The sequence below is a fragment of the Oncorhynchus tshawytscha genome, linkage group LG16 (genome assembly GCF_018296145.1).
Source record: "Oncorhynchus tshawytscha isolate Ot180627B linkage group LG16, Otsh_v2.0, whole genome shotgun sequence".
Taxonomy (NCBI): domain Eukaryota; kingdom Metazoa; phylum Chordata; class Actinopteri; order Salmoniformes; family Salmonidae; genus Oncorhynchus; species Oncorhynchus tshawytscha.
In genome coordinates this window covers 89377085-89449173 of record NC_056444.1, presented here as the reverse complement: position 1 = coordinate 89449173, position 72089 = coordinate 89377085, and the positions used below count along the sequence as shown (strand labels likewise).

The 72089-nt window shown below is 44.8% G+C and overlaps 3 protein-coding genes across 7 annotated transcripts in view; 2 read left to right on the top strand and 1 right to left on the bottom strand.

Annotated features, from left to right (window-relative positions):
• Window positions 1-4298, top strand: part of lad1 (ladinin) — a 92141-nt gene extending 87843 nt beyond the window's left edge. For 2 of the 3 annotated variants that reach the window (XM_042299893.1, XM_042299895.1), the window contains exons 10-11: window positions 2859-3083; window positions 3826-4298. In XM_042299893.1, coding sequence (XP_042155827.1) covers window positions 2859-3083; window positions 3826-4039 — 439 coding nt within the window. In that variant the 3' untranslated portion in view covers window positions 4040-4298. The remainder of the gene's footprint in view (window positions 1-2858; window positions 3084-3825) is intronic. The other variant, XM_042299894.1, reaches the window with a different exon arrangement.
• Window positions 4299-37279: 32981 nt separating this feature from the next.
• On the bottom strand, window positions 37280-49551 carry LOC112237066 (EBP cholestenol delta-isomerase). 3 transcript variants are annotated; one of them, XM_024405688.2, is made up of 5 exons: window positions 49327-49551; window positions 44068-44395; window positions 43827-43863; window positions 38176-38306; window positions 37280-37758 (listed from the first exon to the last, which is right to left on the bottom strand). In XM_024405688.2, the coding sequence occupies exons 2-5, from the start codon at window positions 44393-44395 to the stop codon at window positions 37544-37546; spliced, it is 711 nt and encodes a 236-aa protein (XP_024261456.2). In that variant the 5' UTR covers window positions 49327-49551; the 3' UTR covers window positions 37280-37543. The 3 variants fall into 3 exon arrangements, with proteins under 3 accessions (XP_024261456.2, XP_042155825.1, XP_042155826.1); XM_042299891.1 differs by having other exon boundaries at window positions 49459-49543; XM_042299892.1 differs by lacking the exon at window positions 37280-37758 and adding an exon at window positions 37826-38042 and having other exon boundaries at window positions 49459-49548.
• Window positions 49552-58016: 8465 nt separating this feature from the next.
• The window catches only part of si:dkey-109j17.5 (zinc finger BED domain-containing protein 6), a 54865-nt gene continuing 40792 nt past the window's right edge, over window positions 58017-72089 (top strand). The window contains exons 1-2 of the mRNA XM_024405687.2: window positions 58017-58592; window positions 65672-65914. Coding sequence (XP_024261455.2) covers window positions 58443-58592; window positions 65672-65914 — 393 coding nt within the window. The 5' untranslated portion in view covers window positions 58017-58442. The remainder of the gene's footprint in view (window positions 58593-65671; window positions 65915-72089) is intronic.

Genomic DNA, 72089 nt, shown 5'->3' with positions numbered 1-72089 from the left:
TCTAACCCTCTCTGACTCTAACCCTCTCTGTCTTACCCTAACCCTCTCTGTCTTACCCTAACCCTCTCTGTCTCTAACCCTCTCTGTCTCTAACCCTCTCTGTCTTACCCTAACCCTCTCTGTCTTACCCTAACCCTCTCTGTCTCTAACCCTCTCTGTCTCTAACCCTCTCTGTCTCTAACCTCTCTGTCTCTAACCCTCTAACTCTCTGACTCTAACCCTCTCTGACTCTAACCCTCTCTGTCTCTAACCCTCTCTGTCTCTAACCCTCTCTGTCTTACCCTAACCCCTCTGTCTCTAACCCTGTCTTACCCTAACCCTCTCTGTCTCTAACCCTCTCTGTCTTACCCTAACCCTCTCTGTCTCTAACCCTCTCTGTCTCTAACCCTCTCTGTCTCTAACCCTCTCTGTCTCTAACCCGCTCTGACTCTAACCCTCTCTGTCTCTAACCCTCTCTGTCTCTAACCCTCTCTGTCTCTAACCCTCTGTCTCTAACCCTCTCTGTCTCTAACCCTCTCTGACTCTAACCCTCTCTGACTCTAACCCTCTCTGTCTCTAACCCTCTCTGTCTTACCCTAACCCTCTCTGTCTTACCCTAACCCTCTCTGTCTTACCCTAACCCTCTCTGTCTTACCCTAACCCTCTCTGTGTCTAACCCTCTCTGTCTTACCCTAACCCTCTCTGTCTCTAACCCTCTCTGACTCTAACCCTCTCTGTCTTACCCTAACCCTCTCTGTCTTACCCTAACCCTCTCTGTCTTACCCTAACCCTCTCTGTCTTACCCTAACCCTCTCTGTCTCTAACCCTCTCTGTCTCTAACCCTCTCTGTCTTACCCTAACCCTCTCTGTCTTACCCTAACCCTCTCTGACTCTAACCCTCTCTGTCTCTAACCCTCTCTGTCTCTAACCCTCTCTGTCTCTAACCCTCTCTGACTCTAACCCTCTCCGTCTCTAACCCTCTCTGTCTCTAACCCTCTCTGACTCTAACCCTCTCTGTCTCTAACCCTCTCTGTCTCTAACCCTCTCTGTCTCTAACCCTCTCTGTCTCTAACCCCCTCTGTCTCTAACCCTCTCTGACTCTAACCCTCTCTGTCTCTAACCCTCTCTGTCTTACCCTAACCCTCTCTGTCTCTAACCCTCTCTGTCTTACCCTAACCCTCTCTGTCTCTAACCCTCTCTGTCTTACCCTAACCCTCTCTGTCTCTAACCCTCTCTGACTCTAACCCTCTCTGTCTCTAACCCTCTCTGTCTCTAACCCTCTCTGTCTTACCCTAACCCTCTCTGTCTTACCCTAACCCTCTCTGTCTTACCCTAACCCTCTCTGTCTCTAACCCTCTCTGTCTCTAAACCTCTCTGTCTCTAACCCTTTCTGACTCTAACCCTCTCTGTCTCTAACCCTCTCTGTCTTACCCTAACCCTCTCTGTCTCTAACCCTCTCTGTCTTACCCTAACCCTCTCTGTCTCTAACCCTCTCTGTCTTACCCTAACCCTCTCTGTCTCTAACCCTCTCTGTCTCTAACCCTCTCTGACTCTAACCCGCTCTGACTCTAACCCTCTCTGACTCTAACCCTCTCTGTCTCTAACCCTCTCTGTCTCTAACCCTCTCTGTCTCTAACCCTCTCTGACTCTAACCCTCTCTGACTCTAACCCTCTCTGTCTCTAACCCTCTCTGTCTCTAACCCTCTGTCTCTATCCCTCTCTGTCTCTATCCCTCTCTGTCTCTAACCCTCTCTGACTCTAACCCTCTCTGACTCTAACCCTCTCTGACTCTAACCCTCTCTGTCTCTAACCCTCTCTGTCTTACCCTAACCCTCTCTGTCTTACCCTAACCCTCTCTGTCTTACCCTAACCCTCTCTGTCTTACCCTAACCCTCTCTGTCTTACCCTAACCCTCTCTGTCTCTAACCCTCTCTGTCTCTAACCCTCTCTGTGTCTAACCCTCTCTGTCTTACCCTAACCCTCTCTGTCTCTAACCCTCTCTGACTCTAACCCTCTCTGTCTTACCCTAACCCTCTCTGTCTTACCCTAACCCTCTCTAACCCTAACCCTCTGTCTCTAACCCTCTCTGTCTCTAACCCTCTCTGTCTCTAACCCTCTCTGTCTTACCCTAACCCTCTCTGTCTTACCCTAACCCTCTCTGTCTCTAACCCTCTCTGTCTCTAACCCTCTCTGTCTCTAACCCTCTCTGTCTCTAACCCTCTCTGTCTCTAACCCTCTCTGCCTTACCCTAACCCTCTCTGTCTCTAACCCTCTCTGTCTTACCCTAACCCTCTCTGTCTTACCCTAACCCTCTCTGTCTCTAACCCTCTCTGTCTCTAACCCTCTCTGACTTTAACCCTCTCTGTCTGTAACCCTCTCTGTCTTACCCTAACCCTCTCTGTCTTACCCTAACCCTCTCTGTCTCTAACCCTCTCTGTCTCTAACCCTCTCTGTCTTACCCTAACCCTCTCTGTCTTACCCTAACCCTTTCTGTCTCTAACCCTCTCTGTCTTACCCTAACCCTCTCTGTCTCTAACCCTCTCTGTCTCTAACCCTCTCTTACCCTAACCCTCTCTGTCTCTAACCCTCTCTTACCCTAACCCTCTCTTACCCTAACCCTCTCTGTCTCTAACCCTCTCTTACCCTAACCCTCTCTGTCTCTAACCCTCTCTGTCTCTAACCCTCTCTGTCTCTAACCCTCTCTTCCCTAACCCTCTCTGTCTCTAACCCTCTCTGTCTCTAACCCTCTCTGTCTCTAACCCTCTCTGACTCTAACCCTCTCTGTCTCTAACCCTCTCTGTCTCTAACCCTCTCTGTCTCTAACCCTCTCTGTCTCTAACCCTCTCTGTCTCTAACCCTCTCTGTCTCTAATCCTGTAGAAGTCTGAGACTCTGCGTTCTCCCGACATTGCCCAGAGGACCCTGTTCCTGCTGGATGAGGTTTCGAAGAAGAGATGCCTATTTGAAAAGGATCAGGCAGCCGCTCCGTGCAGCTCTGGGGTTCTCAGACAGGAACCTCGCAGATTCGCGTCTGGAATCTCCGACCGCATCAACCGCTGGGTCAGCAAGACCAACAGACCTGGCGGCTCTGCCCACAAACCCATGGTGAGTACATAGCCCCTCCTACAACTAACTCCACCCACAGACCAAATAGCCCCTGCCACTTATTCACTAGTGTTACTTAAAACCCAACTGGCTCCACCCACAACACTAATGGCCCCTCCCATAACATTACTAGCTCCTCCTACAACCCCACAGTGTGGCAGAACACTCAGACAACCATCGTACCATGTTTCAGGAATTAGGTCAATTCAGGAAGTTAATTAAAGTTGTCATAGAATGTTATCTGCTTTTATGGATGTGATGGATGATGGCACTAAGCCAAAAGTGGTTTAATGATAAAGGTTATTACCAGGTCTAACCGCTAGATCACAGCTTCATCAGTGCAGCACTAGGGAGCCCTGTCTCTGCTCTGACTGTGGATACAGACAGACACACACACGCAGACAGACACACATACACTGACTGACTGACTGACATGTGAAGCGTTTAAGCTGTTGTCTGCACTTGGCCCAACACAGCTCCATCCTCTATGGTGTCTGCACTTGGCCCAACACAGCTCCAGCCTCTATGGTGTCTGCACTTGGCCCAACACAGCTCCATCCTCTATGGTGTCTGCACTTGGCCCAACACAGCTCCATCCTCTATGGTGTCTGCACTTGGCCCAACACAGCTCCATCCTCTATGGTGTCTTCACTTGGCCCAACACAGCTCCATCCTCTAGGATGAATGTGTGCTGAGTGGACAGAATCACAATCTCTATCTCTCTCTCTCTCTCTCTCTCTAGGATCTGCATCATGTTAATATCCCCAGTAAGCGGAGTGCGTTTGAGAGTGCAGGGGAGGACAGCTCTCCTAACCCAAACCACCACACCAAGGTCGATAAGTGAAGAAGGACTCAATGTAAACCTTCATTTTACAGTTCAAAAGTACATACAGCCTGAGGTAGGGAGAAAGAAAGATGTGGAGGAGAGGAGGAAAGGAGAGGTTAGAGGCAGGTGATTATTTCAACACTTTTAAAGGTGACTGACCCTAACCTGATTCAGGGAATTTTGGGATTGTAATTTTAATAAGGTGAATCTTTCTGTACTGCCATAAAATGACTCTAATAGCTATGCCAATGCTCTCTTAACCTTAATCTGTCTCAAACCTAACCCTAATCCTACCATATTAAATCCCATACCCCCTAACCCCTAAACATAACTCCTAAGAATGTGTCTAACCTTTAACCCTAAATAAAACATTTTATATCAACACTTTATATCCTCCTGGTCTTTATATTTATTTATTTAACCTTTATTTAACTAGGCAAGTCAGTAAAGAAAACATTTGTATTTAAAATGATGGCCTACCAAAAAGGCTAAAGGCCTCCTGCTTGGGCTGGGGATTAAAATTAATTAAATAAAAAATAGGACATAACACACAACGCAACAAGAGAGACAACACAACACTACATAAAGAGAGACCTAAGACAACATAGCATGGTAGCAACACAACATGACAACAACATGGTAGCAACACAACATGGTAGCAACACAACATGACAACAACATGGTAGCAACACAACATGGTAGCAACACAACATGACAACAACATGGTAGCAACATAACATGGTAGCAACACAACATGACAACACAGCATGGTGACAACACAACATGACAACACAGCATGGTAGCAGCACAACATGTCAACACAGCATGGTAGCAGCACAACATGTCAACAACATGGTAGCAAAACAAAATGGCTTCAGCACAACATGGTAGCAACACAACATGACAACACAGCATGGTAGCAGCACAACATGTCAACAACATGGTAGCAAAACAAAATGGCATCAACACAACATGGTAGCAGCACAACATGGTAGCAGCACAAAACAGGGTACAGACATTATTGGGCACAGACAACAGCACAAAGGGCAAGAAGGTAGAGACAACAATGCATCACGCAAAGCATCCACAACTGTCAGTAAGAGTGTCCATGATTGAGTCTTTGAATGAAGAGATTGAGATAAAACTGTCTAGTTTGACTGTTTGTTGCAGCTCGTTCCAGTCGCTAGCTACAGCGAACTGAAAAGAGGAGCAACCCAGGGATGTGTGTGTTTTGGGGACCTTTAACAGAATGTGACTGGCAGAACGGGTGTTGTATGTGGAGGATGAGGGCTGCAGTAGATATCTCAGATAGAGTGGAGTGAGGCCTAAGAAGGTTTAATAAATAAGCATCAACCAGTGGGTCTTGCGACAGGTATACAGAGATGACCAGTTTACAGAGGAGTATAGAGTGCAGTGATGTGTCCTATAAGGAGCATTGGTGGCAAATCTGATGGCCGAAAGGTAAAGAATATCTAGCCACTCGAGCACCCTAACCTGCCGATCTATAAATGATGTCTCCGTAATCGAGCACGTGTAACGGCTGTGAAACGGCTAGCTTAGTTAGCGGTGCGCGCTAAATAGCGTTTCAATCGGTGACGTCACTTGCTCTGAGACCTTGAAGTAGTAGTTCCCCTTGCTCTGCAAGGGCCATGGCTTTTGTGGAGCGATGAGTAACGATGCTTCGTGGGTGACTGTTGTTGATGTGTGCAGAGGGTCCCTGGTTTGCGCCCGGGTATGGGCGAGGGGACGGTCTAAAGTTATACTGTTACACACGGGTAGGATGGTCATCTGAATCAGGGTTAGTTTGGCAGCTGGGGTGAAAGAGGAGCGATTTACGATAGAGGAAACCAAGTCTAGATTTAACTTTAGCCTGCAGCTTTAATATGTGCTGAGAGAAGGACAGTGTACCGTCTAGCCATACTCCCAAGTGCTTGTATGAGGTGAGTACTTCAAGCTCTAAACAGTTAGAGGTAGTAATCACACCTGTGGGGAGAGGGGCATTCTTCTTACCAAACCACATGACCTATGTTTTGGAGGTGTTCAGAACAGGGTTAAAGGCAGAGAAAGCTTGTTGGACACTAAGAAAGCTTTGTTGCAGAGTGTTTAACACAAAATCCGGAGAGGAGCCAGCTGAGTATAAGACTAGCCTGAGCTATGTTGATGTAAACTGAGAAGAGCGTGGGGCCTAGGATCGAGCCTTGGGGTACTCCCTTGGTGACAGGCAGTGGATGAGACAGCAGATGTTCTGACTTTACACACTGCACTCTTTGAGAGAGGTAGTTAGCAAACCAGGCCAAAGACCCCTCAGAGACACCAATACTCCTTAGCCGGCCCACAATAATGGAATGGTCTAACGTATCAAAATCTGCGGCCAAGTCAATAAAAATAGCAGGACAACATTGTTTAGAATCAAGGGCAATGGTGACATCATTGAGGACCTTTTTAAGGTTGCAGTGACACATCCATAACCTGAGTGGAAACCAGATTGCTTACCAGAGAGAATACTATAGACATCTAGAAATCCAGTCAGTTGATTATTGACAAGTTTTTCCAACACTTTTGATAAACAGGGCAAAATAGAAATTGGCCTTTAACAGTTAACATCAGATTGATCTCCACCTTTAAATAAAGGACGAACTGTGGCTGCCTTCCAAGCACTGGGAACCTCCCCAGAAAGGAGAGACAGGTTAAAAAGGTCAGCGATAGGCTTGGTGATGATAGGGGCAGCAACCTTAAAGAAGAAAGGAGAGACAGGTTAAAAGGTCAGAGATAGGCATGGTGATGATAGGGGCAGCAACCTTAAAGAAGAAAGGAGAGACAGGTTAAAAGGTCAGAGATAGGCATGGTGATGATAGGGGCAGCAACCTTAAAGGAGAGAGGAGAGACAGGTTAAAAGGTCAGAGATAGGCATGGTGATGATAGGGGCAGCAACCTTAAAGAAGAAAGGAGAGACAGGTTAAAAGGTCAGAGATAGGCATGGTGATGATAGGGGCAGCATGATAGGGGCAGCAACCTTAAAGAAGAAAGGAGAGACAGGTTAAAAAGGTCAGAGATAGGCTTGGTGATGATAGGGGTAGCAACCTTAAAGAAGAAAGGAGAGACAGGTTAAAAAGGTCAGAGATAGGTTTGGTGATGATAGGGGCAGCAACCTTAAAGAAGAAAGGAGAGACAGGTTAAAAAGGTCAGAGATAGGCTTGGTGATGATAGGGGCAGCAACCTTAAAGAAGAAAGGAGAGACAGGTTAAAAAGGTCAGAGATAGGCTTGGTGATGATAGGGGCAGCAACCTTAAAGAAGAAAGGAGAGACAGGTTAAAAAGGTCAGAGATAGGCTTGGTGATGATAGGGGCAGCAACCTTAAAGAAGAAAGGAGAGACAGGTTAAAAGGTCAGAGATAGGCATGGTGATGATAGGGGCAGCATGATAGGGGCAGCAACCTTAAAGAAGAAAGGAGAGACAGGTTAAAAAGGTCAGAGATAGGCTTGGTGATGATAGGGGCAGCAACCTTAAAGAAGAAAGGGTCTAAACCATCTGACCCAGATGTTGTTTTGGGGTCAAGTTTCAGGAGCTCCTTTAGCCCCTCGGACTCAGTGACCGCCTACAGGGAGAAACTTTGTAGCAGGGCAAGGGGGAAAAGAGGGAGAAGCATCAGGACTAGTAGCGTTAGAAGGGGTGGGAGATGAGGAAATGTTGGACGGTCAAGGAGGCATGGCTGAGCCAAATAGGAATCCTGACTTAACGAAGTGGTGATTAAAGAGCTCAGCCATGTGCTTCTTGTCAGTAACAACCACATCATCAACTTTAAGGGTCTGCTTTACTGAACAAAACCTATATCGCTAATTAAACCCAACAGAGACGAAATCTAAACCACTAACTAAACCCAACAGAGACAAAATCTAAACCACTAACTAAACCCAACTGAAACTCCTAAATAAATACAACAGAGTGCAAACCTAAACCCCTAAACTGAAAACAATAGAGATGGTATACATGACATATGTAATTCTATGACTAGAGATAACTACAGAGATGATTTACATTAGATCCCCATTAGTTGTTTGCGAAAGCACCTACACTTCCTGGGGTCCAACACAAAACATGAAACATGACATAATACAGAACATTAATAGACAAGAACAGCTCAGACAGAATTACAAAAATATAGAAACGGCACACATAGCCTACATCAATACACACAAACTATCTAGGTCAAATAGGGAGAGGCGTTGTGCCGTGAGGTGTTGCTTTATCTGTTTTTTGAAACCAGGTTTGCTGTTCATTTGAACAATATGAGATGGAAGGAAGTTCCATGCAATACTGGCTCTATATAATACTGTACGCTTTCTTGAATATGTTCTGGATTTGGGAACTGTGAAAAGACAAACCATGTGCATGCACACCATCTAGTGGTTGATCAATTGTATTGCAAGCAAATATTGAAAAACAATTTGTATTTTGCATAAAAGTTTTTAAATGTTCAATAGACAATCAATATTGAAAAATGCCAGTATTTAGAACTTGCTATAGGCGGCATGCATTTTATTTTAAGTCAATGAAAAAAATTAAAACATTCTGCCCATCTCTACTCTAGAGACATGCGATCAAATTTGCCATTGTACTCAAATTTTATACTCAAATATATATATTTATCAATGAAAGCATGCATATATGTTGCATGCAAAAGTTTAAAAAATCCCCCACAAAATTTGCTAAGCAAATTCTAGAATCTCCACGCAAGCCAGAACTGAGTTAGGAAGGTACCTAGCTGGTTCTACCCAAGACTGGAACCTAGCTGGTTCTAACCAACACTTAAAACCTAGCCGGATCTACCCAACAGCTGGAACCTAGCTGACACTACACAACACCAATAAAATAGATGTTTCTAACACCAGGAACCTACTTGGTTCTATCCAACATCTGAAACCTAGCTGGTTCTCCTGAAAGACTGTAACCTAGCTGGTTCTACTGAAGGGCTGGAACCTAGATGGTTCTACTGAAGGGCTGGAATGTAGTTGGTTCTACTGGAGGACTGGAAACTAGCTGGTTCTCCTGCAGGACTGGAACCTAGCTGGGTCTCCTGGAGGACTGGAACCAAGCTGGTTCTCCTGGAGGACTGGATCCTAGATGGTTAAATTTAAATACTGCAACCTAGCTGGGTCACTTGGATGACTGGAACCTAGCTGGTTCTCTTGGATGACTGGAACCTAGCTGGTTCTCTTTGATGACTGGAACCTAGCTGGTTCTCCTGGAGTACTGGTAACTAGCTGGTTCTCCTGGATGACTGGAACCTAGCTGCTTCTCCTGGAGGACTGGAACCTAGCTGGGTCTCTTGGATGTATGGAACCTAGCTGAGTCTCTTGGATGTATGGAACCTATCTGGGTCTCTTGGATGTATGGAACCTAGCTGGTCCTACTGTAGGACTGGAATCTAGCTGGTTCTTCTGGAGGCTTGGAACCTAGCTGGGTCTCTTGGATGTATGGAACCTAGCTGGGTCTCTTGGATGTATGGAACCTAGCTGGGTCTCTTGGATGTATGGAACCTAGCTGGGCCTCTTGAACGACTGGTAACTAGCTAACTGGTTATACTGGATGACGGGAACCTAGCTGGGTTTCTTGGATGACTGGAACCTAGCTGGATCTCTTGGATGACTGGAAACTAGCTGGAACTCTTGAATGACTGGAACCTAACTGGTTCTCCTTGAGTCCTGGAACCTAATTGGTTCTACTGAAGGACCTGTACCTAGCTGGTTCAACTGGAGGACTGAATCCTAGCTGGTTCTACTGAAGGACTGGAACCTAGCTGGATCTCTTGGAAGACTGGAAACTAGCTGCTTCCCCTGGAGTACTGGAACCTAGCTGGGTCTCTTGGATGACTGAAACCTAGCTGGTACTCTTGAATGACTGTAACCAAGCTGGTACTCTTGAATGACTGGTATCTAGCTGGTTCTCCTGGAGGTCTGTAAACTAGCTGGTTCTCTTGGACGACTTGTAGCTAGCTGGTTCTCCTGGAAGACTGGAACGTAGTTGGTTCTCTTGGATGACTGGAACCTAGCTGGGTCTCTTGGACGACTGGTAAGTAGCTGGTTCATTTGGACGACTGGTAAGTAGCTGTTTCTCCTGGAGGACTGGAACCTAGCTGGTTCTTCTAGAGTAATGGAACCTAGATGGTTCTACTGAAGGACTGGAGCATAGCTGGTTCTACTGAAGGACTATAGCCTAGCTGGTTCTACTGAAGGACCTGTACCTAGCTGGTTCAACTGGTGGACTGAAATCTATCTGGTTCTACTTGAGGACTGGAAACATGCTGGTTCTACTGAATGACTGGAATCTAGCTGGATCTTTTGGATGACTGGAACCAAGCTGCTTGTCCTGAAGAACTGGAACGTAGCTGGTTCAACTGGATGACTGGAACCAAGCTGGTTCTCTTGGAGGACTGGGACCTAGCTGGTTCTCCTTGATTACTGGAACCTAGTTGGTTCTACTGAAGGACTGGAGCCTATGTGGTTCTACTGAAGGACCTTTACCTAGCTAGGTCAACTGGATGACTGAAACCTAGCTAGTTCGACTGGAGGACTGGAAACTTGCAGGTTCTACTGAATGACTGGAACCTAGCTGGTTCTACTGAAGAACTTGAACCTAGGTGGTTCAAATTAAGGACTGGAAACTAGGTGGTTCAAATTAAGGACTGGAAACTAGCTGGATCTAATTAAGGACTGGAACCTAGCTGGTTCTACTGGAGCATTGCAACCTTGCTGGTTCTCCTGGAGCACTGGAACCCAGTTGGTTATCCTGGATGACTGCAACCTAGCTTGTTCTCCTTGAAGACTGGAACCAAGCTGTTTCTCCTGGAGGACATGCACCTTGCTTGTTTTAATTAGGGACTGGAACCTAGCTTGTTCTGGAGGACATGAACCAAGCTGGTTATAATCTATGGCTGGAACCTAGCTGGCTCTCTTGGATGACTGGAACATACCTTGTTCTCAAAGATGACTGGAACATATCTGGTTCTCCTGGAGAACTGGAACCTAGCTGGTTCTACTGGAGGACTGGCAGTTAGATGGTTATAATAAAGGACTGGAAGCTAGCTGGTTCTGCTAGAGGACTGGACCCTAGCTGGTTATTTTGGATGACTGGAACCTAACTGGTTCTACTGAAGGACAGGAACCTAGCTGGTTCTACTTAAGAACTGGAAACTAGCTGGTTCTACTGGATTACTGGAATCTAGCTGGTTCTAATTGTGGACTGGAACCTATATGGTTCTCCGGGAAGACCTGATCCCAGCTGTTGCTATTGGAGGACTGGAATCTAGATAGTTCTAATTAAGGACTGGAAGCTAGTTGAACAAATTCAAGAATCTCTACGCAAGCCAGAATTTAGTTTGAAAGTTATTCATGGTTGAGAAGAGGCCCCTGAAACCAACACCTGGAAACTAGTTAGAACTATCCAACACCTGAACCTACCTTGTTCTCCTGGAGGACTGGATTGTAGCTGGTTCTACTGAAGGACTGGAATGTAGCTGGTTTTGCTGGAGGACTGGAACCTTGCTGGTTTTCCTGGTAGGAATAGGACCTAGCTGGTTCTCCTGGAGGACTGAAAGTTGGCTGGTTCTACTGAAGGTCTGGATCCAGCTGGTTCAAATTAAGAACTGGAACCTATATGTTTCTCCGGGAGGACTGGAACCCATCTGGTTATATTTAAATACTGGAATCTAGCTGGATCTCTTGGATGACCGGAAATTAGCTGCTTCTCCAGGAGGACAGGAACCTAGCTGGTTCTCTTGGATGACTGGAACCTAGCTGGGTCTCTTGGAATACTGGAATCTAGCTGGGTCTCTTGGATGACTGGAACCTAGCTGGTCCTCTTGAATGACTGGAACCTAGCTGGTTCTACTGGAGTACTGGCAACTAGCTGGTTCTACTGGAGTACTGGCAACTAGCTGGTTCTACTGGAGGACTGGAAGTTAGCTGGTTCTAATTAAGGACTGGAACCTAGCTGGTTCAACTGGAGGACTGGACCCTAGCTGGTTATTTTGGATAACTGTAACCTAGCTGGTTCTCCTGAAGAATTAGAACCTAGCTGGTTCTAGTGGAGGAGTAGAACCTAGCTGGTTCTAGTGGAGGAGTGGAACCTAGCTGGTTCAACTGGAGGACTGGAACATAGCTGGTTATTTTGGATGACTGGAACCTAGCTGGTTCTCCTGAAGAACTAGAACCCAGCTGGTTCTACTGGAGGACTGGAACCTAGCTGGTTCTAATTAAGGACTGGAAGCTAGCTGGTTCTCCTGGAGGACTGGAATCTAACTGGCTATCATTAATGACTGGAACCTAGCTGGTTATATGTCACGCCCACCATAGAGTGCCCTCTGCGTTCTCTATGGTTTTTTCGGTCAGGGCGTGACTAGGGGGTGTTCTAGTCTTTCATTTCTATGTTGGTGTGAGTATGGTTCCCAATTGGAGGCAGCTGATGTTTGTTGCCTCCAGTTGGGGATCATCCTTAGTGTGGTCCTTTTCCCACCTGTTTTGTGGAATATTGTTTTTGTTTAGTGCTATGTGCGCTACGAACTGCACATTTTGTTTATTTATTTGTTGTTTGAAGTTTCACCTCTATAAATATGTGCAACTCTACTCACGCTGCGCTTTGGTCCACTCATTATTACGAACGTGACAGAATATCCCACCACTACAGGACCAACCAGCGTCCATGGAGGAAAAGGAGAGCTGGACATGGGAGAAAATAATGAGTGGATGCGAGACCCTTCCTTGGCGGGAGTCGTCAAGGAGTATAGGAGGACAGCGACGACCCTGTGGTCCGCTGCCACAGAAACCCCATGATTCTTTTTGGCTGGGGGCACAAGGGGCGGTCGGTCGAGCCGAGGAGAGAGCCAGAGACCGTTGGGGAGTCGATGGAGCAGTGTGAAGAGGGAGATAGGAGAGCGATATTAGTTAGGTGTATTCTGCAGCGCAATCACTCTAAAGAGCGCATTCTCAGCCCGGTACGTCCTGTGCCGGCTCCCTGCACTCGCCCTGAAGAGTGTGTCATCAGTCCGGTGCAACCTGTGCCGGCTCCCCGCACTCGTCCTCCAGTGCGTGTTTACAGTCAGGCATCTCCAGCGACGGTTCAGAGTCCAGAGCCTCCAGTGACGGTTCACAGTCCAGAGCCTCCAGTGACGGTCCACGGCCCCGGAGCTTCCAGTGACGGTCCACGGCCCGGAGCTTCCTGTGTCCGTGCCATGGCCGGAGCCTTCCACTGCGCCTTCCAGGGCACGGCGTTCAGCCCGGCTCCATGGCCGGATCCGCGGTCTGAGCAGGTGCTACGTCCCCATCTAGTTTCTGTTTTTGTGGTTGGCGTCCGCACCTTTGGGGGTGGGGGGTACTGTACTAATAGGTCAGGGCGTGACTAGGAGTGTTTCTAGGTATTATATTTCTATGTTGGTGTGTGTGTATGGTTCCCAACTGGATTCAGCTGATAATCGTTACCTCTATTGGGGATCATACTTAGTGTGTCCTTTTTCCCACCTGCTATGTGGGATATTGTTTTGTGTGATTGCTTATGTGCGCTACGTATTTCACGATTGTTATATCTTTGTTGTTTTTGAAATTTCACTATCATTAAAATGTGGAACTCTACTCACGCTGCGCCTTGGTCCAATTATTCATACGACGGTCATGACAGGAGGTGACCCTATCAATTTGCTGGCCTTTTATAGTTAAAATCTGCAAGTGACTCCATCTGTTTACATTGAGGGAAGAGAAAACCATACATTTTGTTTTCCTTGCATTAAGCACAAGTTTCAATTCGAAAAGATGCTTTAGAATAACATCATAAGCCAACTGTAAGGACTTCCGGCAACGAAGTGGTGAGGAGCAGCTAAAGAGGTTGCGTAGCTCCAACTATATTCTAACTAATTATTCAATGCCGAGATACACATTTTAACTAATTGTCCAAAATATCGGTTACATGGAAAACCGACTTAGAAACGCACAAAAGCAGACACTTTTGACGAAAAACACGAAAATGTTGTCTCTACCTACAGCTGCTGCAAGCAAGGAAAATGGCGTAAAAGAACAGCCTGATCACACAATTCTAAATTAAATTGGCAAAATGAACAAAAATCTTGAAGAAAAAATTGCGAAAGTGGGCGAAGATGTGGCAGAAATAAAACATATAATGGGTGCACTGAACACAAACAAACGTGGACACTCTTTACAACCAAGTTACACATCCAGAAGATTGCAACCTGGGAGGACAAGAACACCCGCCTAAACAGCACTGTTGAAAAAATGATGTGATCGAAAAATATTGAGTACAAGGAAAATTACAGTTGGAGAAATACACTTCATATCAGAGGGGTTCCTGAAATCCACATAAATAAGGAAGATTGTGTGAAAGACATTTTATGCAACGTATTTGATAACACAGGACGTTAACACTATGACAATCGAAAGAACACATCGGACACCGACGACACTGGGCCCAGGACCAGCCCCACACAACCCCCGGCCTATCCTGGTGAAATCCTTACGATGACACTGCGCCCAGGAACAGTCCCACGCAACCCCCGGCCTATCCTGGTGAAATCCTTAAGACGACGCTGTGTCCAGGACCAGCTCCACGCAACCCCAGGCCTATCCTGATGAAATCCTTAAAATGACACTGTGCCCAGGACCAGCCCCACGCAACCCTAGGCCTGGTTAAATTCTCACCAACAGGGAGAAGGTAGTGCTCAGAGCAAAAGAGCTTAGGACTTTTCACTGAAAAGGGACGAAGGTGGAGTTTTTCCCTGACATTTCCAAGGAGGTTCAGGACACAAGAAATGCATCACAGAGGTGAGGCATATGTGCATGAAACGGGAATCGTGGCAATATCCTGCCCTGTTCTGGGTTACTTTGAGAGGATCACTATGTTGTTTCACAGACCTAAAGGAGGCAAAGAAGTGTCATGGACATCAATGAGCCCGAACAAATTGAGAAGATCTTCATGGTGTCAGTGGTCAATCATGGATGGACTAATATTTTTCTCTAGGGTGATATAACCCCCCATGTTGTGAGTAACAGTCTCATTGAGTGTTTATGCTACAAATCCTGACTATAATTTATCTTTTGAGTTTACAGATGACATCATTATTGTACTAGATTAAGCAGGATTATAGTCCAAACATATCATTCTGTATTATGGTTATAGTGGGGATAAACATATATATGTTATCTTAAGTTTTTACTCAAATAACAGCAAAAGTGGGTCAATATTGGCCACAACGGGCGTGTTGGGGCCATGCGTGACGGGTACAACTGTTAAGGGAATTTTCATCTATAATGACTAATTATGTATACATTTCAATCAGGATGAATTAAAAGACTTATGTTACTGTACATGATGAATTTTCTCTGTTGCTCTCAGTATTGAATATAATGTAGTCAGGAGTTTAGTACAATGACGGTCTGTTCCTTTGTACAAATGAATGAACTATCTCCAGATGGCAGGGACGGACTATCTCCAGACTGTCTAGAATGCTAATCTACACTGACTGACCTTGGCTCCAGGCGAGGAGGGAAGGCTTGAGATCTATAGAGCCTTTCTACCAGTGTCAAGAAGAGACGGAACATTTAGAAAACGCTGACGTCATTTTCAGTTTATAACCTGTGGAAAAATGTGTATGAACTGAGTACTCTCTTGAATTAAACGCTGTTACCTGACTTTTAAGACCGGGGCTCTGTCCATTCTTATAAAATATAGGGTCTTACAAACCCTTCGAATGCATTGACAGAGTGTTTGATTTTGATTGGGAAATAAAACAGGAATTTAGAATTCCGTCAACAACAACCCAAAGTGTTAGTCAGCTTATTTTATTTTATCATTATTATGACCTATACTGGTCTCCTTTTTGTGTTTGACCTCAGTTTACATTCCTGTCTTTTGGAATTAGACGGTTAATATATCAGTCTACACGAGAAAGGTAATCTCTTCTCTTTGCGAGAATAATGATCAGCCTGTCTTTACAGTATGTTCAATGTTTTTGGTTGATCTATGCCATCTCTATGATATATATGGCACACTGTTAATTCACGCATCAACTACTTTCTGATCTCACACTCTCTCATAGATAAAGTGGGTGCAACGTGGGCACAATAGCTATGACAGGTTTCACACCCATTGATCTGAATGTAGGAGAAGAAAGAGAAAAATGTCAACGTTGGTGAATGAACACCAGCTTCTTACAAGACAAGGCTTTTGTAAATTCCTTAAAACATTATGATATTCTTGAAAAGAAAAACAATAGCGCAACCGGGTACATGTCTGGGAAGCTTTTAAAGCTTCCATACAAGGAGTGATGATACAACGATCAGCTACTATTAAGAAATTAGATAAACTAAAAATTGATAAACTTGAACAGAGCTCAAAATGCTGGAGAGGGAATATTGGTCCAACAACATTTCTCTGGAAAATCTGACAAAAACCAAATATGAGCTGAATACTTTATTCATTAAAAAAGCTGAATATTCCCTGTACAGGCTGAAGCAGAGATGGTACGAATCAGGTGAAAAGGTAGGAAAACTGCCAGTCAATTGAAATCTAGAGAAACAAATCGGCAAGAAAGTGGAATCAGAAATAAGACAGGCAAGCTGATTACTTCAGATGGTCCTTTAGATATGCAGAAAGCAGAGGAATTCTTTCAGAATCTGAACCTTCCTAAACTAACAGAGGAATTCTTTCAGAATCTGAACCTTCCTAAACTAACAGAGGAAATCTTTCAGAATCTGAACCTTCCTAAACTAACAGAGGAAATCTTTCAGAATCTGAACCTTCCTAAACTAACAGAGGAAATCTTTCAGAATCTGAACCTTCCTAAACTAACAGAGGAATTATTTCAGAATCTGAACCTTCCTAAACTAACCGAGGAAGACAGGAATTGGCTTGACCGCCCTATTACTTTGGAGGAATTGACAGAAACTATAAGACAAGCACCCAGTGTTAAAACTCCAGGGTTGGATGGGATACCCAGTGATTTTGCAGAGCAGCTTAGCCCTGAGATATTGAAATCATTTAACACCTCGATCGACACAGGTGAGCTCCCACCTTCTATGAGTGATGCAGTAATCACCATAATGTTAAGTTTTGTTAATGTTAATGTTTACAAAACTTCTGGCCATGAGGGTGAATCAAACCATTAAGAAAATCATTAAATCCAGATCAAGTGGGATTTGTGGAAGGCAGCTTCATCTGATAATCTTAGACTCCTGCATGTCATCTGGAAGGCTACAGAGTTGGATACGTCAGTGGCAGCCTTATCCCTAGACGCAGAGAAAGCCTTTGATAGGGTGGGCTGGGACTATCTGCATTATACTTTAAATACATTTGGATTTGGACAGGGCTTTCAGAATATTATTAAACTTATTGACAACAACCCCAAATCCGTAGTAGTCACTAATGGACCATGATCATCTCCATTTTCAGTAGTACGAGGCACGAACCAAGGTCTCTCGCCCCTCCTATTTATTATAGCATTAGAACCATTAGCCGAAGCCATTAGGCTACATCAGTCAATCAAAGGAGTTAATTCCCGAGGTAGGGATATTGAACTACTGCTTTATGCAGATAACATATTACTACTCATATCAGACTCCCTTACCTTTCCTTACCACCTTTACTGGACCTTGGAAATACATTCTCAGAGATAAAAAAAATAAAAATAAATCACCTTTTTTTAACCAGGTAGGCCAGTTGAGAACAAGTTCTTATTTACAACTGCGACCCGGCAAAGATAAAGCAAAGCAGTGCGACAGAAACAACAACAAAGAGTTACACATGGAGTAAACAAGCGTACAATAGAAAAAAGTCTTTATACAGTGTGTGCAAATGGCATGAGGAGGTGAGGCAATAAATAGGCCATAGGAGCGAATAATTACAATTTAGCAGATTAACACTGGAGTGATAGATGAGCAGATGATGATGAGCAGATGATGGTGTGTAAGTAGTGATACTGGTGTGCAAAAGAGCAGCAAAGTAAATAAAAACAATATGGGGATGAGGTAGGTAGATTGGGTGGGCTATTTACAGATGGACTATGTACAGCTGCAGTGATCGGTATCAGATATCAGGCTGTAAAGTTAACTGGACCAAATCTGAAGTAGTGCCCCTGTCAAAACATTGTCTGAGAAATGACCTCAGCTGGAGGTTTTCAATGGTAAACTTGAGGTATTTTGGGGATCACTTTAAATCCTGGTCTAGAGAACATGATTTCTGAAAACCTTGACCCACTATTGAACAAAATTCAACTCCAGTTTAAGAGCTGGGATAAACTACAAATTTCATTATAGGATACAGATTATAAAGATGGTCCTAAACTGAATTACGTCATCAGCATATACCACTTTTAGTTCCATAGACAAAATTATTACTGAGTTTGTTTAGGCCGGTAAAAAGGGAAGGATGAAACTAGTGCGATTACAGGCAAGGACTAAGAACGGAGGATTAAAGCTCCCGAACATGCAATTATGTCAGGAAGCCTTTGTAGCTGCCCAAATAGGCTCTTTACTGAGAACTCTAATAGGCCAATTTGGGTGGAGGAACTTAATGCCCCATTTGGAGCATCAGATTATTTGAGTCAACAAAAGGTGGGACATCCAATAATGTCCCATACTAAAAATATATGGAGCCAGATTCATAAGAGAGAGATCTTCACCTTTCTTGGTAACCTCTGCTTCGTTATGGAACCACCATATATTGAAAATAGATTGAAAATAGAGGGACACATGGTTTTCTGGAAAGATTGGTATAGAAATGGAATAAAGAAAATTGGTGGTCTGTGTCAAGAAAACACTTTAACCTCATTTGAAGAACTAAGGTCCAAGTAGAATTTACAGAATTTTGGAGCTATCTCCAGTTTAGAGATTGTATGTAAGGTATGCTGGCATGCTGTTAATTAACTTCTGGGCCACATCCTGACTGGTGGCAGCCCATTCTTGCATAATCAATGCTTGGAGTTTGTCAGAATTTGTGGGGTTTTGTTTGTCCACCTGCCTTTTGAGGATTGACCAGAAGTTCTCAATGGGATTAAGGTCGGGGGAGTTTCCTGAACATGGACCCGAGCCACTTAGTTATCACTTTTTCCTTATGGCAAGGTGCTCCGCCATGATGGAAAAGATGGCATAGCAATCAGACGTATTTTGTCTTAGTCTTGTCATGTCCCGTGTACATATCTTGTTATATATTTATTATCTTAATTTTTTTTTTCTTCGCATATATTTTTCAAATATTTTTCTTAATCTCAACTTCAACATACTCTCCTGCAACCCGCCTCACCCAATGTGGTATGGATCTGCTTTTTCTTTACCTCAGAACCGGAACCCCCAGCTAACAAACTACTAGCTAGTAGTCAGCTAGCCACTGCTAGCGGTCATCAGCTAACCTTTAGCTAGGACAACTCCTGCCAGTCTGTACAGCGCGTTTCAACCCAGATCTTATCGGACTCCTTTTTCTCCATATCACCGGATTCCTAACGAAAGATCTGAACCTCTTCACCTGGATCACCGCTAGTTAGCTGCTATCCGATTGGCTTCTCCTGGCTAACGTCCCTGTCCCGAAGCAAGCCCCAATTAGCCTTGAGCTAGCCTATGCTAGGCCCATCTCTCGACTAGCTGAAGAGGACCATCAGCCACTCCTTGGGCTACAATACCTATTTTGCCAATTGGCCTTTACCCCTTTATTGCCGATAAGGAGTCCCGCAGATCCATCACGACTGGACTACCGACGTAATCCATCCGAGGGGGATTTTCCACTGGCTCCTTTGTCGCGACATCACCTGACTGCCCATCTGCTAGCCTGCTAGCTGCGGCCCGCTAGCTATCCAGAGCATACCGGACTGTTAGCTGAAGTGGTCCATCAGTCAATTTCTTGGGCTGCTATTCCTATTTTGACAATTGGCCTGGACCCTTTTACTACACGGACACCTGCTGATCCATCACGACTGGTCTGCCGATGTAACCGCATGAGGGGGCTACAACAGACTTCTTCCGTCACGATGTCCCTCTAAGGCCCTTCTCCTAGCCTGCTATCCCCGGCCCGCTAGCTGTCTGAATCGCCGTGTTTCCAGCCCGTCCAGCGACTCATTGGACCCAATGATCACTTGGCTATGCATGCCTCTCCCTCATATCAATATGCCTTGTTCATTGCTGTTTTGGTTAGTGATTATTGTCTTATTTCACTGTAGAGCCTCCAGCCCTGCTCAATATGCCTTAGCTAACCCTCTTGTCCCACTCACCACACATGCGGTGACCTCACCTGGTATGATTGTCTCTAGAGACAATGCCTCTCTCATCGTCACTCAATGCATAGGTTTACCTCCACTGTATTTACATCCTACCATACCTTTGTCTGTACATTATGCATTGAATCTATTCTACCGTGCCCAGAAACCTGCCCCTTTTACTCTACCCCGAACGTACTACAAGACCAGTTCTTATAGCCCTTATCCTACTCCTCCTCTTCTCCTCTGGTGATGTAGAGTTTAATCCAGGCCCTGTAGTGCCTAGCTCCACTCCCATTCCCCAGGCCCTCTCATTTGTTGACTTCTGTAATCGTAACAGCCTTGGATTCATGCATGTTATTAGAAGCCTCCTGCCTAAGTTTGTTTTATTCACTGCTTTAGCACACTCTGCCAACCCGGATGTCCTAGCCGTGTCTGAATCCTAGCTTAGGAAGGCCACCAAAAACCCAGAAATGTCCATCCCTAACTATAACATTTTCCGACAAGATAGAACTACCAAAGGGGGCGGAGTTGCAATCTACTTCAGAGATAGCCTGCAGAGTTCTGTCTTACTATCCAGGTCTGTGCCCAAACCATTTGAACTTCTACTTTTAAAAATCCACCTTTCCAGAAACAGGTCTCCCACCGTTGCCGCTTGCTATAGACCACCCTCTGCCCCCAGCTGTGCCTTGGACACCATATGTGAATTGATTGCCCCTCATCTCTCATCAGAGCTCGTGCTGTTAGGTGACCTAAACTGGGACATGCTTAGCACCCAGGCCATCCTACAATCTAAGTGTGATGCCCTCAATCTCACACAAATTATCAATGAATCTACCAGGTACAAACCCAAATTGGTACACACAGGCACCCTCATAGATATCAATCTAACCAACCTGCACTCCAAATACACCTGCACTCGAATCACAGCGATCACTGCCTCATTGCTTGCGACTTTTCAGGGAAGTTGGGAACCAATGTACACAGGCAGTTAGGAAAGCAAAAGGCTAGCTTTTTCAAACAGAAATTTGCATCCTGCAGCATGAACTCCAAAAAGTTCTGGGACACAGTCAAATCCATGGAGAATAAGAGTACCACCCTACTAGCTGCACTGAGGCTAGGAAACACTGTCACCACAGATAAATCCACTATAATTGAGAATTTCAATAAGCATTGTTCTACGGCTGGCCATGCTTTACACCTAGCCACCCCTACCCTGGTCAACACCCCTGCACCTTCCACAGTAACTCGCCCAAGCCTCCCCATTTCTCCTTCACCCAAATCCAGATAGCTGATGTTCTGAAAGAGCTGTACAATCTGGACCCCTACAAATCAGCAGGGATAGACAATCTGAACCCTCTCTTTCGAAATTGTTGTAACCCCTTTTACTAGGTTGTTCCATCTCTCGTATCGTCTGAGATCCCCAAAGATTGGAAAGCTGCTGCGGTCATCCTCTTCAAAGGGGGAAACACTCTAGACACAAACTGCTACATACCTATATCTATCCTACCCTGCCTTTCTAAGGTCTTCAAACGCAAAGTTAACAAATGGATCACCGACCATTTTGAATCCCACCGTACCTTCTCCGCTATGCAATCTGGTTTCTGAGCTGGTATTGGGTGCACCTCAGCCACGCTCAAGGTCCTAAACGATATCATAACTGCCATCAATCAGATACAATGCTGTGCAGCTGTATTCATCGACCTGGCCAAGGCTTTCGACTCTGTCAATCACCACATTCATATCGGCAGACTCAACAACCTTAGTTTCTCAAATGACTGCCTTACCTGGTTCACCAACTACTTCTCAGACAGAGTTCAGTGTGTCAAATCGGAGGGCCTGTTGTCCGGACTTCTGGCAGTCTCTATGGGGGTGACACAGGGTTCAATTCTCGGGCCGACTCTTTTCTCTGTATACAACAATAATGTCGTTCTTGCTGCAAGTGATTCTCTGATCCACCTCTATGCAGACGACACCATTCTGTATACTTCTGGCCTTTCTTTGGACACTGTGTTAACTAACCTCCAGACGAGCTTCAATGCAATTCAACTCTCCTTCCATGGCCTCCAACTGCTCTTAAATGCAAGTAAAAAATGCTCTTCAACCGATCGCTGCCCGCACCTGCTCGCCCGTCCAGCATCACTACTCTGGACGATTCTGACTTAGAATATGTGGATAACTACAAATACCTAGGTGTCTGGTTAGACTGTAAACTCTCCTTCCAGACTCACATTAAGCATCTCCAATCCAAAATCAAATATAGAATCAGCTTCCTATTTTGGAACAAAGCATCCTTCACTCATGCTGCCAAACATACCCTCGTAAAACTGGCTATCCTGCCGATCCTTGACTTCGGCGATGTCATTTACAAAATAGTCTCAGCAAATTGGATGCAGTCTATCACAGTGCCATCTGTTTTGTCACCAAAGCCCCATATACTACCCACCATTGCGACCTGTATACTCTCATTGGCTGGACCCCACTTCATACTCGTCGTCAAACCCACTGGCTCCAGGTCATCTATAAGTCTTAGCTAGGTAAAGCCTCGCCTTATCTCAGCTCACTGGTCACCAGAGCAGCACCCACCCGTAGCACGTGCTCCAGCAGGTATATTTCACTGGTCACCACCAAAACCAATTCCTCCTTTGGCCGCCTTTCCTTCAAGTTCTCTGCTGCCAATGACTGGAACGAATTGCAAAAATCACTGAAGCTGGAGACCCATATCTCCCTCACTAACTTTAAGCACCAGCTGTCAGAGCAGCTCACATATCACTGCACCTGTACATAACCCATCTGTAAATAGCGCATCCAACTGCATCATCCCCATACTGTTGTTTATCATGTATTGATTTTTTGCTCCTTTGCACCCCAGTATCTCTACTTGCATATTTATCTTTTGCACATCTCTCACTCCAGTAATTGCTAAATTGTAATTATTTTGCCACTATGGCCTATTTATTGCCTCCCTCCCTTATCTTACCTAACTTGCACACACTGTATACTTTTTCTCTTTTGTGTTATTAACTGTATGTTTTTATTTAATTTATTATTTATTTCCCCTTTTTTTAACCAGGTAGGCTAGTTGAGAACAAGTTCTCATTTACAACTGCGACCTGGCCAAGATATAGCAAAGCAGTTCGACACATACAACAAGTTACACATGGAATAAACAAACATACAGTAGGAAAAAAAGTATATATACAGTGTGTGCAAATGAATAATGAAATACAGTCTGGGGATGAGGTAGTTGGATGGTTTTCCCTTTTGTTGAAATAGTCGTTATGGGGAGGGGGGTTGTGGGTGAAAAATTCGCAACTTTGTTTCTTTCTTCTTCTTTTTTTAACCTCTTTTTCTCCCCAATTTCATGGTATCCAATTGGTAGTTACAGTCTTGTCTCATCGCTTCAAGTCAATAAAAAGTGAAACACAGTGATTTTGTCTTGTCCTGAGCATGTAAAATATCACCTACAACGTTACAACGTACAACAGTAATTGTACTATGCTTGGCTCTAAAACCTGACTGGAATTGAGATAAAACTGAGTTATTATGAAGAAAGTCTTTGAACTGTGAGTTCACCAAGTTTTCCAAAACATTTGCCAGTGCAGAGTTTAGAAATGGGCCGATAGTTATCCAACTGGGACGGATCTCCACCCTTATGTAAAGGCGTGAAATAGGCTGCTTTCCAGACTTTTGGAACAGTATTACTCGCCAATTAAAAATGTGAGAGGGGCAGCAATGAACCAATTTTTTTGGTTTAAATAAGGGTTTAATTCATCCGGGCCTTCCGCTTTATTAATATCAATAGATTTGAGTGCCTTTACAACTTCTGAAATCTCAATCTCTGTAAAATGAAATAGATGAACCATAGGCCAGTATGCGGCAGTTTCATTCACAGCCTCATTCGAAATGTTAGGAAGGAGTTCATTATCAAATAATTACAAATCTTTAGCAAAATGCTCATTAAACATGTCAAGCAGTTTATACTTGTCAGTCACATCCATTTAATTTGAGGTCAATTTCAACAGAAACCAGAGGAGTTTGTGTTAGCATTCATAGATTTAATGGTTTTCCATAATTTCGTTGGGTTATTGTGGTTAGCCTCTGTAACTGTCAAGGATTTCCTCCTCTTCTTCCGAAGAGGAGAGACGAAAAGGATCAGAGGACCAATATGCGGCGTGGTAAGTGTCCATGGTTCTTTTAATACGTAAACGTACACATGAACAACTGATTACAAAAACAAGAAATGTGTGAAACCCTAAACAGTCCTATCTGGTGCAAAGACAGAGACAGGAACAAACACCCACAAACACACAGTGAAACCCAGGCTACCTAAGTATGATTCTCAATCAGAGACAACTAATGACACCTGCCTCTGATTGAGAACCATACTAGGCCGAAACATAGAAATACCCAAATTATAGAAAAACAAACAGACTGCCCACCCAACTCACGCCCTGACCATACTAAATAAATACAAAACAAAGGAAATAAAGGTCAGAACGTGACAGTAACAGAAACTAGATTTGCATTTCCGTATTAACAAGATGCACTTATTTCTCAGTGCCCTGAATAACTGCCGTTCAGTCTGGGAATTACCCTTTCTGGCTTTGGCCCATTGTGTATTTCTGGATCAAATCAGATAATTCCCCCGTAAACCAGGGATTGTCTCTACCTCTTACCCGGTACTTTTTGAGAGGGGCATCATAGATAGTAGAAAACAGAATGAAAATAGGAGAATGCCTCTTCGATACCTGGAATAAGGGCACTCCTATCCCAGTTGCATAAAGTTCATGCAGGAATGTCTGCTCACAGAACTGCCTAAAATTCTGTTTGACTATTGGTGGATTTGACATTTTGAACATTGAGATATTAAAGACATGATAGATCAGACACATAGTATATTAAGGAGTGAAAGAGACTGGGTCTCTGTAGAAAGACAGATAGCTGCGGAATGTGTTGGGTGACAAGAGGAGAGCAACGTGTTGATACAGGGGAGACAGATGGACATCTGTGGATTAGGTGAAGGAGGGGTTGAGGTCAGGAGGTGAGGACAGATTCTCTTAAGGGAGTAATAAATGTTTATAAATAAGGGCTTACTCGCTTCCTGTAAAACCATAAAATGTAAGGATTGGAGAGAAGGAGGAGTGTCTTAAGAGGGATATATATATCTGGATGGGAGAAATGTTTAGTTGTCTGAATTACAGCTGTACAGAACCTTTGGAAAGAATTAAACTTGGTTAAAGCTTCTCCAGTGTCCTTGAGTTATTTACTCTGAAAAATAAGAATGAACCGAGAGGGCACTTTGGGGATTTTGGTGTCTCTAATGCAAGCAACTGCACAATCATCACTTTAATCACTTAAAACACAAACCGCTGACTATCTATGCGGATTTTTAGTTAGAATAACATCAATAAGTGTTGACTTTTGGATTGAGTCTTGTGACTGCATTTATAATTTGAGTCAAATTCATTGTATTGCACAGTCCTCATATGGCCTCGGAGTTTGGAGATAACCAGTGCCAGTTGAAATCGCCCATAAGGTGTAGACCGACATTGTAAAAAAGAATTTGTTCTTAACTGACTTGCCTAATTAAATAAAGGTTACACTTTTAAAAAGTAAAACAATTACGACCATGCCAATTTTCCACGCGTCAGTTCAGCCAGAGAATCCAGGGTTTCTACTGTTGCAGATGGAGGTCTATAACATCCTATCAAATCTAGTTTCACAGCTTTCAATAAATCAAATCAAATCAAATTTTCTTTGTCACATACACATGGTTAGCAGATGTTAATGCGAGTGTAGCGAAATGCTTGTGCTTCTAGTTCCGACAATGCAGTAATAATCAACAAGTAATCTAACTAACAATTTCAAAACTACTGTCTTATACACAGTGTAAGGGGATAAAGAATATGTACATAAAGATATATGAATGAGTGATGGTACAGAGCAGCATAGGCAAGATACAGTAGATGGTATCGAGTACAGTATATACATATGAGATGAGTATGTAAGTTAGACTTCCGGCGCCGACAGAGATGGCCGCCTCGCTTCGTGTTCCTAGGAAACTATGCAGTGTTTTGTTTTTTTACGTGTTATTTCTTACATTAGTACCCCAGGTCATCTTAGGTTTCATTACATACAGTCGAGAAGAACTACTGAATATAAGATCAGCGTCAACTCACCATCAGTACGACCAAGAATATGTTTTTCGCGACACGGATCCTGTGTTCTGCCTTTCAACCGGGACAACAGAATGGATCCTATGCGGCGACCCAAAAAAACGACTCCGAAAAAGAGGGAAACGAGGCGGTCTTCTGGTCAGACTCCGGAGACGGGCACATCGTGCACCACTCCCTAGCATTCTTCTCGCCAATGTCCAGTCTCTTGACAACAAGGTTGATGAAATCCGAGCAAGGGTAGCATTCCAGAGGGACATCAGAGACTGTAACGTTCTTTGCTTCACGGAAACATGGCTCACTGGAGAGACGCTATCCGAGGCGGTGCAGCCAGCGGGTTTCTCCACGCATCGCGCCGACAGAAACAAACATCTTTCTGGTAAGAAGAGGGGCGGGGGCGTATGCCTTATGGCTAACGAGACATGGTGTGACAAAAGAAACATACAGGAACTCAAATCCTTCTGTTCACCTGATTTAGAATTCGTCACAATCAAATGTAGACCGCATTATCTACCAAGAGAATTCTCTTCGATTATAATCACAGCCGTATATATCCCCCCCCAAGCAGACACATCGATGGTTCTGAACGAACTTTATTTGACTCTTTGCAAACTGGAATCCATTTATCCGGAGGCTGCATTCATTGTAGCTGGGGATTTTAACAAGGCTAATCTGAAAACAAGACTCCCTAAATTTTATCAGCATATCGATTGCGCAACCAGGGGTGGAAAAACCTTGGATCATTGTTATTCTAACTTCCGCGACGCATATAAGGCCTTGCCCCGCCCTCCTTTCGGAAAAGCTGACCACGACTCCATTTTGTTGATCCCTGCCTACAGACAGAAACAAGAGGCTCCCACACTGAGGTCTGTCCAACGCTGGTCCGACCAAGCTGACTCCACACTCCAAGACTGCTTCCATCACGTGGACTGGGATATGTTTCGTATTGCGTCAGATAACAATATTGATGAATACGCTGATTCGGTGTGCGAGTTCATTAGAACGTGCGTTGAAGATGTCGTTCCCATAGCAACGGTTAAAACATTCCCTAACCAGAAACCGTGGATTGATGGCAGCATTCGCGTGAAACTGAAAGCGCGAACCACTGCTTTTAATCAGGGCAAGGTGACTGGTAACATGACCGAATACAAACAGTGCAGCTATTCCCTCCGCAAGGCTATCAAACAAGCTAAGTGTCAGTACAGAGACAAAGTAGAATCTCAATTCAACGGCTCAGACACAAGAGGCATGTGGCAGGGTCTACAGTCAATCACGGACTACAAGAAGAAATCCAGCCCAGTCACGGACCAGGATGTCTTGCTCCTAGGCAGACTAAATAACTTTTTTGCCCGCTTTGAGGACAATACAGTGCCACTGACACGGCCTGCAACGAAAACATGCGGACTCTCCTTCACTGCAGCCGAGGTGAGTAAGACATTTAAACGTGTTAACCCTCGCAAGGCTGCAGGCCCAGACGGCATCCCCAGCCACGCCCTCAGAGCATGCGCAGACCAGCTGGCCGGGGTGTTTACGGACATATTCAATCAATCCCTATACCAGTCTGCTGTTCCCACATGCTTCAAGAGGGCCACCATTGTTCCTGTTCCCAAGAAAGCTAAGGTAACTGAGCTAAACGACTACCGCCCGTAGCACTCACTTCCGTCATCATGAAGTGCTTTGAGAGACTAGTCAAGGACCATATCACCTCCACCCTACCTGACACCCTAGACCCACTCCAATTTGCTTACCGCCCAAATAGGTCCACAGACGATGCAATCTCAACCACACTGCACACTGCCCTAACCCATCTGGACAAGAGGAATACCTATGTGAGAATGCTGTTCATCGACTACAGCTCGGCATTCAACACCATAGTACCCTCCAAGCTCGTCATCAAGCTCGAGACCCTGGGTCTCGACCCCACCCTGTGCAACTGGGTACTGGACTTCCTGACGGGCCGCCCCCAGGTGGTGAGGGTAGGCAACAACATCTCCTCCCCGCTGATCCTCAACACTGGGGCCCCACAAGGGTGCGTTCTGAGCCCTCTCCTGTACTCCCTGTTCACCCACGACTGCGTGGCCACTCACGCCTCCAACTCAATCATCAACTTTGCGGACGACACAACAGTGGTAGGCTTGATTACCAACAACGACGAGACGGCCTACAGGGAGGAGGTGAGGGCCCTCGGAGTGTGGTGTCAGGAAAATAACCTCACACTCAACGTCAACAAAACTAAGGAGATGATTGTGGACTTCAGGAAACATCAGAGGGAACACCCCCCTATCCACATCGATGGAACAGTAGTGGAGAGGGTAGCAAGTTTTAAGTTCTTCGGCATACACATCACAGACAAACTGAATTGGTCCACTCACACAGACAGCATCGTGAAGAAGGCGCAGCAGCGCAGGAGGCTGAAGAATTTCGGCTTTTCACCAAAAGCACTCACAAACTTCTACAGATGCACAATCGAGAGCATCCTGGCGGGCTGTATCACCGCCTGGTACGACAACTGCTCCGCCCACAACCGTAAGGCTCTCCAGAGGGTAGTGAGGTCTGCACAACGCATCACCGGGGGCAAACTACCTGCCTTCCAGGACACCTACACCACCCGATGTTACAGGAAGGCCATAAAGATCATCAAGGACATCAACCACCCGAGCCACTGCCTGTTCACCCCGCTATCATCCAGAAGGCGAGGTCAGTACAGGTGCATCAAAGCTGGGACCGAGAGACTGAAAAACAGCTTCTATTTCAAGGCCATCAGACTGCTAAACAGCCACCACTAACATTGAGTGGCTGCTGCCAACACACTGACACTGACACTGACTCAACTCCAGCCACTTTAATAATGGGAACTGATGGGAAATGATGTAAATATATCACTAGCCACTTTAAACAATGCTACCTTATATAATGTTACTTAGCCTACATTATTCATCTCATATGCATACGTATATACTGTACTCTATATCATCGACTGCATCCTTATGTAATACATGTATCACTAGCCACTTTAACTAAGCCTACAGGTCTAGTAGAGTTAGAAACCAAGTGTGTGCCTGAGCGTTGCAGCCTTTGTTAAAACACTGTGAGTTCAACAGCCGCTGCAGGAATGTGCTGACAGGGATTTCTCCCAGTGTGTGGATCTGGTCAATGCACCCAGTCGCCTTGCAGTAGGCTACCGCACAGTGAGGCAGCAGCGGACCAAGCAGACCGGCCAATCACAGGTGGCGAGTCCACCTAGCGGGGGTATCCTGGGTTAGGAAGCCCAGCCCATCTAGAGGTTATGTCACGTGTCTAGATAGTCAGTCACAGCACAGATATATCCTCTCTTGGCTTTCAGGGAGTGCATCACCTCGTCATGTAGAAACCAGCAGATGTCACTGCTTTACTTGAGATTTATAACGGTTTTGCTAAGTAACACTTGAAACAAACAAACAGTGTGACACAACACACTCAGCGAAAATGCCCTGCCGACATCTTGAATCGTATTAAAACATATAGGCCACATCCACTCAACAAATCCACAATGTCATGACGTTACCCTGTTAGTGAGGTTTTTGACTCCCACAAATACCTTTCCCCCTTTTCTCTCTCTACTCTACAGAATGGACTCTTGGAAAGCCCTTTGTTATCATAGAGAGGGTATGGTAACATCAAAAGGTTGGGAACGGAACAATATTTCAGTAATCCAACCAGTTGAAAGTATCTGTTGGTACTTAAAGAATATGATGTTTACAGGCCTCCTGCGCCATATACAGCGTTCCTCACTGAGTTCCTATCGGACCTTGTAGTCATAGCAGATACAGTGCCTTGCGAAAGTATTTGGCCCCCTTGAACTTTGCGACCTTTTGCCACATTTCAGGCTTCAAACATAAAGATATAAAACTGTATTTTTTTGTGAAGAATCAACAACAAGTGGGACACAATCATGAAGTGGAACGACATTTATTGGATATTTCAAACTTTTTTAACAAATCAAAAACTGAAAAATTGGGCGTGCAAAATTATTCAGCCCCCTTAAGTTAATACTTTGTAGCGCCACCTTTTGCTGCGATTACAGCTGTAAGTCGCTTGGGGTATGTCTCTATCAGTTTTGCACATCGAGAGACTGAAATTTTTCCCATTTCTCCTTGCAAAACAGCTCGAGCTCAGTGAGGTTGGATGGAGAGCATTTGTGAACAGCAGTTTTCAGTTCTTTCCACAGATTCTCGATTGGATTCAGGTCTGGACTTTGACTTGGCCATTCTAACACCTGGATATGTTTAGTTTTGAACCATTCCATTGTAGATTTTGCTTTATGTTTTGGATCATTGTCTTGTTGGAAGACAAATCTCCGTCCCAGTCTCAGGTCTTTTGCAGACTCCATCAGGTTTTCTTCCAGAATGGTCCTGTATTTGGCTCCATCCATCTTCCCATCAATTTTAACCATCTTCCCTGTCCCTGCTGAAGAAAAGCAGGCCCAAACCATGATGCTGCCACCACCATGTTTGACAGTAGGGATGGTGTGTTCAGGGTGATGAGCTGTGTTGCTTTTACGCCAAACATAACGTTTTGCATTGTTGCCAAAAAGTTCAATTTTGGTTTCATCTGACCAGAGCACCTTCTTCCACATGTTTGGTGTGTCTCCCAGGTGGCTTGTGGCAAGCTTTAAACGACACTTTTTATGGATATCTTTAAGAAATGGCTTTCTTCTTGCCACTCTTCCATAAAGGCCAGATTTGTGCAATATACGACTGATTGTTGTCCTATGGACAGAGTCTCCCACCTCAGCTGTAGATCTCTGCGGTTCATCCAGAGTGATCATGGGCCTCTTGGCTGCATCTCTGATCAGTCTTCTCCTTGTATGAGCTGAAAGTTTAGAGGGACGGCCAGGTCTTGGTAGATTTGCAGTGGTCTGATACTCCTTCCATTTCAATATTATCACTTGCACAGTGCTCCTTGGGATGTTTAAATCTTGGGAAATCTTTTTGTATCCAAATCCGGCTTTAAACTTCTTCACAACAGTATCTCGGACCTGCTTGGTGTGTTCCTTGTTGTTCATGATGCTCTCTGCGCTTTTAACGGACCTCTGAGACTATCACAGTGCAGGTGCATTTATACGGAGACTTGATTACACACAGGTGGATTGTATTTATCATCATTAGTCATTTAGGTCAACATTGGATCATTCAGAGATCCTCACTGAACTTCTGGAGAGAGTTTGCTGCACTGAAAGTAAAGGGGCTGAATAATTTTGCACGCCCAATTTTTCAGTTTTTGATTTGTTAAAAAAGTTTGAAATATCCAATAAATGTCGTTCCACTTCATGATTGTGTCCTACTTGTTGTTGATTCTTCACAAAAAAATACAGTTTTATATCTTTATGTTTGAAGCCTGAAATGTGGCAAAAGGTCGCAAAGTTCAAGGGGGCCGAATACTTTCGCAAGGCACTGTAATATTCAAATCTTTGGTGACTTTAATATTCACATGGAAAAGTCCACAGACCCACTCCAAAAGGCTTTCGGAGCCATCATCGACTCAGTGGGTTTTGTCCAACATGTCTCTGGACCCACTCACTGTCACAGTCATACGCTGGACCTAGTTTTGTCCCATGGAATAAATGTTGTGGATCTTAATGTTGTTCCTGATAATCCTGGACTATCGGACCACCATTTTATTACGTTTGCAATTGCAACAAATAATCTGCTCAGACCCCAACCAAGGGACATCAAAAGTCGTGCTATAAATTTAGACAACACAAAGATTCCTTGATGTCCTTCCAGATTCCCTCTGTCTACCCAAGAAAACAAAAATCAGTTAACCACCTAACTGAGGAACTCAATTTAACCTTGCGCAATACCCTAGATGCAGTTGCACCCCTGAAAACTAAAAACATTTCTCATAAGAAACTAGCTCCCTGGTACACAGAATATACCCTAGCTCTGAAGCAAGCTTCCAGAAAATTGGAACGGAAATGGCGCCACACCAAACTGGAAGTCTTCCGACTAGCTTGGAAAGACAGTACCGTGCAGTACCGAAGAGCCCTTACTGCTGCTCGATCATCCTATTTTTCTAACTTAACTTTTTGATACTGTCGCAAAGCTAACTAAAAAGCAGCATTCCCCAAGAGAGGATGACTTTCACTTTAGCAGTGATAAATTCATGAACTTCTTTGAGGAAAAGATTACGATGATTAGAAAGCAAATTACGGACTCCTCTTTAAATCTGCGTATTCCTTCAAAGCTCAATTGTCCTGAGTCTGCACAACTCTGCCAGGACCTAGGATCAAGAGAGACGCTCATGTGTTTTAGTACTATATCTCTTGACACAATGATGAAAATAATCATGGCCTCTAAACCTTCAAGCTGCATACTGCACCCTATTCCAACTAAACTACTGAAAGAGCTGCTTCCTGTGCTTGGCCCTCCTATGTTGAACATAATAAACGTCTCTCTATCCACCGGATGTGTACCAAACTCACTAAAAGTGGCAGTAATAAAGCCTCTCTTGAAAAAGCCAAACCTTGACCCAGAAAATATAAAAAACTATCGGCCTATATCAAATCTTCCATTCCTCTCAAAAATGTTAGAAAAGGCTGTTGCGCAGCAACTCACTGCCTTCCTGAAGACAAACAATGTATACGAAATGCTTCAGTCTGGTTTTAGACCCCATCATAGCACTGAGACGGCACTTGTGAAGGTGGTAAATTACATTTTAATGGCATCGGACAGAGGCTCTGCATCTGTCCTCATGCTCCTAGACCTTAGTGCTGCTTTTGATACCATCGATCACCACATTCTTTTGGAGAGATTGGAAACCCAAATTGGTCTACACGGACAAGTTCTGGCCTGGTTTAGATCTTATCTGTCGGAAAGATATCAGTTTGTATCAACTGTAAATTTCGGTGTTCCTCAAGGTTCCGTTTTAGGACCACTATTGTTTTCACTATATATTTTACCTCTTGGGGATGTTATTCGAAAATGACACACAGCTGTACATTTCAATGAAACATGGTGAAGCCCCAAAATTGCCCTTGCTAGAAGCATGTGTTTCAGACATAAGGAAGCGGATGGCTGCAAACTTTCTACTTTTAAACTCGGACAAAACAGAGATGCTTGTTCTAGGTCCCAAGAAACAAAGAGATCTTCTGTTGAATCTGACAATTAATCTTAATGGTTGTACAGTCGTCTCAAATAAAACTGTGAAGGACCTCGGCGTTACTCTGGACCCTGATCTCTCTTTTGAAGAACATATCAAGACCATTTCAAGGACAGCTTTTTTCCATCTACGTAACATTGCAAAAATCAGAAACTTTCTTTCCAAAAATGATGCAGAAAAATTAATCCATGCTTTTGTCACTTCTAGGTTAGACTACTGCAATGCTCTACTTTCCGGCTACCCGGATAAAGCACTAAATAAACTTCTGTTAGTGCTAAATACGGCTGCTAGAATCCTGACTAGAACCAAAGAATTTGATCATATTACTCCAGTGCTAGCCTCTCTACACTGGCTTCCTGTCAAAGCAAGGGCTGATTTCAAGGATTTACTGCTAACCTACAAAGCATTACATGGGCTTGCGCCTACCTATCTCTCTGATTTGGTCCTGCCGTACATACCTACACGTACGCTACGGTCATAAGACGCAGGCCTCCTAATTGTCCCTAGAATTTCTAAGCAAACAGCTGGAGGCAGGGCTTTCTCCTATAGAGCTCCATTTTTATGGAACGGTCTGCCTACCCATGTCAGAGACGCAAACTCGGTCTCAACCTTTAAGTCTTTACTGAAGACTCATCTCTTCAGTGGGTCATATGATTGAGTGTAGTCTGGCCCAGGTGTGGGAAGGTGAACGGAAAGGCTCTGGAGCAACGAACCGCCCTTGCTGTCTCTGCCTGGCCGGTTCCCCTCTTTCCACAGGGATTCTCTGCCTCTAACCCTATTACAGGGGCTGAGTCACTGGCTTACTGGGGCTCTCTCATGCCGTCCCTGGAAGGGGTGCGTCACCTGAGTGGGTTGATTCACTGATGTGGTCATCCTGTCTGGGTTGGCGCCCCCCCTTGGGTTGTGCCACGGCGGAGATCTTTGTGGGCTATACTCAGCCTTGTCTCAGGATGGTAAGTTGGTGGTTGAAGATATCCCTCTAGTGGTGTGGGGGCTGTGCTTTGGCAAAGTGGGTGGGGTTATATCCTTCCTGTTTGGCCCTGTCCGGGGGTGTCCTCGGATGGGGCCACAGTGTCTCCTGACCCCTCCTGTCTCAGCCTCCAGTATTTATGCTGCAGTAGTTTATGTGTCGGGGGCTAGGGTCAGTTTGTTATATCTGGAGTACTTCTCCTGTCCTATTCGGTGTCCTGTGTGAATCTAAGTGTGCGTTCTCTAATTCTCTCCTTCTCTCTTTCTTTCTCTCTCTCGGAGGACCTGAGCCCTAGGACCATGCCCCAGGACTACCTGACATGATGACTCCTTGCTGTCCCCAGTCCACCTGGCCGTGCTGCTGCTCCAGTTTCAACTGTTCTGCCTTATTATTATTCGACCATGCTGGTAATTTATGAACATCTGAACATCTTGGCCATGTTCTGTTATAATCTCCACCCGGCACAGCCAGACGAGGACTGGCCACCCCACATAGCCTGGTTCCTCTCTAGGTTTCTTCCTAGGTTTTGGCCTTTCTAGGGAGTTTTTCCTAGCCACCGTGCTTCTACACCTGCATTGCTTGCTGTTTGGGGTTTTAGGCTGGGTTTCTGTACAGCACTGTGAGATATCAGCTGATGTACGAAGGGCTATATAAATAAATTTGATTTGATGTCAGGTCAGTTGTCATCTGAGACATGATTACTTATGATAGGACGACATAAACTGTATCTTGGAAAGATTCACATGGAATTGTGGTACAATATTACATGTTGAAATATGAAACTATTTGTGAAGAGATTAAATGTAATTTTAATTAATAAAATAAGAGAATTGATTTCATAAGTAAAATATGCTCAATCAGTGGCCACGCCCACATGAATAGGCATTGGTTGGAAATTATGAGCCAACCCCTTTTCTATATTTCTATAAGAGCCCCGTGACCCAATTCACAGCGAACTAAGCCAACCTCAGCGTGAGCTCTGGTTGTGAATGGTTGAACGACCACAACCAAACTAAATTAACATTGTGTTCCCGACAACGTGAGGACTGGTGTCCATACGTATAAAAGGGCTAATTTCAATGTGGAGGTGACGATCGCCACACTGGAAGGATGAATTTTGACTATACCAGACAGAACAACCCTAACCCTATCTTCATCCTTTCCATCCAGCCATTCCATGTAAAAAATAAATTGTCCATACAATAGTTGGGGACAATAGAATTTATCCCTTCATCGACACCTTCGGCCCTCTTAACTATGGCTAACATATGACGATAGCCAACAGAAAACGACTGTGAGAAAGAATTAGAAGTCTACAGCTGCACTGTGAAGATCAACAGTTGGATTCAAAGTCAGATGATGTCACATAGCTGACATTACTGAATAAAAATACAATACAATATTTGTATTAATGTCTTCAAATAATTTGTTTGTAAATTGTCAACTACACTTTTTTATATTGTATTTTATATTGGGTGGTTCCATTTTTGTTGTTGTTGATGTGATAGTTGGTGTGTGCACCAACAAGAGAGGGGTCTATTCTCACAATTTTCCTTTTCCATCCTTGCTGCACTATCGTTAGCTCCACACAGCTAACCTGCAAACTTTTAAACTGTTCAATCTTTCATGATGAGTTAACCAGCACATAGAATATCCAACTAGTCCAACAGTGCATTTCGGAAAGTATTCAGACCCCTTGACTTTTTCCACATTTTGTTACGTTACAGCCTTATTTTATAATATATATATATTTAAAATCCTCAATCTACAGACATAATGACCTCATAATGAGCAAAAACAGGTTTTTAGACAATTTATTAAAAACAAAAAACAGAAATACTATTCAGACCCTTTACTCCGTAATACTGAAGCACCTCAGCGAATACAGCCTCCAGTCTTATTAGGTATGATGTTACAAGTCTTATTAGGTATGATGTTACAAGTCTTATTATGTGTGATGTTACAAGTCTTATTGGGTATGATGTTACAAGTCTTATTGGGTATGATGTTACAAGTCTTATTGGGTATGATGTTACAAGTCTTATTGGGTATGATGTTACAAGTCTTATTGGGTATGATGTTACAAGTCTTATTAGGTATGATGTTACGAGTCTTATTATGTGTGATGTTACAAGTCTTATTAGGTGTGATGTTACAAGCTTGGCACACCTGTATTTGGGGAGTTTCTCCCATTCTTCTCTGTCTCTCAAGCTCTGTCAGGTTGGATGGGGGGGCGCTGCTGCACAGCTATTTTCAGGTCTCTCCAGAGATGTTCTTTCACGTTCAAGTCCGGTCTCTGGCTGGGCCACTCAAGGACATTCAGAGACTTGTCCCGAAGCCACTCCTGCGTTGTCTTGGCTGTGTGCTTAGGGTCATTGTCTTGTTGGAACGTGAACCTTCGCCCCAGTCTGAGGTCCTGAGCGATATGAAGCAGTTTTTCATCAAGGATGTACTTTGCTCCATTCATCTTTCCCTTGATCCTGACTAGTCTTCCAGTCCCTGCAGCTAAAAAACCTCCCCACAGCATGACGCTGCCACCACCATGCTTCACCATCATGGTGCCAGGTTTCCTACAGATGTGATACTTGGCATTAAGGCCAAAGAGTTAAAAATGTATTTCTTCAGACCATTGAATCTTCAGTTTTTTTAAATGTATACATTTCAGAACATTTCTAAAAACCTGTTTTCGCTTTGTCATTATGGGGTAGTGTATGTAGATTGATGAGGAAAACAATTAATTAAATCCATTTTAGAATAAGGCTGTAACACAAACAAAATGTTGAGAAAGGGAAGGGGTCTGAATACTTTCTGAATGCATTGTACACAACAGATAAGAGTCAAGCACCACGTCGTCATGTGTTTAATCAGTTTAGAAAAAGGGAAAATTCACATTGCATAATGCCACCAAATTATGAAAAATATTCAATACAAACCACACATACATGATACAGCGTATCTATCAACATTATTTTGTTTGGTCAGTTCACAAACACTACTATTATTAATCAGAGTTAAAAGTATCAACCTTCCTCCGTCTAGCTACTTTGATATTTTTTTTTTTTGAATAGCCCCCCACCCCTCTGCTGCTCTCCCACCCACCCCTGCTCATCAGTTGGTCTTCTCCTTCTGGGCCAGGTCAGTGTGTGTCTGGGCCTGCTGCAGGTGTCTCCATGCATCCAGTATGAGGACCAGAGGAATGATGATCCACAGGATGTTCATGAAGACAAAATAGAACCAAAAGTACAGAGGATGACCCATCTGACTGTGGCTGTACCCATCACGGTGCTCAGTGTAGAAATACAGCACCGCCCCATACAGCTGACCTGGAGACAGAGGACAGGGGTTAAGACACACAGAACTGTGTAGAGATACAGCACCACCCCATACAGCTGACCTGGAGACAGAGGACAGGGGTTAAGACACACAGAACTGTGTAGAGATACAGCACCACCCCATACAGCTGACCTGGAGACAGAGGACAGGGGTTAAGACACACAGAACTGTGTAGAGATACAGCACCGCCCCATACAGCTGACCTGGAGACAGAGGACAGGGGTTAAGACACACAGAACTGTGTAGAGATACAGCACCGCCCCATACAGCTGACCTGGAGACAGAGGACAGGGGTTACCTGACCTGGAATAAGATAATATAATGTCAGGCTTAAAAACACACAGATCAGAATCAGCTCATAGGGTTTCCACCCCAGCCCCCCCACGGTACTGTATCAGTGTACCTACCAAGAGAGACCATGAGTTGCAGGACAAAGCGGCATGGTTTGTTGGCCAGGAAGGCAAACACTGTCCACAAACTCAATGGACCCCAGAACCAGGCTGTTACTGTCTCCATACACACCGTGAAGTTATCAGCTCTACACAGAGAGGGAGGAGGAGAGTGATTGAACAGGAGGAGAGAGAGAGAACACTCAGCAGTTGATTGAATTGTTCTCAGACTACAGTTACTAAACAAAAATAAACACACAAAATGTAACAATTTCAAAGATTTTACTGAGTCACAGTCCATATGAGGAAATCAGTCAATTGAAAGAAATTCATTAGGCCCTAATCCATGGATTTTGGGAATACAGATATGCACCTGTTGGTCAGACACCGTACCATAATAAAAAATTAAAAAGTAGGGGTGTGGATATTTTTTTTTTTTAAGTGTCAGTAATGCTTTGAAAGGCTGGTCAAAGATCATATCACCTCCTCGACACACTCCACTCTCTCCAGTCACCTCCTCGACACACTCCACCCTCTCCAGTCACCTCCTCGACACACTCCACCCTCTCCAGTCACCTCCTCGACACACTCCACTCACCTCCTCGACACACTCCACTCTCTCCAGTCACCTCCCGACACACTCCACTCTCTCCAGTCACCTCCGACACACTCCACTCTCTCCAGTCACCACCTCCGACACACTCCACTCTCTCCAGTCACCACCTCCGACACACTCCACTCTCTCCAGTCACCACCTCCGACACACTCCACTCTCTCCAGTCACCACCTCGACACACTCCACTCTCTCCAGTCACCACCTCCGACACACTCCACTCTCTCCAGTCACCACCTCTGACACACTCCACTCTCTCCAGTCACCTCCGACACACTCCACTCTCTCCAGTCACCTCCGACACACTCCACTCTCTCCAGTCACCTCCCGACACACTCCACTCTCTCCAGTCACCTCCCGACACACTCCACTCTCTCCAGTCACCTCCTCGACACACTCCACTCTCTCCAGTCACCTCCTCGACACACTCCACTCTCTCCAGTCACCTCCTCGACACACTCCACTCTCTCCAGTCACCTCCTCGACACTCCACTCTCTCCAGTCACCTCCTCGACACACTCCACTCTCTCCAGTCACCTCCTCGACACACTCCACTCTCTCCAGTCACCTCCTCGACACACTCCACTCTCTCCAGTCACCTCCTCGACACACTCCACTCTCTCCAGTCACCTCCTCGACACACTCCACTCTCTCCAGTCACCTCCTCGACACACTCCACTCTCTCCAGTCACCTCCTCGACACACTCCACCTCTCCAGTCACCTCCTCGACACACTCCACTCTCTCCAGTCACCTCCTCGACACACTCCACTCTCTCCAGTCACCTCCTCGACACACTCCACTCTCTCCAGTCACCTCCTCGACACACTCCACTCTCTCCAGTCACCTCCTCGACACACTCCACTCTCTCCAGTCACCTCCTCGACACACTCCACTCTCTCCAGTCACCTCCTCGACACACTCCACTCTCTCCAGTCACCTCCTCGACACACTCCACTCTCTCCAGTCACCTCCTCGACACACTCCACTCTCTCCAGTCACCTCCTCGACACACTCCACTCTCTCCAGTCACCTCCTCGACACACTCCACTCTCTCCAGTCACCTCCTCGACACACTCCACCCTCTCCAATCATCTCCGACACATTCCACCCTCTCCAATCACCTACCACACCGACAGATCACCTGACAACGCACTGAACAATGACCTTACCCACCTGGACAAAAAAAAATGCATGTGTGAGGATGCTGTTCATCGACTACAGCTCAGCCTTCAATACCATAGTGTCCCATCAGCTCATTACAAAGCTCACAGCCCTGGGTCTGAACTCCTCCCTATGCAACTGGGTCCTGGACTTCCTGACGGGCCGCCCCCAGGTGGTGAACGTAGGCAACATTACCCCCTCCCCAACACTGGAGCCCCACAGGGTGCGTCCTCAGTCCCCTCCTGTACTCTCTGTATACCCATGACTGTGTGGCCTCACACAGTTCCAACTCCATCATCAAGTTAGCTGACGACATGACAGTAGGTCTGATCACCTCCATTTGTTTTTACACTGCTGCTTATCAGTCTGCTTATCATGCTGCAGTCACTTCACCCCTAAATACATGTACAAATTACCACTAACCTGTACCCCCGCACACTGACTCTGTACCGGAATCCCCTGTATAAAGCCTCGTTATTGTTATTTTATGGTCTTACTTTTTATTATATTTAACTTTATTTGGTAAATATTTTCTTAACTCTTCTTGAACTGCACTGTTGGTTAAGGGCGTGTGAGTAAGCATTTAACAGACTACATGTATTCAGGGCATGTGACAAATAAAGTTTGATTTAAAGATCATCACAGCCCCCCCCAAATGTTCACAAAAGTCAGTATCTGGTGTGGCCACCAGCACTGCAGTACTTAATGCAGCATCTCCTCCTCATGGACTGCACCAGATTTGCCAGTTCTTGCTGCGAGATGTTACCCCACACTTCCACCAAGGCACCTGCAAGTTCCCGGACATTTCTGGGGGGGGGGGAAGAGATGGCCCTAGCCCTCATCCTCCGATCCAACAGGTCCCAGGCGTGCTCAATGGGATTGAGATCCAGGCTCTTCGCTGGCCATGGCAGAACACTGACATTTCTGTCTTGCAGGAAATCATGCACAGAAGGAGCAGTATGGCTGGTGGCAATGTCATGCTGGAGGGTCATGTCAGGATGAGCCTGCAGGAAGGGTACCACACGAGGGAGGGTCATGTCAGGGTGAGCCTGCAGGGAGGGTACCACACGAGGGAGGAGGATGTCTTCCCTGTAACGCACAGCGTTGAGATTGCCTGCAATGACAACAAGCTCAGTCTGATGATGCTGTGACACACCGCCCCAGACGATGACAGACCCTCCACCTCCAAATCGATCCCGCTCCAGAGTACAGGCCTCGGGGTAATGCTCATTCCTTCGACGATAAACGCGAATCCGACCATCACTCCTGGTGAGACGAAACCGCGACTCGTCAGTGAAGAGCACTTTTTGCCAGACCTGTCTGGTCCAGCGACGGTGGGTTTGTGCCCATAGGCAACGTTGTTGCCCGTGATGTCTGGTGAGGACCTGACATCCATAAACATCAATGCCATTCTTAAAATCAATACACAAGTATATATTTTTAAACCTGCATATTTAGTTAAAAGAAATTGTTAGCCGGCAATATTAACTCAGGAAATTGTGTCACTTCTCTTGCGTTCTGTGCAAGCAGAGTCAGGGTATATGCAGCAGTTTGGGCCGCCTGGCTCGTTGCGAACTGTGTGAAGACCATTTCTCCCTAACAAAGACCTTAATTAACTTGCCAGAATTGTACATAATTATGACATAACATTGAAGATTGCACAATGTAACAGCAATATTAAGATGTAGGGATGCCACCAGTTAGATAAAATACGTAACGGTTCCGTATTTCACTGAAAGATTAAACGTTTTGTTTCCGGATTTGAACATATTAATGTCCTACGGCTCGTATTTCTGTGTGTTATTATATTATAATTATGTCTATGATTTGATATTTGAGAGAGCAGTCTGCCTGAGCGGTTGTAGGCAGCAGCAGGCTCGTAAGCATTCATTCAAACAGCACTTTCCTGCATTTGCCAGCAGCTCTTCGCTGTGCTTCAAGCATTGCGCTGTTTATGACATAAAGCCTCTCAACTCCCGAGTTTAGGCTGGCAATACTATAGTGCCTATAAGAACATCAAATCGTCAAAAGGTATATGAAATACAAAAAGGTATAGAGAGAAATAATCCAATAATAACCACAACCTAAAACTTCTTACCTGGGAATATTGAAGACTCATGTTAAAAGGAACCACCAGCTTTCATATGTTCTCATGTTCTGAGCAAGGAACTTAAACGTTAGCTTTCTTACATGGCACATATTGCACTTTTACTTTCTTTTCCAACACTTTGTTTTTGCATTATTTAAACCAAATTGAACAGGTTCCATTATTTATTTGAGACTAAATTGATGTTATTGATGTATTATATTAAGTTAAAAAATGTTTTAAAAGTGTTCATTCAGTATTGTGTCATTGTTTTTTTTTAAATAAAAAGTTGTCCAATAAATCGGTATCGGCGTTGAAAAAAAATCTGAATCGGTCCAGAAGCTCTTTTTGTACAGTAGCAGCAACATTGTAGAAAATAAGTTGTAAAAATGCAAAAAAAAGTAGAAAAAAAATAGCAGTTGGTGAAGAGCCCGTTAAATGGCAGCCATCCTCTCCGGCGGTCATTCCCCCACTCAATGGTCACGCCGCTCCCCCATGGCCACCTGCTACAGTGCTCTCTCTATTATAGTTTTTATATAACCATTTTCACACTTTTATTTCCTGTATGTTAGAGCTCGGAGCCTAAGATTTTCACTGTACCCTGCAATCACGCCTGCAACCCTGTAGAAGTGATTATTTAAACACTCTGAATCTGAGAATCTCAGTATCTGGTGTGACCACCATTTGCCTCACGCAGTGCGACATCTCCTTTGCATAGAGTTGATCAGGCTGTTGATTCTGGAATGTTGTCCCACTCTTCAAAAGGCTGTGCGAAGTTGCTGGATATTGGTGGGAACTGGAGCACACGGTTGTACACTTCGATCCAGAGCATTCCGAACATTCTCAATGGCCATTATCATGCTGAAACATGAGGTGATGGCGACAGATGAATGGTATGACAATGGGCTTCAGGATTTCGTCACGGTATCTGTGCATTCAAATTGCCATTGATAAAATGCAATTGCGTTCGTTGTCCGTAACTTATGCCTGCCCACACCATAACTCCACCATGGGGAACTTTGTTCACAACGTTGACATCAGCAAACCGCTCGCCCACATGACACCATACACGGCCTGTCATCCGCCCGGTAGAGATGAAACCGGGATTAATCCATCTAGAGTACACTTCTCCAGTGTGCCAGCGGCCATCGAAGGTGAGCATTTGCCCAATGAAGTCTGTAACGACCCTGAACTGCAGTCAGGTCAAGACGACGAGCATGCAGTTGAGCTTCCCTGAGACTGTTTCTGACAGTTTGTGCAGAAATGCTTCAGTTGTGCAAACCCACAGTTGTATCAGCTGCCCGGGTGGCTCGTCTCAGACCATCCCACAGGTGAAGAAGCTGGATGTGGAGATCCTGCGCTGGCGTAGTTATACATGGTCTGCGGTTGTGAGGCCAGTTGGACATACTGACAAATTCTCTAAAATAAACATTGGCTTACGGTAGAGAGATGAACATGAAATGCTCTGGTGGACATTCCTGCAGTCAGCATGACAATTGCACACTCCCTCAACTTGTGGCATTGTGTTGTGTGACAAAACTGCACAATTTAGAGTTGCCTTTCATTGTCCCCCGCACAAGGTGCACCTGTGTAATGATCATGTTGTTTAATCAGCTTATTGATATGCCACACCACAAATGTGTGCACAAAATTTGAGAGCAATACATTGTGCGTATGGATGATTTCTAGGATTTTTTATCTCAGCTAAAACAGACCAACACTTGACATGTTGCATTTATATTTTTGTACAGTATAAAAAAAGAAAACGACAGTAAATAAAAATAAAAAAAATTTTTTTTAAACTTACATGACATATCGGCTGTCTCCTCTGGAGTACTCCTTCCCTGAGGACAATGAGAGAAGACAACGTTCTGTTAGTTACATTCTGCTTGCTGTGGGTTCTCATTTCCTTGTTGCTGCTACAGTTCTAGAAGAGAATGGAGGTTCTACTGGAGGGTTCTAGTACTACTAGGTTTTACTAGAGAGTCCAAGGTCCTAGTAGTGAATGGAAGTTCTACCATAGGGTTCCAGCACTAGGTTCTACTTACACAGCTGAGACAGGAAGCTCTGGTCTGAGGGGATGACGTCATAGTACAGAGAGAACCATCCCTCAACGACCCCGTGGATGAACCCACAGACAGCAAACCAGCAGATAGCCAGCCGCCTGGCCACCCCGAACTCCTGACCACGGCCATCCCTGGCCCACTTCCGGCCCGTCAGGACCCAGGTGGACAGCAGGAAGAGACCCGACACAGAGAAGAGGAAGGACAGGATCTCATGCATTGACCTATCGTTCGCCACGTAGCCTGGGATGGACAGGTCCCGCGGCCAATAGGGGTGGGGGACGCCAGCGGCTCGGACGGGGCTTTTCACCATCTGCCAATCAGTGAGACATGTTACCAGCTGCCCCTTCATAGAGGCTAGGGCTGTGTTCCAATTCGCAATCCTTCTACTGAAGTGTGCACTCATTCACTGCCTTACATTACATTTAGAACACTGGATTGGTGAAAACGTAACTGGAGAGAGTTTCCAACATATTGTTTACACACCAGTTTCAACAGTGAAGAGGCGACTTCGGGATGCTGCAAAGAAAAACCCATATCTCCGACTGGCCAATAAAAAGAAAATATTAATATGGGCAAAAGAACAGACACTGGACATCTGGGCAAAAGAACAGACACTGGACAGAGATATGGCTTTTTCTTTGCAACTCTAATTAGAAGGCCAGCATCCCGGAGTCACCTCTTCACGGTTGACGTTGAGACTAGTGTTTTGCGGGTACTATTTCATGAAGCTGCCAGTTGAGGACTTGTGAGGCGTCTGTTTCTCAAACTAGACACTAATGTACTTGTCCTCTTGCTCAGTTGTGCAACGGGGCCTCGCACTCCAATTTCTATTCTGGTTAGAGCCAGATTGCGCTAATCTGTGAAGGGAGTAGTACACAGCGTTGTACGAGATCGTCAGTTTCTTGGAAATTTCTTGCATGGAATAGCCTTCATTTCTCAGAAAAATAATAGACTGACGAGTTTCAGAAGAAAGTTCTTTGTTTCTGGCCATTTTGAGCCTGTAATCAAACCCACAAATGCTGATGCTCCAGATACACAACTAGTCTAAAGAAACCCAGTTTTATTGCTTCTTTAAATCAGCACAACAGTTTTCAGCTGTGCTAACATTTTCAAAAGGGTTTTCTAATGATTAATTAGCCTTTTAAAATTATAAACTTGGATTAGCTAACACAATGTGCCATTGGAACACAGGAGTGAGTGGTGGTTGCGGATAATGGGCCTCTATACGACTAGGTAGATTCCATAAAAATATATATTTTAAATCAGCCGTTTCCAGCTACAATAGTCATTTACAACATGAACAAAGTCTACACTGTATTTCTGATCAATTTGATGTTATTTCAAATGGGGAAAAAAAAGTGATTTTCTTTCAAGAACAAGGACATTTCTAAGTGACCCCAAACTTTTGAACAATAGTGTAGGTCCTGGATGTCAGGAAGCTTGGCCACCATAATCTACTGGGCGGACTACCCTCTGTAGCACCTTATGCCGAGCAGTTGCCATACCAGGCATTGATGCAACCGTTCAGGACGCTTTCGATAGTGCAATTGTATAATTGTTTGTGGATATGAGGACCCATGCCAAATCTTTTCAGTCTCCTGAGGGGGAAAAGGTGTTGTCGTGCCCTCTTCACGACTGTCTTGGTGTGTTTGGACCATGATAGTTTGTTGGTGATGTGGACACCAATGAACTTGAAACTCTCGACCCACTGCACTACAGCCCCGTCGATGTTAATGGGGGCCTGTTCGGACGTTGAGGGAGAGGTTGTTGTCCTGGCACCACACTGTCAGGTCTCTGACCTACTCCCTATAGGCCGTCTCATCGTTGTCTGATCACTGTTGTGTAATCAGCTAACGTAATGATGGTGTTGGAGTCGTGCCTAGCTATGCAGTCGTGGGTGAACAGGTAGTACAGGAGAGTACTGAGCACACACCCCTAAGGAGCCCCAGTGATGAAGATCAGCGTGGCAGATGTGTTGTTGCCTACCCTCACCACCTGGGGCGGCACATCAGGAAGTCCAGGATCTAGTTGCAGAAGGAGGTGTTTAGTCCCAGCATTCTCACATAGGTGTTCCTTTTGTCCAAGTGGGAAAGGGCTAAACTTGTCATTGCACATCTCACACTACAAGAGCATTGCAGATTGTGCCGATAAAATCAAAAGTTTGGAAATATCTGGACTGCTTAAAGACGAGATCGGTAGCACCCAGATTGCATCTCAGTCCCGCTTACATTAAACAAGCGCCGAAGACGGTTGCGTGCCCCGAGTAAACAGACATTGGGATTTAGTCTCCGATCTCAAACTTGTCTGGGACAGAAACTCTACCAAAATCGTATAGTGAAAGTAGATTTTTTTTGTTTTACTACAGAAATTACAGGGTAGCCTACTCAACTGACACTGCCAAACAGATCAATAAAAACGACCTTGTCTGATCCATATAATAGGCCTACGAGAAAGGGAGACACAAATAGAAAATGACTTCCATCTAACCTGGAGGAGGAATGTATTGTCCAAAAACAAAAACTGGCACCGACCCAATGATAAAGACCTTGAATATACACACCTACTGGGGATATGGCCAATGTTCTCCGCTGGTGCCAATACAACAGGCTACTAGTTTGCTCAATTAAGTTAAGAAATTTGATCACATAAAGACAGATTGGAGTCTTTTCGTCATCACTTTACAGCAACAGTCATTTGCTTTCCGCCATTGTATTGTAAAGAAACAGCAGGGAGCAGGTTTCGAACCCTCGACCTTTTAGCCCGAGGTCCAGTGCGCTAAAGCATGCTCGTGCGGCAGAGTCGATTTCCGCGAATATAAACCCAGGGTCGTTACACTACTCCCCCCTTTCAAAGAGCGCGTCCTCGCGCTAGCTTGTGACTCTACGTCTTACAGGAACGCGCTCACCGGCCAAGCACACGCACTGTCGTGGATGGGAGGTCCAATCACTTCAGACACCAATGTAATGACCTGACTAGATCATAAAGGAACGATTGTCCAGACAGAGGGTTGAGTTTACGAATTGACGGTTTAGTAACCTATACACAGGCTACTGTTTGGCCATAGCACCACGTCAAATAAACGAAAGATACCCCACAAGCCAGCCGTGACCTTCTCTTGTGAAGCCCAAACGTAAGAGAGAGAACAAAGGCTAAACCTGGTCTTAACTTCCAATGCTCCATCCCCCTGCCCAACCCCCCTCCACTCCACTCAGCCAACCGCCAGGATGCCCGGCATCAGAACATTCCAGGCATTCCCGTGATTGGCAGATAGCAGGTTTATTGGCATGTCGGACCCCGCGGACACAGGGTACTGGTAAGTACACTGCTCAAAAAAAATTAAATGTAACTCCAAGTCAATCACACTTCTGTGAAATCAAACTGTCCACTTAGGAAGCAACACTGATTGACAATACATTTCACATGATGTTGTGCAAATGGAATAGACAACAGGTGGAAATTATAGGCAATTAGCAAGACACCCCCATTAAAGGAGTGGTTCTGCAGGTGGTGACCACAGACCACTTCTCAGTTCCTATGCTTCCTGGCTGATGTTTTGGTCACTTTTGAATGCTGGCGGTGCTTTCACTCTAGTGGTAGCATGAGACGGAGTCTACAACCCACACAAGTGGCTCAGATAGTGCAGCTCATCCAGGATGGAACATCAATGCGAGCTGTGGCAAGAAGGTTTGCTGTGTCTGTCAGCGTAGTGTCCAGAGCATGGAGGCACTACCAGGAGGCCAGTACATCAGGAGACGTGGAGAAGGCCGTAGGAGGGCAACAACTCAGCAGCAGGACCGCTACCTCCGCCTTTGTGCAAGGAGGAGCACTGCCAGAGCCCTGCAAAACGACCTCCAGCAGGCCACAAATGTGCATGTGTCTGCTCAAACGGTCAGAAACAGACTCCATGAGGGTGGTATGAGGGCCCGACGTCCACAGGTGGGGGTTGTGCTTACAGCCCAACACCGTGCAGGATGTTTGGCATTTGCCAGAGAACACCAAGATTGGCAAATTTGCCACTGGCGCCCTGTGCTCTTCACAGATGAAAGCAGGTTCACACTGAGCACATGTGACAGACGTGACAGAGTCTGGAGGCGGCGTGGAGAACGTTCTGCTGCCTGCAACATCCTCCAGCATGACCGGTTTGGAGGTGGGTCAGTCATGGTGTGGGGTGGCATTTCTTTGGGGGGCTGCACAGCCCTCCATGTGCTCGCCAGAGGTAGCCTGACTGCCATTAGGTACCAAGATGAGATCCTCAGACCCCTTGTGAGACCATATGCTGGTGCGCTTGGCCCTGGGTTCCTCCTAATGTAAGACAATGCTAGACCTCATGTGGCTGGAGTGTGTCAGCAGTTCCTGCAAGAGGAAGGCATTGATGCTATGGACCACGTTGCACCACAGACTGTCCAGGAGTTGGCGGATAATTTAGTCCAGGTCTGGGAGGAGATCCCTCAGGAGACCATCCGCCACCTAATCAGGAGCATGCCCAGGCGTTGTAGAGAGGTCATACAGGCACGTGGAGGCCACACACACTACTGAGCCTCATTTTGACTTGTTTTAAGGACATTACATCAAAGTTGGATCAGCCTGTATTGTGGTTTTCCACTTTAATTTTGAGTGTGACTCCAAATCCAGACCTCCATGGTTTGATAAATTTGATTTCCATTGATAATTTGTGTGATTTTGTTGTCAGCACATTCAACTATGTAAAGAAAAAAGTATTTAATAAGAATATTTCATTCATTCAGATCTAGGATGTGTTATTTTAGTGTTCCCTTTATTTTTTTGGAGCAGTGTACAACACAACCACCTACTAGCCTAACTAACACATAACACACAGCTGTCTGTGTGGGTCGCTACGTGTATTGTAACATTACCCGCCTTGACAACATGTAAGCGTTCTCCTCAAACCACAACGCAATGTGGGGTTTATACCATCCGGTTTCCAGTCAACTCGCACATTTTTCATGCGGCTGACATGCAGTTGTTAAATAATGGTATAATAGCCTATATATGTTTGTTGTATTAAATTGTGATAGGCTCACGCTTTACCGGAATCGCGTAGTCCAACATTTTATTTTTTGTTGCCGGGACGCCATACCGGACCGCATTACCTCGGAGTGTCCACTCGGCTTTACTGGCACATCCATTTTAACCGCTAAACTCATCATCATTCCGACAGTGAAAGCTGTCTTGAGTAATTTAATTTTGTATAATTTCTCTGTGTAACGTTAGCCAACTTACTGCGAAGGTAGAGATGAAGACGCTAGCTAAAGCTGATTAGAGAAGCCAAGTTCCTCAAACCTCGATTTCCAATGGGACGAAAGATCTGACAGCAATATGAGATAGATATTCCTACAGGTTCCACTCAGCTACCTTATTCCTACTCCAATCAGGTGGATACATAGAAAATCATTCAGACAGACTTCGGCACCTCCATTTGTGGCTCGGGAATAAGGGGTTAAAAGTAGGCGGACCCTTGTGATAACAATAGCCAATCAAACAGCTAACATTATGTGCCGAAGCCACACACGTGAGATTTTAGAAAGTGTCGATTGGTTAGCCGTCTCGGAACATGGATGTTGTCACAAGTCGTCGGCCAATGAAATGTATCACAAACATCACACACGGAAGTGTGACAAGTTACCGTCAACGAATGAATCAAATGAACAAATGAACAAAGCTGATGTGTGAATGTCCTAAAGTACTAAAACCATATTGATAAACTATTTTGCTAAATGCTGTAGTTTCAAAGAATATGATACGGTCGTTTATGAAAAATAAATCTCCAAATCGTGTCAGGGATTATAGAACGGTGGTCTATTCCACAAATTACCACCTGCTAAATCTATGATTTGAAATGCCTATTTACTCTGTTCCATCTCACTGTTCAATCTACTGTTTTATCAGCCCAGCTAGAAAAGTTATACACTTCATTTCCACGAAAAAAGCATCTAGACATTGTCTCTTAAGACTATTTCTTTAAGACTCGTAATTGCTTTTCAACAGCGGAATTTTGAATAGTCGTTGCTGTCTGTCTCTCCGACATTTGCAACATTGTTTTAATGTTGAAATTCGATCTCCACCAGCACTATTGTAAGGGATAAATCTATATTTACTGAAATGTTGCCTCGAGGAAAATGGGGGAGGTCATGCTTTTTCAGTTTCTGTCAATTGGAGGTTTTACTATTTTTTAAATCTATTCCAGGGGAGGATCATGTAATTTGTGACATTTCTATATTTGTCAGTGTTTTAGACTTAGATGTTTATTAGGCTATATATTGATGTGTGCCCGATGCCGCACCTCGTCTCTGAATCTCTGCTGGGCGTGCAGTATCAAGTGTGCCTATAGGCTTTGTAGAGTGGTCTCGATCAAATGATCCATAGCCTATAGGCTATAGACTACAAAGTGTATGCTCGGATAAGCAGAGAGAAAAGTTATATTTCTAAGATAGCTGCTGGGATGGTGTAAATAAAACTAGGCATCATTACACACTGCAATGGATATTCCAAGTCTGAGCCTGGCATGCTCTGCTCTTGCTGATCAAAAACATTTTTGTGTGCTGCCTAACCAATGGCTGTTCTGTGTAGGCTTAAGGTGGAAGTTCAGGAGGAGAGTCAAAGGCTTCTTCCGGGAAAAAAATTGAATAGGCCCTCTCCAAAAAAATGCACTATCTTCAGTGTGGACTAGCCTTTAGTACAGCCTATGTTCTATTCAATTTTAGAAGGAAAGTGCAAAGATAAGAACGAGGACCGTAATGATGGTGCCAGGTTTCCTCCAGAGGTGACGCTTGGAATTCAGCCAAAGAGTTCAATATTGGTATCATCAGACCAGAGTATCTTGTTTCGTATGGCCTGAGAGTCATTTTGCTTTGTCATTACAAAGTACAAAGTATTAACTTAAGGGGGCTGAATAATTTTGCACGCCCAATTTTTCAGTTTTTGATTTGTTAAAAAAGTTTGAAATATCCAATAAATGTCATTCCACTTCATGATTGTGTCCCACTTGTTGATTCTTCACAAAAAAATACAGTTTTATATCTTTATGTTTGAAGCCTGAAATGTGGCAAAAGGTCGCAAAGTTCAAGGGGGCCGAATACTTTCGCAAGGCACTGTATATGTTTATATATGATTTATTTAGAATTCAAGGCACACTTAACCAGCATGGCTCCCACAGCAATCAACAGTGATACGCCGTCCGATCTGGTTTGTGCTTAGAGGGACTATCATTCATTTTTTCAACAGGACAATGACCCAAATCACTTCCAGGCTTTGTAAGGGCTATTTGACCAAGAAGGAGAGTGATGGAGTGCTGCATCAGATGACCTGGCCTCCACAATCACCCAACCTCAACCCAATTGCGATGGTTTGGGATGAGTTGGACCGCAGAGTGAAGGAACAGCAGTGCTCAGCATATGTGCAAACTCCTTCAAGACTGTTTCTACAATGTAGAAAATGGAGAAAAAAATAAAGAAAAACCCTTGATTGAGTTGGTGTGTCCAAACCTTTGACGGGTACTGTAGGACAGAATTTTTTTAACAAACTACCCTTAGATTTTGTGGGGGGACTATCTGTTGTTCAATGTGTATCAAATCAAATTGTATTGGTCACATACACGTGATTAGCAGATGTTATTGCGGGTGTAGCGAAATGCTTGTGCTTCTAGCTCCGACAGTGCAGTAATATCTAACAAGTAATATCTAACAAATTACACAACATATACCCAATACACACACAAATCTAAGAAGGAATGAATTAAGACTATATTCATATGGACGAGCGATGTCAGAATGGACTAAGATACAGTAGAATAGTAAAGAATACAGTATATACATATGAGATGAGTAATGCGAGATATGTAAACATTATTAAGTGACTAAGATATTGTAGAATAGTATAGAGCATTTTCAGCTATACCTTTCGTGGCTGTTTATTTACCACCACAGACAGATGCTGGCACTAAGACCGCACTCAGTCAGCTGTATAAGGAAATAAGCAAACAGGAAACCACTCAACCAGAGGTGACGCTCCTAGTGGCCGAGACTTTAATGCAGGGAAACTTAAATCAGTTCTACCAAATTTCCATCAACTCCCTCGCCCTCCATTTGGTAAAACCGACCACAACTCTATCCTCCTGATTCCTGCTTACAAGCAAAAATTAAAGCAGGAAGCACCAGTGACTCGGTCTATAAAAAAGTGGTCAAGTGGCTGTAGTCCACAGCTTTGATGCACATGTACTGACCTCGCCTTCTGGATGATAGCGGGGTGAACAGGCAGTGGCTCGGGTGGTTGATGTCCTTGATGATCTTTTTGGCCTTCCTGTGATGTCGGGTGCTGTAGGTGTCCTGGAGGGCAGGTAGTTTGCCCCCGGTAATGCATTGGGCAGACCGCACCACCGTCTGGAGAGCCTTGCGGTTGTGGGCGGTACAGTTGCCGTACCAGGCGGTGATACAGCCCGACATGATGCTTTCAATTGTGCATCTGTAAACATTTGGGAGGGTTTTAGGTGACAAAGCAAATTTCTTCAGCCTCTTGAGGTTGAAGAGTCACTGTTCACTGGACCATTTCAGCTTGTTTGTGATGTGTATGCTGAGAAACTTGCTGCTTTCTACCTTCTCCACTGCGGTCCTGTCGATGTGGATAGGGGGGTGCAATATACAGGGACTACCAGTACTGAGTGGATGTGCAGGGGTACGAGATAATTGAGGTAGCTATGTATATATAGGTAGGGGTAAAGTGACTAGGCAACAGCATATATCATAAACAGTAGAAGCAGTGTATGTGGTGAGTGTGAAAGTGTGTGAGTGTGTGTGTGTGTGTGGCATCAGTATGCATGTGTGCGTGTGTTATGTGTGGGCATGTGTAGTTTGTGTATGTGTGCATTGGGGTTTAAGTATGTGTTAGTGTGTGGGTAGAGTCCAGTGTTTTTGCATAGAGTTAGTGCAAGAGAAGTCCAGGGAGCTATGCTTAGCCGCAGATTATAAACCATTTCTACTTAGCTAAGGTCTTCTGAGATGAGACAGGTGGAGGACAATGGACCTAAAGACTAGGAGGGTGTGATGTCTCCTGAAGAGAGACAGGTGGAACAACAGACCTAAAGACAAGGAGGGTCTGAAGTCTCCTGAAGAGAGACAGGTGGAGGACAATGGACATAAAGACAAGGAGGGTGTGATGTCTCCTGAAGAGAGACAGGTGGAAAAACGGACCTAAAGACAAGGAGGGTCTGAAGTCTCCTGAAGAGAGAAAGGTGGAGGGCAACCTCCAACCGAGCTTCAACGCCATACAACTCTCCTTCCGTGGCCTCCAACTGCTCTTAAACGCAGGGGAAACTCAATGCATGCTATTCAACCGATCACTGCCCGCACCTGCCCGCCCGTCTAGCATCACTACTTTGGACGGCTCTGACTTAGAATACATGGACAACTACAAATACATAGGTGTCTGATTAGACTGTAAACTCTCCTTCCAGACTCACATTAAGCATCTCCAATCCAAAATTAAATCTAGAATTGGCTTCCTATAATGCAACAAAACATCCTTCACTCATGCTGCCAAACATACCCTCGTAAAACTGACCATCCTACCGATCCTCGACTTCGGTGATGTCATCTATAAAATAGCCTCCAACACTCTACTCAGCAAACTGGATGCAGTCTATCACAGTGCCATCCGTTATGTCACCAAAGCCCCATACACTACCCACCATTGCGACCTGTACGCTCTCATTGGTTGGCCCTCGCTTCATACTCGTCGCCAAACCCACTGGCTCCAGGTTATCTACAAGTCTCTGCTAGGTAAAGCCCCGCCTTATCTCAGCTCACTGGTCACCATAGCAGCACCCACCCGTAGCACGCGCTCCAGCAGGTGTATCTCACTGGTCACCCCCAAAGCCAATACCTCCTTTGGTCGTCTTTCCTTACAGTTCTCTGCTGCCAATGACTGGAACAAACTGCAAAAATCTCTGAAGCTGGAGACTCATATCTCCCTCACTAGCTTTAAGTACCAGCTGTCAGAGCAGCTCATAGATCACTGCACCTGTACATAGATGGGCTGTTTACAGATGGGCTATCTACCTACCTCATTCCCATATGGTATTTATGTATCTTTCTCCTTTGCACCCCAGTATCTCTACTTGCACATTCATCTTCTGCACATCAATCACTCCAGTGTTTAATTGCTATATTGTAATTACTTCGCCACCATGGCCTATTTATTGCCTTAACTCCCTTATCTTACCTCATTTGCACTCACTGTATATAGACTTTTTGTTTCCTTTTGTTCTACTGTATTATTGACTGTATGTTTGTTTATTCCATGTGTAACTGTGTTGTTGTATGTGTCGAACTGCTTTGCTTTATCTTGTCCAGGTCGCAGTTGTAAATGAGAACTTGGTCACTTGGTCACCATTTGATTTGATTTGATTTGATTTGATTTGTTCTCAACTGGCCTACCTGGTTAAATAAAGGTGATCTGGCCTACCTGGTTAAATAAAGGTGATCTGGCCTACCTGGTTAAATAAAGGTGAAAAAACAACGGACCTAAAGAAGGTGTGATGTCTCCTTTTGTTTACTGGCCCAACGCTGTAAACTCTAGACTATCTGTGCTATGTAATGTACATTATGGATTTGATTTGTCATTTCCTGTTTGGACCCCAGGAAGAGTAGCCACTGCCTTGGCAACAGCTATTTGGGGATCCTAATAAATAGGCAATACTGAACCCAATCCCCAGCAGGACCATCTGAAGTAGTTTGGAATCAGACCCTCAAACAGGCCCAGGCCTCATTCTAACAAGGTAGGCTAGTTTTCTGTTTGTCTGTCTGCCAGTCTGCCTGACTGGTAGGGTAGATGAAACATTGTAGGGTATCTTTCCTTCTGCTTGCACACACCAGTATGGATGAAACATGAACCACATTCAGAAAACATTTTAAAATGTCAATAGATGTGTTTTAGGACTTGATAAATTGTAGTCTTCAAATGAAGCTCTTGTCACTCGTTCTCTCTCCTCTTTCTGTCTTCCTCTGTGGCCATACAGCTGTCTGTCTGTCTCTCTGCATGCACGCTACTATGTTGTAATGGGGAAAACTCCTCTCTCCATAGTCGTACAGTTGTTAGCGCAGATGGCTGATCTACAGTCCTGACCACCAGAGAACAGCTGCAGCTCCAGCTGAACAGCAACCAGGACCAGACTGAAAGACAGACTGGCCAGATCATGGTTTAGATCTGACGCAGACTAGACACACTGGCTACATTCTCCAGAAGTGTGCACTCATATTATCCCCCTCATGGATATGAATGAATGGACTGGTGTGAGGAATATGGTGGAAACTCTCTCCAGCCATGCCTGCACCAATCCAATGCTTTTAAATGAATGGACTGGTGAGAAATAAACACACAAGAATGAAGATATATACAAGACGTACCAAGTACCAATACCATATCAATATGCAGGGAATGGGGAGATGTGGTAGTTGAGGTAGATACTGTATGTACATGAAGGCAGGGTAAAGTGACTAGGCATCAGGATAGATAATAATAAGGTATTTGAGGTAGATATGTACATGAAGGCAGGGTAAAGTGACTAGGCATCAGGATAGATAATAATAAGGTATTTGAGGTAGATATGTACATGAAGGCAGGGTAAAGTGACTAGGCATCAGGATAGATAATAATAAGGTATTTGAGGTAGATATGTACATGAAGGCAGGGTAAAGTGACTAGGCATCTGGGATAGATAATAATAAGGTATTTGAGGTAGATATGTACATGAAGGCAGGGTAAAGTGACTAGGCATCAGGATAGATAATAATAAGGTATTTGAGGTAGATATGTACATGAAGGCAGGGTAAAGTGACTAGGCATCAGGATAGATAATAATAAGGTATTTGAGGTAGATGTGTACATGAAGGCAGGGTAAAGTGACTAGGCATCAGGATAGATAATAATAATGTATTTGAGGTAGATATGTACATGAAGGCAGGGTAAAGTGACTAGGCATCAGGATAGATAATAATAAGGTATTTGAGGTAGATATGTACATGAAGGCAGGGTAAAGTGACTAGGCATCAGGATAGATAATAATAAGGTATTTGAGGTAGATATGTACATGAAGGCAGGGTAAAGTGACTAGGCATCTGGGATAGATAATAATAAGGTATTTGAGGTAGATATGTACATGAAGGCAGGGTAAAGTGACTAGGCATCTGGGATAGATAATAATAAGGTATTTGAGGTAGATATGTACATGAAGGCAGGGTAAAGTGACTAGGCATCAGGATAGATAATAATAAGGTATTTGAGGTAGATATGTACATGAAGGCAGGGTAAAGTGACTAGGCATCAGGATAGATAATAATAAGGTATTTGAGGTAGATGTGTACATGAAGGCAGGGTAAAGTGACTAGGCATCAGGATAGATAATAATAAGGTATTAGAGGTAGATATGTACATGAAGGCAGGGTAAAGTGACTAGGCATCAGGATAGATAATAATAAGGTATTTGAGGTAGATATGTACATGAAGGCAGGGTAAAGTGACTAGGCATCTGGGATAGATAATAATAAGGTATTTGAGGTAGATATGTACATGAAGGCAGGGTAAAGTGACTAGGCATCTGGGATAGATAATAATAAGGTATTTGAGGTAGATATGTACATGAAGGCAGGGTAAAGTGACTAGGCATCAGGATAGATAATAATAAGGTATTTGAGGTAGATATGTACATGAAGGCAGGGTAAAGTGACTAGGCATCAGGATAGATAATAATAAGGTATTTGAGGTAGATGTGTACATGAAGGCAGGGTAAAGTGACTAGGCATCTGGGAGAGATAATAATAAGGTATTTGAGGTAGATATGTACATGAAGGCAGGGTAAAGTGACTAGGCATCAGGATAGATAATAATAATGTATTTGAGGTAGATATGTACATGAAGGCAGGGTAAAGTGACTAGGCATCTGGGATAGATAATAATAAGGTATTTGAGGTAGATATGTACATGAAGGCAGGGTAAAGTGACTAGGCATCAGGATAGATAATAATAAGGTATTTGAGGTAGATGTGTACATGAAGGCAGGGTAAAGTGACTAGGCATCAGGATAGATAATAATAATGTATTTGAGGTAGATGTGTACATGAAGGCAGGGTAAAGTGACTAGGCATCAGGATAGATAATAATAAGGTATTTGAGGTAGATATGTACATGAAGGCAGGGTAAAGTGACTAGGCATCAGGATAGATAATAATAAGGTATTTGAGGTAGATATGTACATGAAGGCAGGGTAAAGTGACTAGGCATCTGGGATAGATAATAATAAGGTATTTGAGGTAGATATGTACATGAAGGCAGGGTAAAGTGACTAGGCATCTGGGATAGATAATAATAAGGTATTTGAGGTAGATATGTACATGAAGGCAGGGTAAAGTGACTAGGCATCTGGGATAGATAATAATAAGGTATTTGAGGTAGATGTGTACATGAAGGCAGGGTAAAGTGACTAGGCATCTGGGATAGATAATAATAAGGTATTTGAGGTAGATGTGTACATGAAGGCAGGGTAAAGTGACTAGGCATCAGGATAGATAATAATAAGGTATTTGAGGTAGATGTGTACATGAAGGCAGGGTAAAGTGACTAGGCATCAGGATAGATAATAAAAGTAAAAAAAAAGGCTGTTTTTTACAGACAGTCCAATTTTATTGAGCAATCTGATCAGTTCTGAAAAAAAAGTCTGATGTGAAAAGATCTGATTTGATTGGTCATAAAACCAATTAGTGGAATTGGGCTGCCTGTGTATACTAAAAGCAATCAAATTAAAGGAAATTTGACTATAAAATATAGCGTCTACGGTGGGGGAATTATACTAAACGATATATTGAGTTGATCCGGCCGAACGTTGCCGATAACTGCCGAAGTGTTTCGGAAACGCGTATCTGGTTTACTTCCTGGACCAATGGTGGCCGCCATCCTCTGCTAGCCCGAAAGCCCAGCCTCCTCGAGTAGCTGGTGCAATTTGATAACACGGACCAGGCAGGACTGGATAGCTACATGATTTCAGTGTTTGCAGTGATACTAGATACTTTGTTTAATAGCATGATTCGTGTACGAGCATCGTAGCTAGCTGAAACGCGATAGCTCCAAGGCGCTGTTTTGGCAAGTCGCCTGTTTTAACCCATCTATTGTTGCGCGCGTCTGCCAGCGTTTTGATTACAGTGAGTAGGAAGGAAGAAAACGCACACACCCCTCCGCTCTTATGGTAGTGACTAGAGGGAGGCTCGGGAAAAAGAAAGAATAGGTAGAGAGATCTCGATTGTTGTCTTTTGGAAAGTTGAATCTACTTCCGAGGATAAAGGTTGGTCATCCCAATGGCGTCAATTTCGAAGGTGTCCATTCTGGATTACTTCAACATCGTGTTCGAGGGGGAGAACGGCAAGATCGAGTCCAACTGTAAAGCATGCGGCACCAGGATACAGGCGAAGAGGAGCGTCACATCCAACTTCGTCACACATCTCAAGGTACCGTATAGATCTGTTTTAACTAAGCTATAGATCTGTCTGACCGTAGGTGACAGTAGGCTATAGGCAGGGTTGGGTGAGTTATTTTCTAAATGTAATCCGTTACTAGTTACCTGTCAAATTGTAATCAGTAAGGTACTTTTTGGATTATCCAAACCCAGTAATGTAATCTGATTACATGTAGTTTTAAATTACTTTCAACCTTAAGAGGCATTTTGAAGAAGACAAATAAATGTATGTTACCAATTTAATGACAACTATTGCAGGATAAGTCCATGTTAAAGATTACATAACTGGCCATATTTGGATGTTACATTTTACTTTATGGGTTGGTTATGTAGACTTCTTCTAACCCATCGCTTTCTACTACATATAATATGATTAAATTGTATCTTTATATTAAAAACCAAAGTCCATCAGAATTCCAATCAAATGTATTTATAAAGCCCTTCTTACATCAGCTGTTGTCACAAAGTGCTGTACAGAATTTAAGAGCTGAAATTACTATACAATTTTACCTTTATTTAACTAGGCAAGTCAGTTAAGAACAAATTCTTATTTTCAATGACGGCCTAGGAACAGTGGGTTGGTTAACTGCCTGTTCAGGGGCAGAACGACAGATTTCTACCTTGTCAGCTCAGGGATTTGAACTCTCTAACCACTAAGCTACCCTGCCCCAATCATTCCAAACATTGTATACCCTGGGATCTTCAAGAACAGGACTTGGAAATATGGAAGTATAGATTATCCAAATTGATTTACCTGAGCATAACCCAAAACTATGGATTTATTAGCCAGCCCTACTCTGTTGTTTATGATTGTGTTGTCATAGAGGGCTGATTGGGCTCATTGATTTAAGTTGAAAAATAAATGCTGCGCTCATGGAATGACATGCTTTGAGCTCTACTGAAAAGGGCTATTTACATGTGGAAAATGAATGTCATATTCTGCATTTGCTACAGGCCTATTGTTTACCTTATTGTTGGTGACACTTTGATATCTTGGTAATATGCAGCTGTTTAAAGGGCAAGTCCACAGAAGAAACAGAAGCAACAAAGATACAATAACAAAACGGTCACCCCACCCCGTTTTGGTAAAACGCTGAGGGATGTAACCACTCTCAGATTAATATATAGAGCTGAGGGACGGGCCTGGAGAAATGTAACCACTCTCAGATTAATATATAGAGCTGAGGGACGGGCCTGGAGAAATGTAACCACTCTCAGATTAATATATAGAGCTGAGGGATGGGCCTGGTGAAATGTAACCACTCTCAGATTAATATATAGAGCTGAGGGATGGGCCTGGTGAAATGTAACCACTCTCAGATTAATGTAACCACTCTCAGATTAATAGACAGAGCTGAGGGACGGGCCTGGAGAAATGTAACCACTCTCAGATTAATAGACAGAGCTGAGGGACGGGCCTGGAGAAATGTAACCACTCTCAGATTAATAGACAGAGCTGGGGGACGGGCCTGGAGAAATGTAACCACGGGCTCAGAAATGTAATAGACAGAGCTGAGGGACGGGCCTGGTGAAATGTAACCACTCTAATAGACAGAGCTGAGGGACGGGCCTGGTGAAATGTAACCACTCTCAGATTAATAGACAGAGCTGAGGGACGGGCCTGGAGAAATGTAACCACTCTCAGATTAATAGATAGAGCTGAGGGACGGGCCTGGAGAAATGTAACCACTCTAGATTAATAGACAGAGCTGAGGGACGGGCCTGGAGAAATGTAACCACTCTCAGATTAATAGACAGAGCTGAGGGACGGGCCTGGAGAAATGTAACCACTCTCAGATAATAGATAGAGCTGAGGGATGGGCTGAGAAATGGATGGGCCTGGAGAAATGTAACCACTCTCAGATTAATAGACAGAGCTGAGGGATGAAATGTAACCACTCTCAGATGAATAGACAGAGCTGAGGGACGGGCTGGAGAAATCTGGAGAAATGTAACCACTCTCAGATTAATAGAGCAGAGCTGAGGGACGGGCCTGGAGAAATGTAACCACTCTCAGATTAATAGACAGAGCTGAGGGATGGGCCTGGTGAAATGTAACTCAGATTAATAGACAGAGCTGAGGGACGGGCCTGGAGAAATGAGATGAATAGATAGAGCTGAGGATGGGCCTGGAGAAATGTAACCACTCTCAGATGAATAGACAGAGCTGGACGGGCCTGGTGAAATGTAACCACTCTCAGATTAATATATAGAGCTGAGGGATGGGCCTGGTGAAATGTAACCACTCTAATAGACAGAGCTGAGGGACGGGCCTGGAGAAATGTAACCACTCTCAGATTAATAGACAGAGCTGAGGGACGGGCCTGGTGAAATGTAACCACTCTCAGATTAATAGCAGAGCTGAGGGATGGGCCTGGAGAAATGTAACCACTCTCAGATTAATAGACAGAGCTGAGGGACGGGCCTGGAGAAATGTAACCACTCTCAGATTAATAGATAGAGCTGAGGGATGGGCCTGGAGAAATGTAACCACTCAGATTAATAGACAGAGCTGAGGGCCGGGCCTGGAGAAATGTAACCACTCTCAGATTAATAGACAGAGCTGAGGGACGGGCCTGGAGAAATGTAACCAGAGCTGAGGGACGGGCCTGAGAAATGAAATGTAACCACTCTCAGATTAATAGACAGAGCTGAGGGACGGGCCTGGAGAAATGTAACCACTCTCAGATTAATAGACAGAGCTGAGGGACGGGCCTGGAGAAATGAAACCACTCTCAGATGAATAGACAGAGCTGAGGGACGGGCCTGGAGAAATGAAACCACTCTCAGATGAATAGATAGAGCTGAGGGACGGGTCAGGAGAAATGTAACCACTCTCAGAGTAATAGACAGAGCTGTGGATGTAAGGACTGACCATCCATGATATCAACACTATTGTTTTAACCATGCTATGAGGCTATACATTGTTTGTTTACATTTACAGTGTTTACAAACATTGGAGTAAAACAAGCATATATTTTGGGTTCTCATGGAGTTTGACAGTTGAACTAAGCTCATGAGGCTAAAAATAAGTTATATTCTTCAAGAATCAATGGACATGTATACAGTACCAGTCAAAGGTTTGGACACATCTACTCATTCTAGGATTTTTCTTTAGTTTTAATATTTTCTACATTGTCGAATAATAATGAAGACATCAAAACCATGAAATAACACATGGAATCATGTAGTAACCAAAGATTCACCGTCTTCTAAATGTCTTCTAAACGGTGGCTAAACGGTGGCTACTTCTTCTAAGTAGCCACCGTTTGCCTTGATGACAGCTTTGCACACTGTTGGCATTCTCTCAACCAGCTTCATGAGGTAGTCACCTGGAATGCATTTCAATTAACAAGTGTGCCTTGTTAATTTGTGGAAATCCTTTCCTTAATGCGTTTGAGCCAATCACTTGTCTTGTGACAAGGTAGGGGTGGTATACAGAAGGTAGCCCTATTTAGTAAAATAACAAGTCTATATTATGGCAAGAACAGCTCATATAAGCAAAGATAAATGACAGTCCATTATTACTTTAAAACATGAAGGTCAGTAAATCTGGAAAATGTCAAGAACTTTGAACATTCCTTCAAGTGTAGTCGCAAAAACCATCAAGCGCAATGATGAAACTGGCTCTCACGAGGACCACCACAGGAATTGAAGACCCAGAGTTACCTCTGCTGCAGAGGATACGTTCATTAGAGTTACCAGGCTCTCACGAGGACCACCACAGGAATTGAAGACCCAGAATTACCTCTGCTGCAGAGGATACGTTCATTAGAGTTACCAGTCTCTCATGAGGACCACCACAGGAATTGAAGACCCAGAATTACCTCTGCTGCAGAGGATAAGTTCATTAGAGTTAACTGTCTCTCATGAGGACCACCACAGGAATTGAAGACCCAGAATTACCTCTGCTGCAGAGGATACGTTCATTAGAGTTAACTGCACCTCAGATTGCAGCCCAAATAAATGCTTCACAGAATGCAGGTAAGACATCTCAACATCAACTGTTCAGAGGAGACTGTGAATCCCGCTTTCATTGTTGAATTGCTGCAAAGGAACCACTACTAAAGGACATCAATAAGAAGAAGAGACTTTCTTGGGCCAAGAAACATGAGCAATGGACATTAGACTGGTGGAAGTCTGTCCTTTGGTCTGATGAGTAAAAAATTTGGATTCCAACCACCATGTCTTTGAGACGCAGAGTAGGTAAACGACTGATCTCCGCATGTGTGGTTCCCACTGTGAAGCAGTGGGTTCCCACTATCTGCACTGTGCTGCTGTTGCAAGAGCGCATTTTTCACTGGCTGTCCACTGGTTTCAAAAACAATGATTGATGGGCATCATAAACGTATTGAATTCAACCATTATTGGGTTCAAATACATATTTGCATTTGTGATGTGTTGCTACCGACCCTCACCACCTGGGAGCGGCCCGTCAGGAAGTCCAGGATCCAGTTTCAGTGGGAGGTGTTTATTGCCAGGGTTCATAGCTTAGTAATGAGCATTTAGAGCACTATGGTGTTGAACTCTGAGCTGTAGTTAATGAATAGCATTATAAGCTTCCAGGTTAGAGTCCCGCACCTTGAAAGCGGCAGCTCTACCCTTCAGCTCATTGCGAATGTTGCCAGTAATCCATGGCTTCTAGTTGGGGTATGTACGTACAGTCACTGTGGGGACAACGTCCTCGATGCACTTATTGATAAAGCCAGTGACTGATGTGGTGTACTCCTCAATGCCATCAGAATAATCCCGGGAACATATTCCAGTCTGTGATAGCAAAACATTCCTGTAGTTTAGCATCTGCTTCATCTGACCGTTTGTTATAAACCAAGTCACTGGTGCTTCCTGCTTTCATTTTTGTTTGTAAGCAGGAATCAGGAGGATAGTTGTGGTCGGTTTTACCACCTGGAGCGTGAGGGAGAGCTTTGTTTCTATGAAACATGAGATATTACAGTTTTTCATGTCCTGTTGGTAGGATATTCGTGATTGTACCTCGTCTAATTTGTTGTTTAATGATTGTACAAGTAATTGGCAAGTAAAACCGATGGTAAGGGCAGATTTCCCACTCGCCGTCGGCGGATCCTCACAAGGCAACCAGGCCCGTGTCCTCTATACCTCCGTCTCTTTCTCCTGCCAATGACAGGGATTTCTGCGCTGTCGGGTGCCTGAAGTACGTCCTGCGCATCCTGTTTGTTGAAGGAAAAAAAATCTGTCTAATCCGAGGTGAGTGATCGCTGTCCTGATATCCAGAAGCTCTGTGTCTAATCCGTGGTGAGTGATCGCTGTCTTGATATCCAGAAGCTCTGTGTCTAATCCGTGGTGAGTGATCGCTGTCCTGATATCCAGAAGCTCTGTGTCTAATCCGTGGTGAGTGATCGCTGTCCTGATATCCAGAAGCTCTGTGTCTAATCCGTGGTGAGTGATCGCTGTCCTGATATCCAGAAGCTCTTTGTCTAATCCGTGGTGAGTGAGCTCTGTGTCTAATCCTGTCCTGATATCCAGAAGCTGTGTGTAATCCGTGGTGAGTGATCGCTGTCCTGATATCCAGAAGCTGTGTGTAATCCGTGGTGAGTGATCGCTGTCCTGATATCCAGAAGCTCTGTGTCGGCAGGGTAGCCTAGTGGTTAGAGCGTTGGACTAGTAACCCGGAAGGTTGCAAGTTCATATCCCCGAGCTGACAAGGTACAAATCTGTCGTTCTGCCCCTGAACAGGCACTTAACCCACTGTTCCTAGGCCATCATTGAAAATAAGAATTTGTTCTTAACTGACTTGCCTAGTTAAATAAAGGTTAAATAAAATAAATAAATAAAAATATCCAGAAGCTCTGTGTCTAATCCGAGGTGAGTGATCACTGTCCTGATATCCAGAAGCTCTTTGTCTAATCCGAGGTGAGTGATCTCTGTCCTGATATCCAGAAGCTCTTTGTCTAATCTGAGGTGAGTGATCTCTGTCCTGATATCCAGAAGCTCTTTGTCTAATCCGAGGTGAGTGATCTCTGTCCTGATATCCAGAAGCTCTTTGTCTAATCCGAGGTGAGTGATCTCTGTCCTGATATCCAGAAGCTCTTTGTCTAATCCGAGGTGAGTGATCTCTGTCCTGATATCCAGAAGCTCTTTGTCTAATCTGAGGTGAGTGATCTCTGTCCTGATATCCAGAAGCTCTTTTCTGCCGTAAGATACGGTGGCAGAAACATTATGTACAAAATAAATTACAAATAACGCTCAAAACCCCACATAATAACACCATTGTTTAGACGGCCGTGAAACTGCTGCCATTTCTTCCACCACCATCCATTAGGGATGATTTCTTTTATCAGAGCGAAATAGATTGAGCAATAAAAGCTCCACTTTTATTCCATAGGCTGGGATCTGCACTGTGCTGCTGTTGCAAGAGCACATTTTTCACTGGCTGTCCACTGGTTTCAAAAACAATGATTGATGGTCATCATAAACGTATTGAATTCAACCATTATTGGGTTCAAATACATATTTGCATTTGTGAACAGCCATCCACGACAACCACAATGCGCAAATAGCTAAATGAGACAGCGCATTGATGTGAATTACACTGCTGCTATGTAGATATCAATAATAAGTGATATCCGTATTTCCGTAGACCACACTGCTGTCATCCTTTACCTCTAAACGTTTATTAAAGTTGGATAATCTTTGGATGCCAATAGCAGTCACATCATTGGAAGACATTAGACATAGCTTGGACTGTAGCCTTCAAAAGCTTTTCCTGCTCTTACCCCGCGATCCATCAAACAAAAAAGTAATCCTCAAAGTAATCAAGTTTTTCAAAAGTATCTTAACTAAGGTATAGATCTGGGTGTCTGACAGTAGGAGACAATAGGTACAGTAGGCTACTGGCTGTGATAGATACAGTATTGTCTGTGTATGAAACTGATTGCAAAGTTAAGAATGCACATTGTATTCCATAGGAATAGGTAGAAGCAGGCTGCTGTGTGAAATTCTATTTTATTAATCAATATCAAATGTAAAAACATTGCAATAGGTAGTCTGTCTGACATTTGATCATCAGAATCACCCTCTCTCTCGTTTCTACAGAGGAAGCACCAGGCGATGTACGATGAGTTTGTAAAGAAGAAGGATATGAAGCGAGAAGCCTACTCCTCATCTTCCTCCTCCCTCCATCCCTACTCCTCATCCTCCCTTCACAGCCTGGCAAACGGAGGAGGCCATCGCTGCAATCACTCCATCACCGCTGGAGGGGTGGGAGTAGGGGGAGGGGGAGGAAGAGAGGGAGCAGGAGAAGGGGTGACGAAGTTCCACAGACACGACCCTCGCCAGGTGTGTTTGTGTGTGTGTGTGTGCATCCATGGTAACGGAATTACATTTTGACTCATTTTTTTACTTAAACATTTTTGCCAAACAAAAACTATTGATACAAAAGTTTAACAAATTAAAGTCTATGAACAAGGACTACTTTTAACAATTTCCACTGATAAATTAGTTTTAGTAAATTTAGTGTCAGAACTGTGCAAACTTATAGTAAAATCAGTTTTTTTGTGCAACCACATTTTCCCAAAAAGTATCTGCTCTGAATGAATATTCCAAGATGTCTGCAGAAATAATGGGGTGTCAGCTATTACATGGCACCGTGAGTTTGAACTACAATTAGTGAAGTGGATCGACACCCGCTAACAGAATGACGTCATGGGTCCCTGATCTGTACAATACAGAAATGCATCATTATGGCTTCAATGTTCTCCTCATGTTCCATAAGTTTGGACATCACAGTTTTGGTCAGTACAGTAGGGTAGAGGTCAGTAGAGTTCAGTACGGTAGGGTAGAGGTCAGTAGAGTTCAGTACGGTAGGGTAGAGTTCAGTACAGTAGGGTAGAGGTCAGTAGAGTTCAGTACGGTAGGGTAGAGTTCAGTACGGTAGGGTAGAGTTCAGTACGGTAGGGTTCAGGGTAGGGTTCAGTACGGTAGGGTAGAGTTCAGTACGGTAGGGTAGAGGTCAGTAGAGTTCAGTACGGTAGGGTAGAGTTCAGTACGGTAGGGTAGAGTTCAGTACGGTAGGGTAGAGGTCAGTAGAGTTCAGTACGGTAGGGTAGAGTTCAGTACAGTAGGGTAGAGGTCAGTAGAGTTCAGTACGGTAGGGTAGAGTTCAGTACGGTAGGGTAGAGTTCAGTACGGTAGGGTAGAGGTCAGTAGAGTTCAGTACGGCAGGCTAGGATTCAGTACGGTAGGGTAGAGTTCAGTACGGTAGGGTTCAGTACGGTAGGGTTCAGTACGGTAGGGTAGAGTTCAGTACGGTAGGGTAGTGTTCAGTACGGTAGGGTTCAGTACGGTAGGGTAGAGTTCAGTACGGTAGGGTTCAGTACGGTAGAGTTCAGTACGGCAGGCTAGGATTCAGTACGGTAGGGTAGAGTTCAGTACGGTAGGGTTCAGTACGGTAGGGTTCAGTACGGTAGGGTAGAGTTCAGTACGGTAGGGTAGAGGTCAGTAGAGTTCAGTACGGTAGGGTAGAGTTCAGTACGGTAGGGTAGAGTTCAGTACGGTAGGGTAGAGGTCAGTAGAGTTCAGTACGGTAGGGTAGAGTTCAGTACAGTAGGGTAGAGGTCAGTAGAGTTCAGTACGGTAGGGTAGAGTTCAGTACGGTAGGGTAGAGTTCAGTACGGTAGGGTAGAGGTCAGTAGAGTTCAGTACGGCAGGCTAGGATTCAGTACGGTAGGGTAGAGTTCAGTACGGTAGGGTTCAGTACGGTAGGGTTCAGTACGGTAGGGTAGAGTTCAGTACGGTAGGGTAGTGTTCAGTACGGTAGGGTTCAGTACGGTAGGGTAGAGTTCAGTACGGTAGGGTTCAGTACGGTAGGGTTCAGTACGGTAGGGTAGAGTTCAGTACGGTAGGGTAGTGTTCAGTACGGTAGGGTAGGATTCAGTACGGTAGGGTAGAGTTCAGTACGGTAGGGTTCAGTACGGTAGGGTTCAGTACGGTAGGGTAGAGGTCAGTAGAGTTCAGTACGGCAGGCTAGGATTCAGTACGGTAGGGTTCAGTACGGTAGGGTTCAGTACGGTAGGGTAGAGTTCAGTACGGTAGGGTAGAGTTCAGTAGGGTAGAGTTCAGTACGGTAGGGTAGGGTTCAGTACGGTAGGGTTCAGTACGGTAGGGTAGAGTTCAGTACGGTAGGGTAGAGGTCAGTACGGTAGGGTAGAGGTCAGTACGGTAAGGTAGGGGTCTGTACGGTAGGGTAAGGATCAGTACGGTAGGGGTCAGTACTTGGAGGTCAGTAGGGTAGGGGTCTGTCCGTTAGGATAGGGGTCAGTCCGTGAGGGGTCAGTCCGGTAGGGTAGGGGTCAGTACAGTAGGGGTAAGGGTCAGTACGGTAGAGGTGTGAACAATAAGGGTCGGTAGGGTAGGGGTAGGTAGGGTAGGGGTCAGTACGTTAGGGTAGGGGTCACTAAGGTAGGGTACAGTACGGTAGGGGTCAGTTCGGTAGGGGTCGGTAGGGTAGGGGTCGGTAGGGTAGGGGTCAGTACGGTAGAGTAGGGGTCGGTAGGGTAGGGGTCAGTACGGTAGGTTAGGGGTCAGTATGGTAGGGCAGGGGTCAGTACGGTAGGGGTAAGGGTCAGTACGGTAGAGGTCTGAACAGTAGGGTCCGTACAGTAGGGGTCAGTACGTTAGGGTAGGGGTCACTACGGTAAGGTAGGGTACAGTAGGAGTCAGTATGTAGAGTAGGGGTCAGTAGGGTAGGGGTCAGTACGGTAGGGTAGGGGTCTGAACAGTAGGGGTCACTACGGTAGGGTAGGGGTCACTACAGTAGGCTAGGGGTCAGTACGGTAGGGGTCAGTACGGTAAGGGTCAGTAGCGTAGGTGTCAGTAGGGTAGGGGTCACTACGGTAGGGTAGGGGTCACTACGGTAGGCTAGGGGTCAGTACGGTAGGGGTCAGTAGGGTAAGGGTCAGTAGCGTAGGGGTCAGTAGGGTAAGGGTCAGTACGGTAGGGTAGGGGTCAGTACGGTAGGGGTCAGTAGGGTAAGGGTCAGTACGGTAGGGTAGGGGTCTGAACAGTAGGGGTCACTACGGTAGGGTAGGGGTCACTACAGTAGGCTAGGGGTCAGTACGGTAGGGGTCAGTAGGGTAAGGGTCAGTAGCGTAGGGGTCAGTAGGGTAGGGGTCACTACGGTAGGGTAGGGGTCACTACGGTAGGCTAGGGGTCAGTACGGTAGGGGTCAGTAGGGTAAGGGTCAGTAGCGTAGGGGTCAGTAGGGTAAGGGTCAGTACGGTAGGGTAGGGGTCACTACGGTAGGCTAGGGGTCAGTACGGTAGGGGTCAGTAGGGTAAGGGTCAGTAGCGTAGGGGTCAGTAGGGTAAGGGTCAGTACGGTAGGGTAGGGGTCAGTACGGTAGGGGTCAGTAGGGTAAGGGTCAGTACGGTAGGGTAGGGGTCTGAACAGTAGGGGTCACTACGGTAGGGTAGGGGTCACTACAGTAGGCTAGGGGTCAGTACGGTAGGGGTCAGTAGGGTAGGGGTCAGTAGCGTAGGGGTCAGTAGGGTAGGGGTCACTACGGTAGGGTAGGGGTCACTACGGTAGGCTAGGGGTCAGTACGGTAGGGGTCAGTAGGGTAAGGGTCAGTAGCGTAGGGGTCAGTAGGGTAAGGGTCAGTACGGTAGGGGTCAGTAGGGTAAGGGTCAGTAGCGTAGGGGTCAGTAGGGTAAGGGTCAGTACGGTAGGGTAGGGGTCACTACGGTAGGCTAGGGGTCAGTACGGTAGGGGTCAGTAGGGTAAGGGTCAGTACGGTAGGGTAGGGGTCAGTAGCGTAGGGGTCAGTAGGGTAAGGGTCAGTACGGTAGGGTAGGGGTCAGTACGGTAGGGGTCAGTAGGGTAAGGGTCAGTAGCGTAGGGGTCAGTACGGTAAGGGTCAGTACGGTAGGGGTCAGTAGGGTAAGGGTCAGTAGCGTAGGGGTCAGTAGGGTAAGGGTCAGTAGGCTAGGGGTCAGTACGGTAGGGGTCAGTAGGGTAAGGGTCAGTAAGGGGTCAGTAGGGTAAGGGTCAGTAGGCTAGGGGTCAGTACGGTAGGGGTCAGTAGGTTAAGGGTCAGTACGGTAGGGTAGGGGTCAGTACGGTAGGGGTCAGTAGGGTAAGGGTCAGTAGCGTAGGGGTCAGTAGGGTAAGGGTCAGTACGGTAGGGGTCAGTAGGGTAAGGGTCAGTACGGTAGGGGGGTCAGTACGGTAGGGGTCAGTAGGGTAAGGGTCAGTACGGTAGGGGTCAGTAGGGTAAGGGTCAGTACGGTAGGGGTCAGTAGGGTAAGGGTCAGTACGGTAGGGGTCAGTAGGGTAAGGGTCAGTAGCGTAGGGGTCAGTAGGGTAAGGGTCAGTACGGTAGGGTAGGAGACACTATATGAGCTGAACATAACAGTATGTCAGTGGAAGAGAGGACAGTAACAGGAGACACTATGAGCTGAACATAACAGTATGTCAGTGGAAGAGAGGACAGTAACAGGAGACACTATGAGCTGAACATAACAGTATGTCAGTGGAAGAGAGGACAGTAACAAACTGTGGTTTGTGATGATTTCCCATTGTGTTGATGTTAGTTGGCGGAGGTCTTAACGTCGACGTTATTGTGTTGATGTTAGTTGGCGGAGGTCTTAACGTTGACGTTATTGTGTTGATGTTAGTTGGCGGAGGTCTTAACGTCGACGTTATTGTGTTGATGTTAGTTGGCGGAGGTCTTAACGTTGACGTTATTGTGTTGATGTTAGTTGGCGGAGGTCTTAACGTTGATGTTATTGTGTTGATGTTAGTTGGCGGAGGTCTTAACGTCAACGTTATTGTGTTGATGTTAGTTGGCGGAGGTCTTAACGTTGACGTTATTGTGTTGATGTTAGTTGGCGGAGGTCTTAACGTTGACGTTATTGTGTTGATGTTAGTTGGCGGAGGTCTTAACGTCGACGTTATTGTGTTGATGTTAGTTGGCGGAGGTCTTAACGTCGACGTTATTGTGTTGATGTTAGTTGGCGGAGGTCTTAACGTCGACGTTATTGTGTTGATGTTAGTTGGCGGAGGTCTTAACGTCGACGTTATTGTGTTGATGTTAGTTGGCGGAGGTCTTAACGTCGACGTTATTGTGTTGATGTTAGTTGGCGGAGGTCTTAACGTTGACGTTATTGTGTTGATGTTAGTTGGCGGAGGTCTTAACGTCGACGTTATTGTGTTGATGTTAGTTGGCGGAGGTCTTAACGTCGACGTTATTGTGTTGATGTTAGTTGGCGGAGGTCTTAACGTCGACGTTATTGTGTTGATGTTAGTTGGCGGAGGTCTTAACGTCGACGTTATTGTGTTGATGTTAGTTGGCGGAGGTCTTAACGTCGACGTTATTGTGTTGATGTTAGTTGGCGGAGGTCTTAACGTCGACGTTATTGTGTTGATGTTAGTTGGCGGAGGTCTTAACGTCGACGTTATTGTGTTGATGTTAGTTGGCGGAGGTCTTAACGTCGACGTTATTGTGTTGATGTTAGTTGGCGGAGGTCTTAACGTCGACGTTATTGTGTTGATGTTAGTTGGCGGAGGTCTTAACGTCGACGTTATTGTGTTGATGTTAGTTGGCGGAGGTCTTAACGTCGACGTTATTGTGTTGATGTTAGTTGGCGGAGGTCTTAACGTCGACGTTATTGTGTTGATGTTAGTTGGCGGAGGTCTTAACGTCGACGTTATTGTGTTGATGTTAGTTGGCGGAGGTCTTAACGTCGACGTTATTGTGTTGATGTTAGTTGGCGGAGGTCTTAGCGTTGACGTTATTGTGTTGATGTTAGTTGGCGGAGGTCTTAACGTCGACGTTATTGTGTTGATGTTAGTTGGCGGAGGTCTTAACATCGACGTTATTGTGTTTATGTTAGTTGGCGGAGGTCTTAGCGTCGACGTTATTGTGTTGATGTTAGTTGGCGGAGGTCTTAACGTCGACGTTATTGTGTTGATGTTAGTTGGCGGAGGTCTTAACATCGACGTTATTGTGTTGATGTTAGTTAGCGGAGGTCTTAACATCGACGTTATTGTGTTGATGTTAGTTGGCGGAGGTCTTAACGTCGACGTTATTGTGTTGATGTTAGTTGGCGGAGGTCTTAACGTCGACGTTATTGTGTTGATGTTAGTTGGCGGAGGTCTTAACGTCGACGTTATTGTGTTGATGTATTTCTAATACCTTATAAAACTTAGGACCCCTATTCAATCTGTTTATCCAGAAATCAAAGCCTTTCTTATGCCTATGGGTCCTTTTCGATTGAAATTCCTGTGTTGTGTAGTTTTAGTGTGTTATAGACCGTGCTGTGTTTGACTTCATCTTGTTCATTTTATTATTAAGCAATGAGGTCCGAGATGGTGTGGTATATGGCCAATATACCACGGCTAAGGGCTGTTCTTAGGCACGACTCATCGAGGTGCCTTGTTGCTATTATAAACTGGTTACCGATGTAATTATGGGGCAGCAGGTAGCCTAGTGGTAAGAGCGTTGGGCTAGTAA

Excerpts from the sequence above, each read along its gene's own strand:
- LOC112237066 (XM_042299891.1), bottom strand. The coding sequence starts at position 49,488 with ATGTATCCACCTGATTGGAGTAGGAATAAG. Across the intron at positions 43,864-44,067 it reads GAGCTTCCTGTCTCAGCTGT|GGAAGGAGTACTCCAGAGGA; the intron begins GTAAGTAGAACC and ends CATTGTCCTCAG. Across the intron at positions 38,307-43,826 it reads GGAGACAGCCGATATGTCAT|AGCTGATAACTTCACGGTGT; the intron begins GTAAGTTTAAAA and ends CTCTCTGTGTAG.